General features: G+C 34.9%; 1 protein-coding gene across 1 annotated transcript; it reads right to left on the bottom strand.

Moving 5' to 3' along the window:
* Nucleotides 1-26493: 26493 nt before the first annotated feature.
* LOC127855865 (uncharacterized) lies at nucleotides 26494-51827 on the bottom strand. Its single transcript, XM_052391751.1, has 4 exons — nucleotides 51665-51827; nucleotides 50306-50473; nucleotides 27351-27596; nucleotides 26494-27091 (listed from the first exon to the last, which is right to left on the bottom strand). Exons 1-4 carry the CDS (start codon nucleotides 51825-51827, stop codon nucleotides 26658-26660), a joined length of 1011 nt encoding a protein of 336 aa, XP_052247711.1. The 3' UTR covers nucleotides 26494-26657.
* Nucleotides 51828-72089: the final 20262 nt, after the last annotated feature.

The following is a 72089-nucleotide window of genomic DNA, read 5'->3' as shown; positions in this document are numbered from 1 at the left end:
GTGGGAACTAAAAAAATGTGGGTTCGAAAATTTTGGGTCTAAACAAATGTGGGTACGAACATTTTGGTTACGAAAAAAAATGTGGGTACGAAAATTGTGGGTACAATGGGTCAATGTTAAGGTTTTAGCATGGCGGACGCCGGACGGCGACACGACACGACACGATGAGCTGGCTACGACAATACCTCAGGTATTCTCCTAAAACAGCCGAGCGCATATGCATAAGTCAGTGAGTAATACTCAACAAGACTCATAATTGTCAAGCAAATTTGTCCCCTACCGGCTCCACCATTGTCAGAATTTATTTTATGTTTTTATTTATTGCCATAGAAACCAGAATTTTTGACGTAGGAACAAAATGAAATCACGTGCATAATGTCCTTATTGCCATCTATCCATGTTTCAAGTTTCATGAAAAAATATTAAGAACTTTTAAAGTTATCGCAGGATTCAGAAAAGTGTGACAGACTGACTGACTGACTAACTGACGGACACACAGAGTGCAAACCATAAGTCCCCTCCGGTGAAACCGGTAGTGGACTAATAAAAGCTAGGCACGGCGTATAAAATCAGAACCACTGGGCCGAATCTGCTGAAACGTGGCCACATTATAGAATATAGTCCAAACAAGCTACAGAATGAGCGTTTTTGGACCTGAAGCGTAAAACATTAACCAATGATGGACAGCACAAAATGGGTCTTTTGTACAAAACATGTAAACTTTAAGTGGCATTTAATGACCTTTAGACATCAGAAAGTTGCAAATTTTTAATATTCTGCACACTTCGACTTGTTTTTTTTACAAATTTAGAAGCATTTATGCTTGGGATGTATATAAACCGTGTTATTCAGTGTCAAATTTGGCCAAAAATCACAATAACATCCCAAAAATGGCTAAGCAGCAATGCCCCTTTAACATTATTCCTTATATTTAATTGTATTGTTTAAAAATGTGCAGCTCCATGAGATACATATGCATTCCAAATATCAAGTTGCTATCTTCAATATCGCAAAGTATTCATAAAATAAGCGATTTGGGCCACATATATTTGACCTCTGACCTTGAAGAATGACCTTGACCTTTCACCACTCAAAATGTGCAGCTCCATGAGATACAAATGCATGCCAAATATGAAGTTGCTATCTTCAATATCGCAAAAGTACATGTATTCATAAAATAAGCGATTTGGGCCACATATATTTGACCTCTGACCTTGAAGGATGACCTTGACCTTTCACCACTCAAAATGTGCAGCTCCATGAGATACACATGCATGCCAAATATCAAGTTGCTATATTCAATATTGCAAAAGTATTTATAAAATGAGCGATTTTGGCCACATATATTTGACCTCTGACCTTGAAGGATGACCTTGACCTTTCACCACTCAAAATGTGCAGCTTCATGAGATACACATGCATGCCAAATATGAAGTTGCTATCTTCAATATAGCAAAAGTTATTGCAAAATGTTTAAGTTGGCGCAAACAGACAGACAGACAGACAGACAGACAGACCAACCAACAGACAGGGCAAAAACAATATGTCCCCCACTACTATAGTGGGGGACATAAAAAGATAACTGTGTATATTTAATCATAATGGCTCTGTATATCACACATGATAGGCCACTGCTGGGGCTTGAACCCAGAACTCATCTTACATTGTAAGATGCGTTTTTCAATTAAACTACAATGACTGTATCTTGTGAAGTGGAGCCAACATACACCCACATACCGGTAAGTGAAAAAATTATTCTGTCCATATATGTGTACTGGGCGTTTCTGACACATGTCGCATAACTGTTTACAACAAAAGATGTATACATAGATATATATACATAAATGGGGAAAAATAAACTGTCTATTTTTTTTTTTTCATATATACACATTTGCTAGCAATGATTTATAATTATATCATGTTGAAATCATTTATAGACAGAATATTACTGAAACTGCAATAAACTATAAGATGGATAGATATAATGTTTCATTCCATATAGTACAATGAACAAATGTTCTTCCGATGCCATTTTCACTAAGGTATAGGAATTGAATCCTGATATACAACTAAAAATGTATGTAGGTTAGCATGAAATATTCAACAAATCCTCATATTCAAGCTTGGTCATCACTTAGTGAAATAATTTGTGGACATATCATAATAGAAAAATGCATTTCATGCCTCTAGATTGCTTTATTACAGGGTTCCCAGCTTTTTGTATGAACAAAATTCCCTGACTTTTCCCTGATGGAAAATAAAACGTCCAGGATCATAATTTCGACCTATTTCTTGTTTTAGACACCCTGAATAAATAGCAGTTGCAGACATAACTTATTTTTAAAGCTACATGTATACTACAAAGTCACCATAGCCATGCAGAGGAAATAATTTGCTGTTTTAATTGTATGGACTTCTCGAGACAAGTTGGGAAAGTCTGCCCAAGCAAAATTCCCTGATTTTTCCCTGATTTCAGGAACTTTTCCCAAATTCCCTGACTTTTCCCTGACTGGAAAAAGTGAAAGTCTTTTTCCAGGTTTTCCCTGATTTCCAGGTTGGCTGGGAACCATGAATGATAAAATGTTCTTTAGATGCCATGTGTATTAATATATAGGTCTATTTTTCTGAGATATTAATGAAAATGCCTGTGGGTATGTGGCGAATATTAAAAAAATCTGCAACTTGATATATGGTGCTAACACGGTAAAATTGTATGAGCCCAAATTTTAATAGATGAATGCGTATTATGCTTCTCTGCTTATACTATGACGACATGTTCATACGATGCCATTTTTATTAATATATATGCCAAATTTAATGAAATAGAATTGAAAATGTGTGTTGCCAGTTACCAAGTAAGAAAAAAATCAGCATTTTTATGTAGGGTCTTCACATGGTAAAATTATTTGTGCCCAAAATAATAATAGATGAATGCATATTAGGCTTCAATGTTGCTTATACCATGACTACTGGTTTATACGATGCCATTTTTAAAAATATCTATGCCAAATTTAATGAAATAGACTTGAAAATGTGTGTCGCCAGGTACCAAGTAAGAAAAAAATCAGCATTTTTATGTAGGGTCTTCACACGGTAAAATTATTTGTTCCCAAATAATAATAGATGAATGCATATTAGGCTTCAATGTTGCTTATACTATGACGCCATGTTCATACAATGCCATTTTTATTAATATATATGCCAAATTTAATGAAATAGAATTGAAAATGTGTGTCGCCAGGTACCAAGTAAGAAAAAAATCAGCATTTTTATGTAGGGTCTTCACATGGTAAAATTATTTGTGCCCTAAATAATAATAGATGAATGCATATTAGGCTTCAATGTTGCTTATACCATGACTACTGGTTCATACAATGCCATTTTTAAAAATATCTATGCCAAATTTAATGAAATAGACTTGAAAATGTGTGTCGCCAGGTACCAAGTAAGAGAAAAATCAGCATTTTTATGTAGGGTCTTCACATGGTAAAATAATTTGTGCCCAAATAATAATAGATGAATGCATATTAGGCTTTAATGTTGCTTATACTATGACTACTGGTTCATACGATGCCAATTTTATAAATATCTATGCCAAATTTAATGAAATAGACTTGAAAATGTGTGTCGCCAGGTACCAAGTAAGAAAAAAAACAGCATTTTTTTGTAGGGTCTTCACACAGTAAATTATTTGTGCCCAAATAATAATAGATGAATGCATTTTAGGCTTCAATATTGCTTATACTATGACTAATGGTTCATACGATATCATTTTTATAAATATCTATGCCAAATTTAATAAAATAGACTTGAAAATGTGTGTCGCCAGGTACCAAGTAAGAACAAAATTAGCATTTTTATGTAGGGTCTTCACACGGTAAAATTATTTGTGCCCAAATAATAATAGATGAATGCATATTAGGCTTTAATGTTGCTTTTACTATAACGACATGTTCATACGATGCCATTTTTATTAATATATATGCCAAATGTAATGAAATAGAATTGAAAATGTGTGTTGCCAGTTACCAAGTAAGAAAAAAATCGGCATTTTTATGTAGGGTCTTCACATGGTAAAATTATTTGTGCCCAAAATAATAATAGATGAATGCATATTAGGCTTCAATGTTGCTTATACCATGACTACTGGTTCATACGATGCCATTTTTAAAAATATCTATGCCAAATTTAATGAAATAGACTTGAAAATGTGTGTCGCCAGGTACCAAGTAAGAGAAAAATCAGCATTTTTATGTAGGGTCTTCACACGGTAAAATTATTTGTGCCCAAATAATAATAGATGAATGCATATTAGGCTTCAATGTTGCTTATACTATGACTACTGGTTCATACGATGCCAATTTTATAAATATCTATGCCAAATTTAATGAAATAGACTTGAAAATGTGTGTCGCCAGGTACCAAGTAAGAAAAAAAAACAGCATTTTTATGTAGGGTCTTCACACGGTAAAATTATTTGTGCCCAAATAATAATAGATGAATGCATATTTGGCTTCAATGTTGCTTATACTATGACAACTGGTTCATACGATGCCAATTTAATAAAGATCTATGCCAAATTTAATGAAATAGACTTGAAAATGTGTGTCGCCAGGTACCAAGTAAGAAAAAAAACAGCATTTTTATGTAGGGTCTTCACACAGTAAAATTATTTGTGCCCAAATAATAATAGATGAATGCATATTAGGCTTCAATATTGCTTATACTATGACTAATGGTTCATACGATACCATTTTTATAAATATCTATGCCAAATTTAATAAAATAGACTTGAAAATGTGTGTCGCCAGGTACCAAGTAAGAACAAAATTAGCATTTTTATGTAGGGTCTTCACACGGTAAAATTATTTGTTCCCAAATAATAATAGATGAATGCATATTAGGCTTTAATGTTGCTTTTACTATGACGACATGTTCATACGATGCCATTTTTATAAATATATATGCCAAATTTAATGAAATAGAATTGAAAATGTGTGTTGCCAGTTACCAAGTAAGAAAAAAATCAGCATTTTTATGTAGGGTCTTCACATGGTAAAATTATTTGTGCCCAAAATAATAATAGATGAATGCATATTAGGCTTCAATGTTGCTTATACCATGACTACTGGTTCATACGATGCTATTTTTAAAAATATCTATGCCAAATTTAATGAAATAGACTTGAAAATGTGTGTCGCCAGGTACCAAGTAAGAGAAAAATCAGCATTTTTATGTAGGGTCTTCACACGGTAAAATTATTTGTGCCCAAATTATAATAGATGAATGCATATTAGGCTTCAATGTTGCTTATACTATGACTACTGGTTCATACGATGCCAATTTTATAAATATCTATGCCAAATTTAATGAAATAGACTTGAAAATGTGTGTCGCCAGGTACCAAATAAGAAAAAAACAGCATTTTTATGTAGGGTCTTCACACAGTAAAATTATTTGTGCCCAAATAATAATAGATTAATGCATATTAGGCTTCAATATTGCTTATACTACGACTAATGGTTCATACGATACCATTTCTATAAATATCTATGCCAAATTTAATAAAATAGACTTGAAAATGTGTGTCGCCAGGTACCAAGTAAGAACAAAATTAGCATTTTTATGTAGGGTCTTCACACGTTAAAATTATTTGTTCCCAAATAATAATAGATGAATGCATATTAGGCTTCAATGGTCCTTTTTTCTATGACGACATGTTCATACGATGCCATTTTTATTAATATATATGCCAAATTTAATGAAATAGAATTGAAAATGTGTGTCGCCAGTTACCAAGTAAGAAAAAAATCATCATTTTTATGTAATAATAGATGAATGCATATTAGGCTTCAATGTTGCTTATACTATGACTACTGGCGCGACTTAATAGTTATGGACCAACCCCATTAGGAGAGTCAACCAGAAAATCCCGAAAAGTTGACAGTTAACAAAGACCGGTCCAAAACAGGTTTTAAATGCAGTTATTGGCCCAAATCAATCACGTCTTGATTGGAAAGATTGACATTTTTCACATTTAACCGATACATTCTTTCACAAAATACTATCTTAAACATTTAAAATTTATCTATTCTGCTCTTTCATATCGAGAAAAACAGCGATGTGTCAGACTTTCTTGAAATGCAAATCTCCCGAGATTTCACGGTATTTCTACTTTTAGTAACATACCATATGTCAGTCAATAGCGATACATCGCTAATGTTATACTTGTTATGTACAAACTGACTTAAAATAAAATTTGTATTTGTATACCATGTGCTCAAGTGTTTTCAAATTCAGAATGACATTTCCCGGTATTTTAGAATATTCTGGCTTGTTTTGTTAACAAATTGTAGTGTAAATACAAACTCAAAGTAAATATTTAAAACTACCCGATTCACACTGAAATCAGTTTTATAATCCACCAGACGTTTGTTGTTAATCACAAATAATAGATTTCAGAAAACAAAGGTAATGTTTTATTGTTTACAATATCAGCAAAAGATGTCAAGGATGATCCGACAGTATCCAAATGAAAACTAGTCTTGGACAAAGCGACAATGGCTTCAAAATTGTGAATTTCAGACTGATGAGAGTTATTTTCATCTATTGTTAGATGCATTTGAAACATTTAAACCTTAAAATATTCCTCGATGCAGTAATTTATATTCATTCACCAATATATGTAGTAATGTATCCAAGAAAATGAGTATTCTTTGATTTATTGCGTGACATAAATATGTTACGACTCTGGTTGACTTTAGATACAGAGTTGGCCTCAGAGAACAGGTATGTCAATACCATATAAATTGTACGCTGAAGTTTCTTTAGCTAATAATTTTCTAATGTTGACAGACCATTGACATTGCTGAGGTTTGTTGATTTAAAGACTTATTATCATCACGGGCAGAAAAACATTATAGACATTAAACAGCGCGTCATTAAGTAGACAACAGCTGCACAATTGTATGGTAAAAGGTAAATATGTATCTTAATAATTATGTTGACAACTAGCTTACGTAGCAACGTCCGAAAATATGAAATATCCGACATGTATTTCAATATTTAAAATTCAAGATATAATGACGACTGAACTGTTTTACTTTAAGTAAAAAACGGTAAAACTATGTTGAAAATGAAACACAACAAACTAAATACTTATCTGTTACGGCTAAACGACTAATTATCCCAATATAACACTGTCATTGAATCGCACATTTCAATTATAATTATTCCCCTTGAAAGTTAATGCATATTGATATAACGAATTCATCAAACGTTATCAAACATTAGTAATTTGAATTGCATCGGATTCGCACAATATTATGTGGATGTAAATCCGATCCGGTTGTTGTTTATGTGTCAAGCTCATTTTGTCAGTGACTGAGTGAGATATAATAAATTTCTTCCGTAGTAAAATCTACTGTAAAGTACACAATGATACTTACGTAATTCTGTCGTATCCGTCTGAATAAACATCCGCTGCACAAAATATAGACATTTGTATTAATGATAATTAAACACAATCATATTTTCTGTGTTTATTGAATTAATAACACTGAGTTTCTTTGTCGCGTTACAAGATGGCGGATGTCTAACGCTGTTTGTGAAGTGACGTCACAATGTTTATCTGTGCGCGTGCCCTTTCCCATAAAAGTATTTAAACACAAAATACTCGAAAACTTGATTTTTGCCAGGTATAACGCCTACGCCAACAGGTAGATCGCATTCTGGTCCATATACATGTCAAATTTCAGCAAACGTGTTCGGCCAGTTTTCAAGAAACTCAAATCGCAGTGATTTGCCTCAGCTTAACGAAACTTAGCCCCCTTTATCATTCGTTCGATTGAACGTCATCAATGATGACGTCCAATACATCACTCATTCCATACTAGAGTTGCGACACCTTAAGGGTTTCGCGGGATGGAATGAGTGGTGAAATGAAATAAAATTAAGAACCTATTTCTTTTTGTGCATTTAATGATGGTAACCAAAGTTCTCGCAAAAATTTAATATACACATCACATGAAATTAACCATAATACTCGCAGACATGTTTATTGTTTCGAAGCCGTTCGATTAGCTACCTTAAAAAGTAGAACTTCAATTCCCATTACTATAATATTAAAAACGTGAAAAGAGCAAACCACTGCATTGTGTCGGACATCCCCATCTTAAACACTATCGACTAGCATTAAGCCTTTTTCTGTGTTTACAAAATTCTGTGTATTTTATTGAAACATCATTATAGCGTTGCGTTCAAGATAGTGTTGAATTCATTTTGCAATGCAATCAGCGCTTTGATTTTATATTACGAAATGTACTACGCAGTACATTGTGTGACGTCATTTCGGTGACGAAACACAACAGTTTTATTTACACTCTCTGGAATTTAAGAACATGTCGCGGACGTTGTGTTTTTTATCTGTAAACTATTTGTTTAAAGCATCGAACGAATGCAAAACGTGTTTCGGATTGTGTGTTCATCATGCATAAATGTAAACATAGATAGAAATACAATACAATTGTGTGGTTTGAACTAAGTTTCGACAAAGACATGGATTAATAAAGGTGGAAGTGCATATCGTTTCAAGGTGTTTGTTATAAACTTTGGATTAAAGTAGTCAACTTATTGTTACAAACATTGGATTAACGATGTCATTTAGATACGCGTGACGTTTATACTTAATTAAGTATTTTTATAACTCTTGTTAAAGCTGAAATTGAGTCATCAAATTTCGCTACAAAACGGTGTCATTTGCAATAGATATTTTAATGTGCTACGTGAAATTATAATTATGTTTGATTATTTTGTTTATTTGTTACGCACTTTATGCTGCTAATGATGTGTTGCTCACGGCAAGCCTCGCCGTGTAAACCTTTCTTCAACTCGTCGGACAAATTCAAGTACACGTGATACTTACATTGTATTTTATTTTTTCTGTGTATTTGATGATGGTATCCAAAGATATCACAGATATTTTAATATACATGAAACTATTTCAATTAATGCTATTTTGAGAAGTCCGTCACCACTCTATCGTTTGTTATTGTTTATATCATACTTTTTTGCAACTCTATATAAACATTTCTCAAAACCGGCTTTCCGTACTTTTATTTTGCATGCAACTGATTGCGCAATTTATGACGTATGTTGTGTGACGTAATTTATTTGTCAAAACAAACAATTTTAAGTTAAATTATCTGGATGTTTTTAACAGTTATTTATTTGTTTAAAGCATCGAACGAATGCAAAAACGTATTTCGGATTGTGTGTTTATCATACATAATTGTAATTGTTATATTATATTGGATTATTGTCGTCATTAAGGTAAGCTAGTTGTTTATACTCAATTGATTTACTGCTCAAGTTTCTTTATTGATTCAATAATTAAACTCTAAATTAACAATGTATTTGTCTCATGATTATCATGTATATTAAAGATATTATCGGATAAATAGAATACCTTGTTAATACCAGTGTGTACTTACATTTATCCGACACGTCTCGGAAAGCCTCGCCGTGTAAACCTTTCTTCAACTCGTCGCACACAATAACATAGATTTATGTCATGAATATCTAAACAACCACACTCGATCTGCACAAAAGACATGCATGTGTACTTCGTATTGATATTTAAACACAATTATTACGTCGTTGTTTATAGATTTAACGCATAACTGTATAATATTATATTGAATTAATAACGCGTAACTTAGTTTCTTAACAAGATGGAAGCTAGCCTAAGCGCTTTTCATGACGTTACGTCACAATGTTTATCTACGCGCGTTGTGTTTCGCAGAAAAAAAATTAAACACAAAATACTCGAAAACTTGATTTTTCCCAGGTATAACGCCTACGCCAACAGGTAGATCGCATTCTTGTCCATATACATGTCAAATTTCAGCAAACGTGTTCGACCAGTTTTCAAGCGCCTCAAATCGCAGTGATTCTCGCCAGCTTAACGAAACTTAGCCCCCTTTATCATTCGTTCGAATGAACGTCATCAATGATGACGTCCAATACATCACTCATTCCATACTAGAGTTGCGACACCTTAAGGGTTTCGCGGGATGGAATGAGTGGGGAGATGAAATAAAATTGAAAACCCATTTCTTTTTGTGCATTTAATGATGGTAACCAAAGTTCTCGCAAAAAAATTAATAAACATATCACATGATAGTAACCATAATACTCGCAGACGTGTTTATTTTTTCGAGGCCGTTCGATTAGCTACCTAAAAAAGTAGAACTTCAATTCCCATGACTATAATATTAAAAACATAAAAAGAGCAAACAACTGCAGTGTGTCGGACATCCCCATCTTAAACACTATCGACAAGCATTAAGCCTTTTTCTTTGTCTACAAAATTATGTGTATTTTATTGAAACATCATTATAGCTTTGCGTTCAAGATAGTGTTGAATTCATTTTGGAATGCAATCAGCGCTTTGATTTTATATTACGAAATGTACTACGCAGTACATTGTGTGACGTCATTTCGGTGACGAAACACAATGGTTTTATTTACACTCTCTGGAATTTGAGGACATGTCGTTGTGTTTTTTTATCTGTAAACTATTTGTTTAAAGCATCGAACGAATGCAAAACGTATTTCGGATTGTGTGTTTATCATGCATAAATGTAAACATAGATAGAAATACAATACAATTGTGTGGTTTGAACTAAGTTTCGATAAAGACATGGATTAATAAAGGTGAAAGTGCATATCGTTTCAAATTGTTTGTTATAAACTTTGGATTAAAGTAGTCAACTTATTGTTACAAACATTGGATTAACGATGTCATTTAGGTAAGCGTGACTTTTATACTAAATTAAGTTTTTTTATAACTCTTGTTAAAGCTGAAATTGAGTCATCAAATTTCGCTACAAAACGGTGTCAGTTGCAATAGATATTTTAATGTGCTATGTGAAATTATAATTATGTTTGATTATTTTGTTTATTTGTTACGCACTTTATGCTGCTAATGATGTGTTGCTCACGGCAAGCCTCGCCGTGTAAACCTTCTTCAACTCGTCGGACAAATTAAAGTACACGTGATACTTACATGTATTTTATTTTTTCTGTGTATTTGATGATGGTAACCAAAGATATCACAGAGATTTTAATATACATGAAACTATTTCAATTAATGCTATTTTGAGAAGTCCGTCACCACTCTATCGTTTGTTATTGTTTATATCATACTATTTTGCTCCACTATATGAACATTTCTCAAAACCGGCTTTCCGTACTTTTATTTTGCATGCAACTGATTGCGCAATTTATGACGTATGTTGTGTGACGTAATTTATTTGTCAAAACAAACAATTTTGAGTTAAATTCTCTGGATGTTTTTAACAGTTATTTATTTGTTTAAAGCATCGAATGAATGCAAAAACGTATTTCGGATTGTGTGTTTATCATACATAACTGTAATTGTTATATTATATTGGATTACTGTCGTCATTAAGGTAAGCGTGTTGTTTATACTAAATTGATTTGCTGCTCACGTTTATTTATTGATTCAATAATTAAACCCTAAATTAATAATGTATTTGTCTCATGATTATCATGTATATTAAAGATATTATCGGATAAATAGAATACCATGTTAATACCAGTGTGTACTTACATTTATCTGACACGTCTCGGAAAGCTTCGCCGTGTAAACCTTTCTTCAACTCTTCGCACAAAATAACATAAATTTATGTCATGAATATCTAAACAACCACACTCGATCTGCACAAAAGACATGCATGTGTACTTCGTATTGATATTCAAACACAATTATTACGTCGTTGTTTATAGATTTAACGCCTAACTGTATATATATTGAATTAATAACGCGTAACTTAGTTTCTTAACAAGATGGAAGCTAGCCTAAGCGCTTTTCATGACGTTACGTCACAATGTTTATCTACGCGCGTTGTGTTTCGCAGAAAAAATATTTAAACACAAAATACTCGAAAACTAGATTTTTCCCAGGTATAACGCCTACGCCAACAAGTAGATCGCATTCTGGTCCATATACATGTCAAATTTTAGCAAACGTGTTCGGCCAGTTTTCAAGAAACTCAAATCGCAGTGATTTGCCTCAGCTTAACGAAACTTAGCCCCCTTTATCATTCGTTCGATTGAACGTCATCAATGATGACGTCCAATACATCACTCATTCCATACTAGAGTTGCGACACCTTAAGGGTTTCGCGGGATGGAATGAGTGGAGAGTTCAAATCAAATTGAAAATCGATTATTTCAAAATAAAAAATTGGTACGAAAAAATATGTGGGCAGTGGGTACGAAAAAAAAAATAATTTGGGTACGAAAACAAATTTGAGTACGAAAAAAAAAAGGGTACGAACAAAATAAAGGTACGAAAAACTATTTGGGTACGAAAAAAATGGGTACGAATAAAAAATTAGGTACGAACAAATTTGTGTACGAAAAAAATTTGAGTACGACATATGGGTACGAAAAAATTTGGGTATGAACAAATTTGTGTACGAAGAAATAATGGGTACGAACATAATATGGGCAGGAAAAAAAACTAATTTGGTTACGAAAACAAATTAGAGTACGAAAAAATAAAGGAAACAAAAAAATTAGGGTACGAAAATTATTTGGGTTCGAAAAAAATTTGTACAAATAAAAATTTGGGTACGAAACAAATTTGGGTACTAAAAAAATGGGTACGATTTTTTTTTATTTGGGTACGAAAAAAATGGGTATGAAAAAAAAATTGGGTACGAACAAATTTGGGTACGAAAAAGATTGGTACGGAAAAAAAAATGGGTACGAACAAATTTTGGTACGAAAAACATACGGGTACGAAAAAAATGGGTACGAAAAAAAAATTGGGTACGAAAACAATTGGGAACAAAAAACATTTGGGTACGAAATAATGGGTACGAAAAAAAAAATTGTTACGAAAAAAAATTGGTACGAACAAAAATGTAGGTACGAAAAAAATGGGTACGAAAAAAATTGGGCACGAAAAAAAAGGGGTACGAAAAAAATTGGGTACGAAAAATTTGGATACGAAAAACATTTGGGTACGAAACTAATGGGTACGAATTTTTTTTTAGGTACGAACAAATTTGGGTACGAAAAACATTTGGGTACGACAAAAATGATTACGAAAATCGAAAAATTGGGGTATGAAAAATCTAATTTGAATTGTCTAGCCCGTGAATTGTCTCCTGGGGGTGAATTGTCTTGGGGTTGCTATTAAGGCTACATGTACTTCCGGCCAAGCCACGTGTTTATAGCGATTGCGCACTAAAAAACACCACTTTTTCGTGATTTTAATCAAAAATTAGATTTTTCCCAGTAATAACGAATACGCCAACAGGTAGATCGCATTATATGTACAGTTAATGGAAAATTTCATAGGGCCATACATTGTAACTCTGTGAAAAATCATCTGACCAGAACCGGCTGATAATATGCATGTCTCCTCTTGGTAGTGAAGCTTCCCATTAAGTTAAATTGAATTCCAGTCATTAGTTGCTGAGAAATAGCCCGACAAAAATTATGCACGGACGGACAGACGAAGCGGCGACTATATGCTACCCCCTTAAAAAATTTGAGGACAGCATAATAAAAAAGTTGTGGCAATTTAAAGGTGGTACGCAAACTTTAAAATAGATTTATCAATTATATGCTTATTCTTAGTGAAAAAAAGGCCATAATTGTTACAAAATGCTTGATACAGTTATCTGCTTTTGTTTATACATTGGGGTCATGTTGGTTAAGAAGCAAAATACATGTATGAAAGCAATATGTCAATGGACATAGGAAATATATTCGAGGTGGTACGCAAACATTCCAATGCGCGCACCTACGCCGGGGTGAGTAGGATAGCTACACTATATATATTTCATATATAATAGTCGAGCTAAAAAGTAAATATACTATAAACAACAAGCTTACCTCAATCACAATTTTAATGCAATGCAGTTAAACAATAAAGTTACAATGATATGCCAGGGATTGAAACTAACTTTTTACTATTGTGGGCAACCATCTTTAGTATTTTGGTTGCCCAGATAAAGAATAACGAGCCCAGAAATATGAACATGTGAATATTATTATACATTTTTTAAATAAAATAATAGATAATTATATACATTTGCTGACAATACACATGTTCAATGCATGATGTATTATTATGAGCCTGAATTGAATCATGTCCTATTCCTATATAATGAATGTTATTTAACTAGTATTGATCCATGGTGATCAATTGTTTTTCAATTTTTATTGCACTGAATTGTTTTAAGATTTAAAAAAAAACAAGTTTACCAACTTTTGAAATTGAGTTGCCCAGGCCAAAATCTACTTGCCCCGGGCTCATGGGAAACCACTTATTTCCATCCCTGTATGCTCTTCATTTTCTGTTCTTCCATCCCATTCTCAAAATTAATTTTAAAGCACAATATTTTTTAATAACATTTGTATGAATTACTAACCATTATCACCCAAAACACAATTTTACAACGCTGTAATCGTGTCGTAGAGATTTAGTGTACTATTATCAGTGTTCTCTTTAAATACCGGCAGCCAGCGATTCTGCCCGTTACATTTACTCTTACATTTACATGACGGCTTTTTTTCCCAAATATATCAAGTAAATATCATAAATGCTTTTGTTTTACTGCATAGTTGCCGGCCATATAACTGGTACTCAATTTTCTGGAAAACACTGAATTATGCATGAAAAACACACAATACTTAAAATCTTAGATTCGTTTTAAAAATAAATTGACACTTATAGCTTGTCGCCATTAAAATCCAAAGATTCAAATAATTTTCCACGAGGTACGTCAACAATTGCGTAATCAAATGAATGAAAAATAAAAGTAAACAAAGCCAGATTTTACATAAATTCCAGTTTGATAAACACAACAAGGTAAAGGTACCCTGTAGTCGGTGAGATATAATAATAATACAGTTAGTAAGGCTCGTACCCTGGGTACGGTAAATATACTAAAACGTACCCGGGAATTTTAACACTAAATCTGTTGTTGTCGGGTATTTTGTAAAAATTAATTATGTTTACATTTATGTCAATTTTCTGTTCAATGGCATTTATATTATCAAAACTCATTGTTAAAATCAATGATGTGATTTAATTTTAAATCTTAAATTGTTTAAAGTCGCGTCATTGTATGACGTCGTCAAGTATAATATTTTCCGCGACATCGCACGCTCACTTTTTACCGTCATAGATTTTTTTAAAGAAACATTATTTGGTTTGCAAGGTCCGTTAAATGGGGAATGGTTAAATGGTATTTATATTATGTTTTAACAATTAATTCATGCTGTGTAATAAATATTGAATAAGATATTTCGATATTGATTGAACATGTTTCAAATTGTTATTTATGAAACCTCTTATTCTAATGAGTGTATGCTATTATATTATACTTTGAAAAGCATATCTGTTGTACTATAATCTTATTATTCATTCTTTATTGTTAATTTCATTTATTGTAGAGAATCGTCAATGTTACATCTAGTTGCCAATGCTTGTCGTTAGTGTTAGTTTTCAATGCTTGTTATCATTGTTGTCAATTTTAGTCGTCAATCCTTATCGTCATTATACATGAAGGAAATAAAAGCAGAAACAGAGACGTATTCTTGATTACTTGATTATTCCTACGGCGTCCTCTCAACACTCATACTAAAAAGCATGTTGATGCAGATTTTTAAAAGAGAAGTTTCTTTAAGGTAAACAATATTGTTTTACGTTAATCGGTAGCATGTTTAACAATATCGGGTTTTGGGCGGATATACAACTCGGATACAATCTAATATTTGCGGGTATGTTTAAGTTTATTTACCGTACCCGGGGTACATGTAAGTAAAGTTAAGAGTACCCGGGGTACATGTACTGGTAAGTAGTACCCGAGCCGAGAATGACCAATCGAGCCTTAGTAAGTGAGTGATGGTGTATGGGATAACATGCACTGAGGGTGTATATTTTTCATGAACAAGTCAATTGAAGGTGTTAGAGATGCATTGATCCATAAGATTAAAAAGGGTAATTAACCACGGGCTTATTAAAATTAAAATGATGACATTACATTGTACCAGCTGTTTATTGTTGCAATATTTTAAATAATGTAAACAACTTACCTTGTATTAAGTTGGCACATTGTTGTCAGGTGTAGAAACTTTTATACTTATTTCTCTTAAGTTGCACTGGCTGAACCAAAAGAATTATGTAGTCGTTTCTAAATAATCACGAAACAACCTACTAATGCATATATGCTTGCCAGTTACTGAGTTTGTGCATTTCCATTCATTATAGTATCGGCCTTGGCAAACAGCGTAGAATCAGATGAGACGCTGTGTGGTGTCTGCTATTTCGTTACGCTGAAGATTTCCATATCGGATTATCCGCGGGTGTTTTTATGTCAAATGTTATGGTTTTTCAATAGATCGTATACTTATCGTCAAAACAGCGAATTAGCGTTCACTTTATATCATTTCTGATGATCTTATTTTGTAAATATTTTCTGAGTGTTAATTCCTACGTTGCTATGTCGTCAGCCATTTTGACGGTTGCTTTGTTTACTTTCGGTTTCCACTATAAACGAAATTAATTGATTTGCTGCTCGCGTTTATTTATTGATTAAATAATAAATTATTAAACCCTAATAATGTAATTGTCTGAATATCATTTATATTCAAGATATTATCGGATAAATAGAATACCATTCTAATACCAGTGTGTACTTACATTTATCTCGGAAAGCCTAGCCGTGTAAACCTCTCTTCAACTCGTCGCACACAATACGTTGAATAACACATAGATTTATGTCATGTTTATTAAAAAAACACACTGTGCACAAAAGACATGCATGTGTACTTCCGATTGATATTCAAACACAATTATTACGTCTTTGTTTATCGATTAAACGCCTAAATTTATATTAAATTAATAACGCGTAACGTCAGTTTCTTTGTTTCGTAGCAAGATGGAAGCTAGCCTAAGCGCTTTTCATGACGTCATGCGCGCGTGCTCTTTCCCATAAAAATATTTAAACGCAAAATACTCGAAAACTTGATTTTTCCCAGGTATAACGCCTACGCCAACAGGTAGATCGCATTCTTGTCCATATACATGTCAAATTTCAGCAAACGTGCTCGGTTAGTATTCAAGCGCCACAAATCGCGACTATATGCCTCAACTTAATGAAACTTAGCCCCCTTTATCATTCGTTCGAATGAACGTCATCAATGATGACGTCCAATACATCACTCATTCCATACTTAAAAACAAAAATATATACATTGATCCGTAAAATAACTTCTCCTCCCATAAGCGAAAAAAACGTATTACATACTAGTCGCCGCACTTCAGTGCGACGCCAATAATCCCTTTGTTGTGTATAGGTATGTCTGGCTACACACGTCATTGCAGTCGTGTGTAAAATACAATTCTTTAACGAATTAAAGGTTAATGATAGAAAATGGCGTGAAACTTTGAACACCTAATCATATATTGTGTATCTAAATAAACATATTTCCATTAAAGCGAGATTATACGATTTTGTATATGTGTTAAATTGTAATATATTGATAAAATATATGTACATTGAAGACGAATTTCATACAATGCAGCAAAGACAAATCAGCGCCGCGAGCCGATTGTGACGATGATATTTCGTACATATTTTCCTACAATAACCGAAGCATTCGTCTTTTTAGTTAGTGTTCGTGTGCCGTATGAATAGATATCGTTGCATGAATTTAAAATGAACCGTTAAACTAACAGATTCACATCGAACATGCATGATTTATATGCTGGCGAACTCGACATTTTCGATTTCGGAATAAAATATCTGGCTTATTTCGCAATTTTTGACAAATGTTCTTCTTAACTTTTATTTTAATTTATATTGAAATATAATTTATAAGTTTTTTACACATATGATATAATTAATAAATATTCGACAAAATCGTATAATCTCGCTTTAACCCAAACCGACAGTCACTCTATTAGGAGCTGTGTCTTATGTTTATGTTTAATGTTTATGAGTTCAAAGAGCATTTGGTATTATATATGAACAAGCCATGACATCAGAACCCTGCTACTATGTTGTATTTTGTTGCATTTTACTTAAACAGCAGGAAACTGAAAGCATATAATACAAGAACAAGTTGCAGAGAGTATCAGATAACGAACCGAATATCAAAACGTCTTCTTTGAAGTTGTAAAAATGCCCCAAAGTGATGACCTATTCATGAAATGTTTTCTCAATGCGAAATATGATGTTCAGTCGTACGTTATAAATTTACTAAATTGCATATTCATCAAGTACCAAATTTCTTTTTTAACATCATCAAGAAAAGTCGAACATCGTCATTAAATATTAGCCAAGTATGAAGAATAACTATATATGAGGATAGTGGATGTGCGCTAAAAAAACGTAGTAAACGATTAGTGTTCAGGAACCTTTGAAGTCATGTATATCCCTCAATCAATTACTTATCAAATTAAACGCTTGGACCAGCATATGGCGTGATAAATGCAATCCACATCAAAATAAAGCTTATCTAGCCTATATTACACAGCATCCCGAGTTCGAGATGAACCATACACTTACATATCACAAGTATTTACAAACGTTATGCGAACCACTTTAGTGCTTCGGTTTGACTGTAATTTATTATCTTTTTAGATCGAATAAAACTACAATACCTCCAACATACTGTTAATCAGTACAGTACTGGTGTGACGATGCTTTTGAAGAGGTCGGATATAAAACATCAATTTAAGTTTATCTCGAGTCACTGTGACCTTGACCTATGACCTAGTGATCTGAAAATCAATAGGGATCATCTGTCAGTCATGATCAATGTACCTATGAAGTTTCATGATTCTAGGCCTAAGCGTTCTTGAGCTATCATCCGGAAACCATCTGGTGGACGGACGGACGGACCGACAGACCGACATGTGCAAAACAATATACCCCCTCTTCTTCGAAGGTGGGGGGGCATAAATATATGACATTCTTTGAAGTAATGATCGGTTATAATGAAGACAAGTCATGCACAAACAGTTCTTAATTTTTATTTGAGTAACATTTCTAACTATTTTTAAGAAACATGTCCAACTTATGTAAATAACATATATAACAGGATAAAGAATGTATAAAAATGTGAGATCAAAATTGGAACAGTAATAGATATGCAGGCTTTTGACCAGAAAAATTGGGAAGATGCTTATATAGTAACTATAAATAAAACACAACAACGAAGAATTAAGTAATTCTGTCTTTTATGGTATATTTTACAGAAGCTTTTAGTTATTTTGTCACCTGAATTTGATTTCTTTTTCAAACACAGAACCGTTATGCTTAACATAAACAATTGACTATTCAAGATTAATGATATAATTCAACTCGAAGATTTATGGATAAACTCCACATTTAAAGAGATAAGATTGCTGTCATCACAATCATGAACCACATACATGTAGCATAAGCATAGGCTTAATAGAGATGACTTTGCTTTAAAAAAAAACTCAAAGAAGAGATGTTTGTCAGAAACACAATGCCCCCTTCTGCGCCCCTTTGAAGCCATATATTTGACCTTGAAGGATTACCTTAACCTTTCATCACTAAAAATGTGCAGCTCCATGAGATACACATGCATGCCAAACATGAAGTTGCTATCTGAAGCGACATAGAAGTTATTAGCAATTTTCGAAATCTAAATGCGAAACATAAATGCAAAGTGTGACGGAAAGACAGACAGACTGACGGTCCGATCACTATATGCCCTCCTTCGGGGGCATAAAAATAACAACAAACGCTCTTGTAAAAGGTTGTGAAAGGGTTTGTTCCAGGCATCAACAGGGATAGCCATCTCCAAAGCAAACGAGCAATAAAACCAACAATGTTTATGCCCCCGAACGTGGGCATATAGTGATCGGACTGACAGTCCGTCGGTCCGTCCGTCTGTCCGTCCGTCTTTCCGTCACACATTGCGTTTAGGTTTCGAAAAATGCTCATAACTTCTATGTCCCTTGAGATATAACCTTCGAATTTGGTATGCATGTTTAGGTGATCTTCAATGGTACATTTACACGTTAGCTCTGTCACAAGAGTGCTGGTAAAGTCAAGTCACATATTTCAATCTAGGCCATGTCAAATTCAAAGTGTAAAAATCAAATGAAAGATGCGTTCATTACTTATTGTCCCATTGTTTACTACTGCTGTGAGTTTTTATATAATATAACTGATGACCATCATGTGAGAGAAAATTCACATTATCTTAGTATATCAGGTTTAGCAGCCTTTTAGATAACAAAGTTGGCTAGTTTTCAATGTCGCTTCTGGGGATCAATCCCGCAGCAAAACCTCCTGCAATCAAAGACGACACTCTACCACTAGGCTTTTAGCAAGATTCTGAAATTTTTCGATCCCTCGTCAGAGCAACCAAACCAAAAATTAAGTCAAATATTGCCGACTCGGTATTATTTAGTCAGTTCATGAGAGATAATGGTAGATGCAACATCTCTCACGCCCCCTAGCATCGCCTTAAGCAGTATTCATTTCTCAACAAGAAAGTGCTGGAGTCATTAATCCCGAAGGACCAGAACAAAACACTTGATTAATGTTCGAAATAAAATCATTTGATTAATGAAAAAACTATTATTTGAGCCAGGTCACAGGGAAAGGGCAGTCTAATCAGTTTCCAATTAAACTATTTGTAAACCGCTTTTAAGCAAACAGCTTTCAAGCGACTGCAGGCTGATCTGGATCCAAACTGGCCACAATCGCCTTAATGTCTCTTTTACTGCGACACAGTTCATTTGACTTAAAACTGATATTTAAAAATAGAAAGAAGAAATAATACAAACCCGTAATATGAGTTAAGACTTTGTAATAAATGTTTTCAGGACAGCTTGGTGATCTGCAAATCCCATGTGATATGTTGATATCGGGTATCATATTCATTCAATAAGTCGCAAAATGCTCGAATACAATTTACAAAGCAAAATGTGACTTAAATTAATAACTAAAAATACCAGTTTTGCCGTGTCAAGCTGATCCATAAAGTCCTGCATTCACATCGAATGTATCCTTCGAATTCAATCCATTGTTGACATTAGCGGAGATTTAGTTAATAAATAACTCACCCTAATTGACAGTTTCTAAATAGCCAAACAAGCCGATGTATGCTGTAAGAAAGTTTTGACACGAGTGTGAAGATTATCTCATGGGCGCGGCCATTGTTGTATGACCTTGAGCGGTCCGTCTAAAATGCGTATATGACTCATAACCTTGGATATGAACGAAAAGTGCGAATATGAGCGAATAAAGGCAATATTTATGCGTTTTTTGCAGTTTTGTATGAACACACCACTGTTTAATTAAAAATTCACAATATGTGATAAAATATGTAAATACTGTCTCAAAACAGAGCAATTTAATAAAAGCGGTGGTCTGACTGGCCGTTCATATTCGCGGATATTAATTTGGAATTACTGAAATTAAAATGCAAATAAAAAACGCGTTTAAATTCATTCGATCGTTACATTACACATTAGCGACGTGTTTTTTGTCACAGAACGATTGCCATATAACAAAAATAAAGGAAAATACATTTAAAAAGCCACTATCTGTTTCTATCAGCACTTATCAGTCATATCCTTCGATATGAGTCATATACGCATTTTAGTCGTACCCTATGTTGAGGCATGAACGACAACTCTGCTGGAGAATGTTACCAATGCTAATCAGCGAGATATGCCCATTAGAAAATCGACACTATCTCAATCGGACTGGCCCGGTCTTTTACATAGCTCGCCATTGTGAAGAATTTTTCCCTGGTATGATAACTGATACGATGCTGAAGCAGCATCGTCAAAAACTTGTATTTTAGTGCGCCTGTACATTGTATGAAAACCGCGGTGTAGAAAAGATCAAAAACGAGGTAGAGAAAAAAACATGGTCGTTACAAAATATATATCTATACGATTCCATCGTCTGGTCGATCTTGTAGGACCGAACATCTCATCACAGTCTCACGATCTAGTCTCTGAGAAAATGACTAAGTCAACGTCATCTTTACACAAAGAAAAACGTATATGCCTTTCATAATTGTCATATCTGTGAAAATTACTCGGTCTACATAAAAGCAGCACATATTAATTTCGAATAACTCTTTGGTGAACATTTGCTCTCCGCCATACCTTTTTTCCTCAGATTATACCTTTTTAAGTTACATATCCATTCGGTTATTTATAGGACCAGGAACCTAAATTTGACACCATCAATTACAATCTTGGTTTCGTTTTATTTTCAATTATTTTCTTATCCGACCGAAAAATACGCACCAACTTTCAACATATTTTCGTAATATCATATAAGCTAGGGATTAATATTAACTTTATAAAAGTCTTTGCACCGAGGGGTATCTTGGTTCCAACGTTGCAAATTCCTCGTGCTGTGCAAATACCAGTCGTTCCTTCTTTCGAAAAAGGATATATCAAACCATCTTAATTAAATCCATGCTTACGAAATAATTGCAACCTTAGTTTTAAATATCTGTACTTTATTTTAGAATGTCAAATTCACTCTTATCTTGCCGATGGACGCATATCTGAATCGGATTCATACTGTTTGATTGATGAATTATTTGAAAAGGATTTACTGAGCGTTAAATTCTGATGTGATTTATATGCTATTTTTAAACAAATCACGCAGCGAAAATTGATTTGATAAAATTAGTTTTCGTTTATAGAGTGCTGTGTGAAGGGTTGAAAATGGAATCCATGCACCAACGTGACCCTAAACATTATATTGGTCGTTGCTCGAAGATGAAGTAAAACTTTTTGGCAATAGTATGGGAAACTACGAGGGCTGACGGGAAACCTCTCTATTAATTATGCTCCATATATCGAGTGTTTATACTACTCATTGATGTTTTAACAGTCACAATTACATGTTAAAGTTCGATGATAGAATATATAAGAATTTATTCACTAAACGATGATAAATGGAAATTAATCTAAATGTTATGTATATGCCTAGTAAAACCGTTGGTGACTATTCGTTATATTTAAGAAATGTTGCTGTTTCACTAGATAACTAATTATAAAAGAAGCACATGTTTGCAAAGGTCACCTTTATTAGCCTAGCTGTAATGCAGTTTTAAAAAGATAGAATCAGTTCTTATTAAATTTAAAATATTCGGTTACTTTTCTCTCTGTCACACCAATTGCGTCGTATATAATTATAGTCTATGGTCTTTGTATTATTTATGCAAATTCTGCATCGTTGTGGTCAGCGAATAAACATAACTAGGGTCAAATATACAAAAACAGTCTAACTTTAAGGCATTTAGTAATATTTAACTTGTAGCATTTCTATATGATATCCATATATTGTTAAAATATCCATAAACCTCTTCTCTTATCATAGTGTGTTTTCATTTTTTATAAGAAACAAAAGAAACTACAGTTGCATTATTTGGAGATCGGTCATATCATCTCTACTTGGTCTTCTATTTGCAAATGAACCCTTTCCATACAATGAGAAACAAGGCAATGGCACTCTTGAACTTTTGCTAGATAAATCCGTCGCGAATAGTATATCCAGTCATTAGTTTATATTTAAACTCCCCTTTTCCATGAAGGTGCGCCATCTACGATCATATTATGTAAAAGTATGTGCATTATGTGTTGTCATGTTTGTATAGGCAATTAGTCACTCGCCGTTAACTCTTTCAGTGCTGGAACCGAATTTTGAAGGCCTTTGCAAACAGTTTGGATCCAGATGAGACGCCACAGAACGTGGCGTCTCATCAGGATCCAAACTGTTTGCTATTCTTATAGTGTTCTTCGAAATAAATCGAAAAAAATGCTAATTTTAGAAATTCAGCAGACGTCATTTTAGCAGACGACAAATTGCCCAGCAAGCAAAGGGTTAATAAACGACTAATGGTGGCATCAAGAATTTACAATGTATAGTCTGACAATGTTTCCGTAGTTTAACTATTTATTATTCGTATATTATGGTCCATGTAGTCTTTATATGTACATGGTGGATATGGTCGCCGTATATTGGATGGAAAAGTTGGCTTTTGTTCGGTACTGCGTATAATATCACTATATAGATATTGGAAAGCACCGTATACTTAATTGTGTAACTTATACAAGTGTAAGAGGTAAGAGTATTAATCTTTTGTTGAATGTCATTTAAGGCCTATGTTAAAAAGGAAGTGCGAACACGTACCTAAACATTAATTGACCAACACATACAAGACGGACTTATGTCAAATGTTATGGTGAAAAATATTACGAGAAAATAGTATGTGTCGTCGCAATGACAAACGTGTTTTACTATGATATTTGTTTGAAATAATATGCGAAATCCAATAGTTTGATGCAATTCATACATTTGTGAAGAGATTGTGTCCCTTCGAACGTGTGTGTATATCTTTTTTATGTTTGCTAAAATAGTGTACAGAAATATACACAGTATTCGGTAATGATAAAATAAACTGTTTTTGCATATTTATATATATTTGGAAATGATAATTCGTTATTCGTTATTTTAAGATTATTTCCGATCATGAACGCGCGAGCATATGACGAATTATATGTAATTGGCGGCCAGCGACAAATCATTTGGTTAGTGCCACTAATCTTAGGCGTTTTATGTGATACATATTATGATCGTTTAACACGTTTGACCCGTTTCTTGTCGTGTCTTCCTCGAGAATCTGCTGATGTATTATGTATGCTTAAATGTTCACACAAACGTGATGTTCGACAATTTTCTTGTCTATACAAAAATAAATCTTCTCATTACAACACAACATTGAAATTTATGACTGAATAGAGTTTACATGTCTTAATGAATTTCATCATCATTATCATTTTATGACCGGTCTGGCCTTGGGGGAAATGAGGAACGATGACACAGAGATCCTCCGCCAGTCAGGCTTATTGTGGGCGGCTGATAATAGCTCTTCCATGTGGAGGGATTTCAACTCTTTCTCATTGTCCATTCAGATTTTCTTCTCCGAAGGCGACCTTCCTCTTTCGTGCACTGGAACACTGTCTTGCACAGAGAGTCGTGTCTGGTGATTAGTCCAAACCAATTCAGCATTCGTCGTTATACTTTAGACATGGGGTATTCGTGTGAGCCAACAAGGGTTTGTGTTGAACGTGTGCGCTTTGCTCAATGTAAGAGATGCGAAGCAGTCTTTTTACATACTTATGTTCAAAATTCATTTCAATTCTTATTCGGACCTCAGCGGTACTGGTACCATCTTTTGACAGGGGTGCTGCCAATTACTATAAGCTGGTACTAATTCCATATTCTTGCCATTCATGATGAAGTCTCTTCTTGTTTGTTCTTGCTGATTGTGTGGTTCGTGCTGTTCATCATGGTTTTCAACTTCTCCCTGCTGAGCTCTTCTCAGAGAAAAGGTTACATAGAACGAGGGCAAGAACACATCCCCGACGGACGCCTACGTGTGTCCTGAAGAAGTCACCCTTCTGTCAATTGAGAAGTACTGCGCTGCTTTCGTTTGCGTAGAGTTTTTGGATGAGTTGAACCAGTCCTTCGTCAATCTTGAATCCACTCAGAAACTGTCATTTGCCATAATAGTATACGCTGTCGAAAGATTGTTTTAAGTGGATGATGTTGTGAAAGACGCTCGTTGGTGTTGCAGGTTTTTCACAATGATGAATCTGCAGTTAAAGATTTGTGCCAATAAGCTTTGCTCTGCTCTCACGCCAGAAGTTCCTAGGTCTTTCTTTCAAATGGTTGATTAAAATACGTAGCATGACTTTGCTAGATTGACTGAAGAGGTTGGTGATGCGGTAATTCTCGCACAGTTGAGGTGCCCTTGTTCGTTCGGAAATGACGATATACTGGATCCACTCCGTGGGCCAATGCTTTTTCTCCCAGTTGTTCTGGCATAGTGCCGCCATTGCTGCAGTCGTTGTCACTATTTCAAACTTAATCAGCTCAGAACGGACGTTGTCCATTCAAAGTTGTGCCTGCTTTCAGACTGCGCACTACCTCCTTCACTTTTTCCTTAAGTATGAACGAACTTTCGTCGTCCGATTCTGGTCATGAATCGATCTGAAGGAGACTGGGGGTCTGGTTGCAGCGAATAGTTATAAAGGTCTCTGCAGTATTCGGTCCACCTATTCAGACTCTTGCATCAGTTCGTGGACCTTGTCGAACGCATGACGTGTTCGTACGTGTAGTGTTCATATGGTCGTTCCCCTTGTCGCCGACTTAATCGATGAAATACTCAAATAGCTAACCTATCGCACCCAACCTGGAGACTGGCTGTGGAATGCGCGTTCGTTATTATTCCGGACCCCGGTCGATTTGGTTTGGAATTATGTTTTCAAATTTCAATGCGGAGGCTGGGTTTTAGAATGAGTATATTTTTTACCGAACATATCCAACCTATATATGCTTTTAAATTAACAGAACATAATAGTTTAATTTATATTTCTTTAATAAAATGTGTGTTTTCAATAGACACGAAATAAGGATTTAATTTTATAGGAAATAACAAACATAGTCGATTTGCATAACTAATTTTGTTTACATGAGTAAACAAATATGTCTACAGTAGATATCATTTTTCCGGTAACACTTAATTTATTGCAGCCATACTAAATAGCCACTGAATGACGAATACAGACCACCCCAGATAGAATTATCTGTAATGGCAAAATTTCGAACCGCGACTTCATCCCCAGCATTCATCTTTATGACAACTGTCTGACTACCTTGATCGTGGCTCCCACCGTCACCATGGCAGTAAATGTGCGTGACGCCGTTTCCGTTATGAACCATTTCAGCATCAACCTCCCCATTTGGGACACACATAATGGTCGACGAGAAGACGAAAACGCCGGATTGTGGAGCAATGAAGACTCCGTGATTTTGATGGTACCCGCCTCCTTCATTTGTAAGAACCTGCTCGAAGATGATGTTCTGGTTAGCGCCGACATGATCTTGTCGAGCTACTTTCATTGCAGAAAATGCTACAGTCCCTTCTGCAACAAATCTTTTGTGTTTGGCTTGAAGTACTGAAACAAAAGTATAATAGCATCAAACATATCTTGTGGAGTATACTAAAGGATTTTAATCGGTCAACAATCACTAAATTTTATTTTTTTATTTGTTCATATTTCATTAATAGTCTGAGGCTAAAAAACCCATCAGATTTAAACAAAAGCCATGTACAGTTACACAGAAAATATTAATTTCAACTTATTTTAAACGAACATCCGTTATTATTTATTGAAATGTAATAGTAGATAACAAATAGGAAAAGCAAAACGTTACCAGCAGTTGACCGATCTTCATTTTCAACTGCAGGAGAGAAACTCTCATCTTTACCACTCCGGTTGTGTGATACTGCATAGTCGTTCTCGGGCGTGACGTTTTTTCTGTCCGATAGTATTCTTTCCTTAACAAGGGAGGCGAATCCCTTTTCAGACTGAGTCTTGTTGTATCCATTTTTTGTGGCGGTAGTGTCAGACAGTGTCTTGTCGGTTTCAAGTGCGATGTTCTTCTCTTGCATCTTGTCTTCTGTGACATAATGCAATTTTTCGTTCAAGCGAAGCGACTCTTTTGTCGGACAGTGACTTGTACTTTTCTAAGTCGGCGATTCTTTTTTGTGACAACTTATTTTCCGTTTCAAGAACAGCTTGTTTTTCTTCGAGCACTGAAAGCCTGACAAGCAGTGATTGAAAATCCTCATCTTTTATGGCTTAAACGTGTATACAAACATATAAAAACCAACATGCCGAAACTGACATAATGGTCTTCATTTTGCAAATGAACGCGTTCTTCGAGAATGCCAACGTTTCACCTCAAATGCATTTCAGGACGAGTTTGATAGCATATCTGTTTGTTTTGACACAATTTAAACACGAAGTCGTGTGTCTATAGTTGTTCATTAGGTTCTGTATCGTTATGCGTTCGACCACTTCGATAACGTTATATAGGAGCATACTTTAGTGTAGCAGTTTGAGTCCAATATACATGGTAAACGCTATCTTTCTATTAATGATGCCTTGTTGACAGATGATAGGATCGCTCTGTTAAAAGGGGGTTTAATGCATGTGCGTAAAGTCTCGTCCCAGATTAGACTGTGCATTCTTCAGGTGAAAGAAAGACTATTGCATGTTTATACTTTAAAGATGAAGTACTTGTATTCAGTGACTTTGGTAGTTGTAGTAATAGTAAATGTAATAAGTAGTAGGCTTACAAGGTAGAACTCAAACAGAAACGATAGAGTCGGATAAATTCCAGTAAACAATAACACTTCAACAGTATTATATTCATCATACAATACTTATAAACAAATCTTTGGTGAAACGATAAAACTATAATCATTTAAATGTTTAAAATAAAAGCCAAAACAGTTTAATTAACTGATTACAAACGTGCGTGGAAATATAAAAAATATGTGGGATATTTCCCATTACGCCACGCGAACAACAATACAATGCACAAAATATTAACAAGACAACATATCTTTAATTGCATTGATTCAAATTTAATCACCATTCAAAATGGTGCAAACTAAAGTAGAACATAACTTCAAACTTAAATAATTGTTTCACCAACGCAAAAGACCAAACCAAAACATTGCTTCCATTTTCAAGAAGGTAAGTGGTACGTAACTGTTATAAAAAGGATATTTTTTTACTGGTAAAATCTGTGGCGGCCTCATGTATATTGGGAGGCAGTGAATTCGATTGGATTACTGATATTGTGTAGAATAAGAATGTGTAAGTGTATTGTTTAAATTGAAGAAAGTAAATACAACGCCCGACGGTCCATGCAAACAGTCAATTGTTTCTGTTTGAGATCTACCTTGTAAGCCTACAACTTATAATATTTACTATCACTGTTACTGAAACTATAAAAGTCACTAAATACAGGTAATTCATATTAAAGTATAAACTTGCAATTGTATATATTTTACCTTTGGACAAGGTGGAACACTAAATACCTGTGACAAAAGTCCCAGGTTCACCGCTTCTGCGCCTGTACGTGATATTTGCGATCTTTAAAGGGGCCGTTTAACGTTTTGGTAAATTGACAAAATTAAAAAAAGTTGTTACAGATTCGCAAATTTTCGTTTTTGTTATGATATTTTTGAGGACATAGTAATACTGACCATTTACCATGCTCTTAAATATCCATTATATGCATCTTTTCACGATTTGAAGCCCTGAAAATTATAAAGCGTTGTGCGACGCGAAACGATTGAATACTTTGGAAAGTTCTGTTTTTGTAGTTATATTTTGGGAAAAAACGAGGATTGCTTATATAGGTAAACAAAATACATCCGCTCTACGCATGAGCATGGATGGTCGAGTGGTCTAGGCGGGAGACTTTTTACTCCAGGACTCTAGGAGTTGGTGGTTCTAGCCCTGCTGAGGGTTACTTTTTGTCCTTTTTTAAATTGAATTATTGTTTTTTTTACTGGAGATATTTAGGTCAAATGTTTTAACTTATCAATATAAAGCATTTAATGACATGCTTCAATACATGCCAAAATCTGTTTAACGGTCCCTTAAAGATAGGTATGCACATTCTAATTCAGGGGTGAGCATTTCTATGAATACATCTATAATAAGGTACCAATTAAGGTGAATTCGAACGTGTACACCCGGGCATGTTCGTGCTTTTTTACGAAATCAGTTATTATTACAGAATAAGACATGGCAGACCAGAAAGTTTATTCATGACCAAATCATATACATCTCAGCGTCAAACACATACACGTAGTAAGGCTAAAATAAATACGCATTCGCTAGAATAAAAAAATAATATTAGGCTTGTTGGTATACAAGTTTATTCTTTTAGGACCAGTCACACAGAACAGCGTTGTCACAAGGCTTGCACAACGTTCAAACATCACGTCAGAAAGCCGTGTGAGCGCAGTGAAATACATATACATATATATAAGAAAATGTGTATTCAATGACGAACTAACAGCATCCCCACGACGTCATCATCACGTTGTTACAACAATCACCGCAGTGTCTCTACAGCTTCCGATACGTTCATACAGCGCAAGAAGTTGCTACAGGGCACACTTGTTAAGCTTCTTAATTGAAACAAGAAATATCTTTAAAAAAGATATACGGCGTTGATAGTTCAATGAATGAGATCAAGGATAGCGAATGTCTTTTTCTGTGCAGTTCTTAGCTGCATCATCCGCAGTACGGTATGTTACGCGGAGTTTTCGCGGCTTATTTTACATTATAACATATTGCTGGTCATAAACCTATAGATACAAAACAGTAAACCAAAAGAAGAATGGAAGTGAAATTAAAACATATGAGTCAATCGGCCACACAAGAAGTATCCGTATTTATAGGCGCGTTCTTCGAACAAACCTGTTTAAGTGATTATTACCAGTATCGAGAATCATCACGCTCATGCTAAAAGTGATATTATGGGCATTTTGCACTGTTGAATTGAGCTGAAAAGAATTAACAGGTCAAAAGAGTTAGTTAAAATATGGTTACTAATCAATTATCTGCAACTCACCTTGCTACCAGTTGTTTATAAAAATATATTTTATATTCGATATTCTTACGTGACCCACCCAGTCCTGTAAGCCGAAATGATCCGTAAAACAAAATTGTGTCTTTGTGTCGTATGAACGAATCTGCACTAAAACTAAATTTAGGTTTAACTCGTAAACGCATGATCAAACGAAAGTACGGTTGATATTCAAATGCATAATTTTCTCTTTCTGGTATATTGAATTAGTATGTTGATGCTGCATTAATTAATATAAGTGTATATGAAGTAGAAACACCAAAAATAAACAACGGTTGCGATAGACACCTATAAACTGTTAGATGCTCATAATATCACTTTAGTACATTAGGCAATATGGTGGAATAATTATTGTTAAATTTATCAAAAATAATATTTATCATTGTATTGTTGAAAACACATTAAGAATCTATTATTGACATACCATAATGATATTGCTGAATATCTTCATTTAACATATTTCTGGTCTAAAGAAAATTCCAGGTTCACGGATAGCGTCTTTATTAGATTATTTTACTGGCCGCGAACTCCGTTGATGACCTGTATATAAACTCTGAATGTCCGCGAATTGACCCGAAACCTCGCGGGTTGAAATGCAATGCATTAAAGTGAGGCCTCGCTTCCACTGCTCTTTATACTTTTGCATGTTAACATGTTGACAGGAATATGAAGTAAGTACTAAATATGAGAACATAGCCTTTAAATATAAGCGCTTTTGCGCTGGTAATTCTCTGAAAATAAAATGTGCACGCACAAACTGTATTGATGTCGAGAATTGAGTGTAAAACTGTTCTATCTATTAAGCCTTTTCATTAGAGATAAAATTGTTTCATGTAGTAAAACAGTGTTACAAAGACGCGGATATGTTTCCAATGTTCTGGTGGTATACTCAAATCAGCCAATGGAATAAATGAAGTGTATTTATTCGTACCTAGCCGCGGGAAATTTTATTTGAATTTTATTGGACACTTACAAAGGTCAGGTAAGGTGAAAAGCTGGCTTAATACAGCACGCCGAAAAAAAACACTTCTCGTATTGCAATGTAACAACTATGATTTTCAAAACAAACAGGAGTGCGACTTTGTAAACTATCAGCTGCCATATTGGTGCCGTTGCTACATATGCTTATACCATGTTACCTTATGTTGCATTTTTGTATTCAAGAAACAACTGTTAAAAGTATAAGTTGGGCAATGAATACGCAAAAAACTAAAGCCGAAAATAATACAGCAATTTTTGAATCTACCGTTTAAAAACCTTTGTTGAAAGTTAATAAAAAAAAATGAAAAAAGCATAGTCCTATACACTCGCTGTTTTATGTAAACTCAATTGATCTGTACTATACGTGTACATGTTAATGTATGATTGTCAATTATATTACTGCTGTTGACGCCGTATTAATTCGTTTAATGAGATCTTAATAGGAGAGCGTTATTAATGTTATCTTACCAATTACAACAGAATCATAATGTTTTCTAAAGACCAATTAACCTTCAAGTACGTACCTGTTTAAGACACCTACTCTTACGCTTAACGCACTCGACAGCTACTCAAAAGCTTAACGCACTCGACAGCTACTTATACGCTTAACGCACTCGACAGCTACTCATACGTCTAACACACTCGACAGCTACTCATACGCTTAACGCACTCGACAGCTACTTATACGCTTAACGCACTCGACAGCTACTCATACGCCTAACACTCGACAGCTACTTATACGCTTGACGCACTCGACAGCTACTCATACGCTTAACACACTCGACAGCTACTTATACGCTTAACGCACTCGACAGCTACTCATACGCTTAACGCCCTCGACAGCTACTCATACGCTTAACGCACTACACAGCTACTCATACGCTTAACGCACTCGACAGCTACTCATACGCTTAACGCACTCGACAGCTACTCATACGCCTAACACACTCGACAGCTACTCATACGCTTAACACACTCGACAGCTACTTATACGCTTAACGCACTCGACAGCTACTCATACGCTTAACGCACTACACAGCTACTCATACGCTTAACGCACTACACAGCTACTCATACGCTTAACGCACTACACAGCTACTCATACGCTTAACACACTACACAGCTACTCATACGCTTAACGCTATCGACAGCTACTCATACACTTAACGCACTCGACTATCTTATAACATATCAGCATGTTCCAAACGGATTCATACGGTTATTTATAGAAACAGGATTCTATATTTAGTTTAAACCTATTTATTTTAGCTCGATTGCATCGAAAGCCTCAGGCTTATTGAAACGCCCTCAGACCGTGTGCTGGGCCTAGAACCAGCACTTGGTGTCTTTGGGGGGAAAGATAAAGAACGCTCCCGCAGTTGGGACCAAACCCGTGACCACCCGGTCGCTAGGCAAACACCTTATCCATTTCACCACCGCGACTTCAACTGACAACCCAAATAGTAATATAAGTGTCTTCACATTTTCATGTCATATTGTCTACTACCGAATAGCACGAGCCCACTTGCAGCGTACTTAAGAAATCGTTAGAAATCTCATGCAAGCTATTTATAACCCTTTACTAAATAAGTTAATAAAAATATTCTTGCACCAAAGAGTAAATTGGCCCAATTTTTAAATTCCTCGTACGGTTCAATTAATAATTATAGCAATATTCATTTTTACTGGAAATATAAATCAAAACATATTTGTTTAAAGCCATGTTTTCAAACTTACACGTTTTTCATTACATATCAATACACAGCCTGTGTAGCTTATATATATGTACTTTATTTAAGATTGTTGAATGTATTCTTAGATTGTCAACAGTCGCATATCTGTAGCTAATTTTTGAGTGATTGATACTTTGAAAATGATTTAAAGGACGTTGAATACAAATGCGATATATGTGTGTTTGATTACACATCCTACAGCGAAAATTGATTTGATTAAATTTTCGTTTATAAGACGCTGAGCCAAAATGGAGCCACAAACGACAATGAAGTCAAATTTTACATTGTGCACCCTGTTAAATTGCGTATGCACGATTTTGTCATGATTTAAATTGTAATATATCGTTAAAAATATGTTACAATAACACAAAATAATCAAGAAGAAATATACATTAAAGACAAATTTCATAAATGCAACAAAGACAAATTAGCGCCCGAGCCGATTGTGATGAAGATATTTCGTACATACTTTCCCACATCCCACAATAACCGAAGCATTCGTCTTTTTATTACAATCGAAGTTAGTGTTCGTATGTCGCAGAAAATTAAATTGATCCGTAAAACTAAATTTAGATTCACATCGTACATGCATGATATACATGCTTGCGAATTCGACTGTACATACATTTTCGATTTCAGAATTTAATATCTGGCGTATTTCGCATTATTCGACCATGTTATTCTTAACTTTTATTTTAATTTATATTGAAATATATGTATAATAAGTTTTTTACAAATTTTATATAAATTCATAAATATTTGACAAAATTGTACAAGATAAGTATTGATGCAAAGCATCAAAGGGCGTCTGGAATTTCAGTGTAAAAGGCACTCTATGAAGTTACATGGAACGATTTTTTTCTACTGTAAATATTAATATATTGGCCGATTATTTTAAACAAAATAGAAAAAGATACTGGTATAACCATTATCTATGATTTTGTGTTATAACCCCCAAATAACCATTATTGGGGATGTTGTGTTATAACCCCCAAATAACTAGTATCTATGGTTGTGTGTTGTAACCCCCAAATATTCCATAGTTCATTTTATTATTCCATAGTTCATTTTATTAGCATTGGTTTCCTCCTTTTACTGGCATCCGTGTGCAATTTTCATTAATGGAACAGAACTTTGTAGGTTTTAAAAAATCTGCTTCATCTCACAAAATGCGCATACGTCACCTAAAAAAGTCCATACCAAAGGGTCCACACTACCTGGACAGTAATACGTGTCGCGCTTTGCGCTAATTAAGGAACGGAAAAAGTGTCACAAAACGCCCATTCACAGTGTTACCTAAAAAGTCCATACCAAAGGTCCATACCACCTGGATTATACGTGTCGCGCTTCGTGCTCTATATGTTGTTCTTAAAAAAAAACTCCGAGGAGTGCTTGACTCTAGGGAAACGGGTTGCTGGGACACAGCTCCCCATTGATAAGCGGCTGATTCCTTTATCATAACTCATTGTTACAATCAATAATACTTGTCGCCCTTCGCGCTCTATATGTGGCAGGGATAGTACTTAGGGCCAATGATAGACAACCATACACAACAGAAAATACATGCAAAATAGATGTGTTGTTTACATTTATTTGTTATAAAAACACGTGTATTTTTTATAAGATATTTAAGAGATGTAAGAAATTTTAATTAACGTTGTCACTACGCGGCATCCATTAATTTTAATAAAAATGTGCAACGTTGTATTTAGGTCGCATTAAAACGCAGTATTTTGAATTCTTTTTAAAATAATAAAAAATATATAATAATGCGGGGTAGCATTTTTTTATATATTATTTATTTTATGTATACATTTATATATATTATATTTTTACAAATATAAAAAATATAAATGTATAAATAAAATAAATAATATTTTTAAAAAAATGCTCCCCGCCTGAGAATCGAACCCACCAACTCCCGATCGCTAGGGAAACACCTCATCATCTACACCACGGCGACTGTTGAAAGTTCCATACAAAATTGTTGACTATTTATTTAAAGTTTCACCGGTTCGCATATTTGCCCAGTCCCTGTGATCTTTTATAAGTGCCCAGTCCCTGTGTTTAGCTATTAATTAAAAGAATTAACTTTGCATTATTGGCAATAAATGTTGTAATAAATATAATAGACACAAATGCAGTACTTATTTACACTAATTTACACAAAAAAATCACCACTATGCAAGATATTCTTAAAACAAAAATATATACATTGATCAGTATAAGCGAAACAAAAATGCATTACATACTAGTCTTCACTCTCCAGAACGACGTCAATAATCTATCTTTGAATGTTGCCCGATGGCTAAGTAAAACATGTTTAAAATAACTGCGAAGGCTGAGCAGCAACAATTGATCCTAGCTCTGGAAATACGGGGCGTAATGCACGTGCGTAAAGCGTCAAAACAGTCAGGGACAACACTTTCCGCCTAAACTTGATTTTCATCTACAACAGACTACCTTTACCCGAACAATTTCATAAAAGCGGAACGTGTCGTACAGGATTATCCTGTGTGGACTACACAGGCAGATCTGGGATGAAACGTTACACACATACATAAAGCCCCAAATTCAAAGAGCGAGATTCACGTGCTTAATAACTATAACGAGTATACATATTACAAACTGTTGATTTAGATGTCGCTGATACATGTTTCAGTTTGTAAAGAACCTTGTAAACTGAATTTTTAAATATTGATTTATATCCATGTAACATACTTGTTGAGTATTATACGATTTGAGAAGTGAATGTATCAACAGGTAATCGAAATGCCGAGTATTACCATTGTTGTCCCTCGGGTCACAACACATTGATTACGTGTTCGATGGATTTCCCGCACCTAAAAATCTTAAAACGAAATAAAAAATATTTTTATTTTTATTTTGTGCCCGCAGCAACAATTTGTGCTCCTTACATATTCGTTCAATGATTTAGTTTAACAATCTCCACGCAGAGTTGTCGTTCCTTGCTCTCACATACAACTCTGCATAAGGCTCAGCACGCCATTTTGTCTACCAAATAGCTAAAACCGAACAAACGCATACAATGTATATTTGAGTGTATATTTAAGATCGCATGCATTTAATAAAGAAATGTGACTTTTAAATGTACGATAAATCGTGCAAAAACTTGTGAGTTTTAATGCAACTCTTTGGAACTATTTTATTGCCCATTTACACAGATGTAATCATTCCACGCACTTCACAAATGTAAACAATTGTACATATTTTTTATTGAGTGACGTTAGGCATTGCTTCGACGTATTTATGTATGTCGGTTTCTTAACATAAAAAAACATATCAATTTTATAATAATTAATTAAGACTGATATAAGATATCATGGTATGAGATGGTTTTCTTTAATGCAGTGAATGCTATGTAACCGTCGTGCAAGAGATTGTTTAGTATACTGTAACCTCACTGATGAACACTTGGAATGATCATGACATGAATGAGACGCTTTCATAACAATAGTCCGTTCTGAGCCCAACACAGAGGTGAATGTAATGTGACCGTCGTGCAAGAGATTGTTAGTTTAATTGAGCCTACGTATTTTACGATATAGACTGTTCTAACGCTTTCCGATATTGATTTGTTTTATGTTAAAAGAATGGCGGCGTCCGTCTGCTTCGTTGTGTCAGCGAAAGATATTAATGGAAACGTTATTTTTCCGCCAGATGCAATCAATCATCGCATTACTGATGATTTCCGTGGTTTGTTCCTCGAAGCAGCATCTGCACCGGGATGCGAAATTACCAGAATGCGTCAATGATGTAAAAATTTGTGGTAAACTTAGTGGTAGTGGTCAAATAAAAACGTCGAACATCAACATGCAACTTAGTGTCGCTGTGGAATTGGACAACAAAGTTGTCGAGTTTACTATAAACTCTGAGCGCCTTCCTAATCCTAGTACTAACAGTGAGCCAGATGCTTTCAAATATATTGTATATTGTATTTTGCTTGTCTGTCTGTCGTTGTATTTGTGTGTCTGCCCCAAGACTTTAACCTTGGTCATAACTTTTGCAATATTGGAGAGAGCAACTTGATATTTGGCATGCATGTGTATCACATGGAGCTTCACATTTTGAGTGGTAAAAGGTCAATGTCAAAGTCATCATTCAAGGTCAGAAGTCAAATATATGGCTTCAAAGCGGCAGAGTAGGGGGCATTGTGTTTCACAAACACAGCTCTTGTTCATCCTTGAAATACATGGCATGGCATTTCTCTCAGTACCTTCATCTTCCTGTAAGTAAGTTTCTAATAGCACTTGATTAAAGCTTCTCAAAGTTATGTGTGGAAAAAAAATAGAAGAAATTAAAGTAGAGCATGTTTTCTGTTTAATGAATTTGACAAGCACATCAGGTCGTTAAAAATGGGAATTTGTGTAAGCTTTATAAAAGACACTCGATTTTTGCTGTTGAAATAGTAAGAATTATGATGACTGTCAATTTTGTGAAAAAGGTCCATAACATTTCTCTTTCTTGCAGGAGGAATTATTGCAGAACATCAAGACATGCCAGTCGTATAACTGTGGAGATCAGTTAGTAGATGCACCCGGCCTGTATGTTCGGAGATGCATGACCTGCAACTCTGAGGTGGAAACAGCTTATTACTCAGCCAAGTGTCGGCATTACCTACCGCCATTGTGCATACACTGTGGAACTCCTGACAGTTTGTTAGATGATAATGATGCATATGTTGCAAATTTGTATTTAAAATACTCCATAGTCAGACCAATGTGTGTGTCTTTTCGACATTCTAGAAAAGAGGCAAAAACTTGGGGCGCCAAGAAGTTTGTTAAAAAGCAAAAAGTCAAGTGAACTCATTCAGATCTTCAACCATTCCTACTTTGTTTTGGTTTGAAAATGACACCAAAGCAAACTGATGTTCATATGATGTATTAGTGTTGACATGTTGTGATTGAACATGAAAAATCATGGATTGGATTAAACAGCAAATGCTTTAACTTTAAACATATAAGTGTTTAGTCTTTACCAGTTTACTTCTTTTTCTACAGATTTTATTAGTTTTGCCTTAAGATTTAAGCTGATTCTAGTCATTTGTGATTGCATGTTTCTAGGAAAAGTATGTTGTTTTTTATTCCCTGCCATAGGCGGAGGGATATTGTTTTGGCGTTGTCCGTCCTTCCGTCCCGCACTTTTGTGTCCGGAGCCATATCTTGGAAGTGCTTTGACGGATTTCATTGAAACTTGATATGAGTATATATATGGATAAGAGGATGATGCACGTTTGCGTTGTCCATCCGTCCAGAAAACTTTTTTGTGTCCTGATGTATATTGGCGAGGGATATCAATTAAACAAATTTGCTTGTTTAAATTGATTTGATTAAAAAATTGTTCCCTCTTATTGTTGTACTACTATTGTATAATAGTACTTGTCATTATACTATAATGAATACAAGTCTTTTTTGCACTCAAAGTATACCAATATATGTGCTTTGTTAAAATATAGTATCAATTTATATAAACAACATTTTTTATTTTTTATTTTCGCATTTCGCTCGCCTGCGATTTAAAAAAAAAATGGAATAAAAATAAATTTATTTTTATTTCGCTCGCTCAATTTTTGTTTTGCATCCGTAGAACACATCATCAATTTGTTGTGGCCTTGAAACACACCCAGAAATGGTGTGCCGTCACAAGATCGCGCTCGTATCTTAGGTTATACAAGCTATAAAAAGAAACACCTGTTTTCCAATGTAAGGTTTGTTACCTTTGCTGCCGTTATTTTTAAAAGAATGTATCAATTACCTTATTAATGTAAAGTATGTGGTTCTTTATCTATTTGTGTAATATCCATTATGTCGGAATTGTTACATTATACTCATATTTAATTCAAATAGGCGCACGAACTGCACTAATTATTATGCTTTCTCTTAAAAAGTGAAATTCTAACTTAATTAATTGGAAATAAGTGTCATAAGCCCTGCAAGGTACTTTATTTACGGTCAGTAGCCAATCGTTATGCAATAGGAGACAATATACAAGAATACTAAAATAGCTGAGATTCATACGTCGTGAACAGTGCATTGAATTTATTAGTTTTCCTTTTCATCAATATGAATTGAGCGTTCTATGAAAGTGAACCTAACGTAAATATCATATCTGAGTGTATGCCTTCCGGTAGTTTAAAGAGAAATATCAATAAATTTAATCTGATATTCACTGTTTCAAATAGTGAAAATTAACAGTAAAATTTATCGATAAGTTTCACTATTATACTGAAAAATGACGTCGTTTTAGTGACGTAACGACTTTATTATTTCAGCAAAAATACAAAAATAATCATTTTAATGTATAAAATGAAAACACAATTTCATGGATTTGGTGGAATATCGATTTAAATTATCTCATGAACATAGAATAAAAATAGTTTCACTCGTGGCTGCGTCACTCGTGAAAATATTATTTTCTATGATCACTCGTGTATTGAAATCGATATTCCACCAAATCCAACAAATATCCTCTGTATTTTAAGTTAAATGACGTGCTGTATGAATAGACAAAAGTACGTGACATTGTTGCCATTTACATTTGTTGTATCTTACTTTTTGCAAATATTTCTCAATATGAAGTACCAGAATCAATGATCCGTTACATTTCAGGGTCGAGGGATGTGTGCGCACAATACAAAAAACTTGAATCGGATCGATTCATTTTGCTATGGAACATCTGTCTTTGTGAAGAAACTACCGAGACTGTAAACAAAAGTAACCTCATATAGCGTTCATAAGCTTCTCGAATGACAGAAACGTATAGTTTATTTCTATTTTGTTGTTGATCTCAATTAACCCAGATTCATCCTTTCATATCGTTTATGAAGATAAATATTCGCACAATTTTTATCAAAATTGAGTCATGAATCAATATAGCTGCGGTTTTTTAAGATTAAAAAAAATAATTTTGACCTACTTGATTAGAACTTGGCTTGCAAATGTCAAGTTACACATTCACACCACGTTTCACGAAATTAAGCCATAATGTAGCTTCTAGAGTGTTAACGTGTTTTTGTTTCTAAGATTGGATACAGCAGGGTGCATGATCAACTTCAGGGGTTTACACACGGGCTGGACGATGTAAACACACCGTTAAAAACATTATTTTTGCAAGTATCAAGATATTGAAATACATTTGCAAAATTCTTTAGTACCGGTACATAAAATACAGTTTTTCTTGCAGTTTGTGCCGATGCATATATCTAAAGATTTAAGCATTAATCATTTAATACGTCTGAAATCGGTGCCAAAATTTCACGTTGCGGGCTGCATAATCGTCTAAATAAATGTCGTACACATAGAATTATTGGCCAAGAACGCAGGCTTATTCAATAAAGTAATTCCGATGTATTTCACATTGCCATAAGCAGCATAAAAAAGTATTTTAGCACTAGTTGAAATTCTTTAGCATTGTTCTTTATTAAGGTATTTGAAAAAGGACCACTTACTGGTGTGTTTACATGCATGAACGTTCAATTGTGATCCACACAAAGTCACGAGATCCTGTACCCTGACAGTTACATTGGTTTCGTATTACCTCACGTGACTCAGATTCGACATTGGTCGAGGTATTATGTCAATATACATGAGTGGTGTTCTAAGAAAACTGGGCATAATGCATGTGCGTAAAGTGTCGTCCCAGATTAGCCTGTGCAGTCCGCACAGGCTAATCAGGGACGACACTTTCCGCTTTTATGACATTTTTCGTTTAAATGAATTATCTTCTTAGCAAAAATCCAATTAATGCACATGCATTATGCCCATTTTTATCAGAACACGACTCATATAATCGGATCATGTGTCATAAAGATTTTGCGAACAATGTTGCTTAGATAGAGATTACGAGATTTACTCGGACGATAGCACTGATTTTCTAGGATTTGACCGATATTGAATTTCCAGTACATCCAAAGTACTAAATTAAGTATTTTCTTTCTAAGAGAGGCATTTATAAAGATCATAATTTGTTTACTACTGTGCTTCCAATAACAACTTTTCAGCTTATAATATATCAATTAGAATCGTGTTCTGAGAAAACTGGGCTTAATACACGTGCGTAAAGTGTCATCCCAGATTAGTCTGTGCAGTCCTTACATGCTAATCAGGGACGACACTTTCCGCCTAAATTGGATTTTTGCTACGAAGAGACTTCATTTTAACTAAAAATGTCATAAACGCGGAAAGTGTCGACCGTGATTAGCCTGTGCGGACTGCACATGTTAATCTGGGACGACACTTTACGCACATGCATTATGCCCAGTTTTCTCAGAACACGACTAATTATATTGCCACTCACAGCGTAATGTAGGACTTGGGATATTTTTAACTGTTTAAACTGTTAACGCAATCTTCAGTAGGCCAACTTCAACCGATCTTCCGTCGATTTTTGATATTTTATACCCGTAAACATATTGTATCGTAAAAACAAGAACTATACACGTTTAATGACATAGTTAACTGTAATTTAACCCATTTATGCCTAGCGTATAGAAAAAAAGGCCTTGGAAAACAGCGTAGACCCAGATGAGACGCCGCAGGGTCTGCGCTGATTGCTTAAAGGAATTTCTGTAAGAAATATTCTAAATATAGAAATAAATATACTAGACATCCCTAATTTTGGAAATAAATTGATGCAATTTAGAAGGATGTGGGAGTCCACTAGGCATAAATTGGTTAAGTATATTGTGCTTCAAACGCATGATGTACCCATCAGAGTTTGAGGTCAGTAGTACATCAAAACTGCAATGTCAACACTTCATAGCGGACAGATGTTTACACAGATGACTGTTGTAAATACAAAGCTGTGCATGGAAAACAAGACCGTAGTGTGTAAGTGTTGAATCAAAGGAATCCGTCGAACGGTTCATTAATTATTACATAATAATAATGAATTATCTACCCTCAAAGTGGTGGTTGTAAGTGGCTTACAAGTTAAGATTAATATGCGGTTACTTCGTACAAGGGACTATGTCCTACAATTTTCCAGAGATAATATTTTGGTGAAATAGACCATGAGCTTGGTTCAAGGATACGGAGCAGCGTGCAAGTAAACAGCTATCGAGTACTTAACAATCAATTAAAACGTCATTCACAAATATTAATTTAATTAATCACCCATGATGTATAGCGCTCTCGTTTGTTCAATCCCATAACGTTTCAAACTCATTGTAACCGTGCTTTATTTAATTATCTAAAGTGTACTTGACATTTATTTTGAATAACTGCAAACTCTGACGGTATAGTTTAAACATACTATAATAATCTTTCACGTGCTTATGTTGTCGGTACAGACGAAGTATAAACGTTTATTATACATGTAAATGTATCGTCAAGAGATTAATTTTAGTTAATTGATTATTTGTTATTGGTACCGGTGAAATGAAATATTGATCGAAAACTATATGAGGTTACGTCAATGTATTAAGCTCTTTTTGGTAGCACTAATTTATTTGAAAATATTTTTCTGGAAGATACATTTAAAATACGCATAGCGACAGCGGAGGTCACGTGTTCGATCCCCATTGCGGGAGAGTTCTCTATTTCTCCCCCAAAGACACTGGATCTACACAGGAAACAGACTCGAGACCATTTCAATGAGTCTCGTTCTGAGAAAACAGGGCATAATGCTTGTGCGTAAATTGCCATCCCAGATAAGCCTGTGCAGGGACGACAATTTCCGCTTTTATGACATTTTTCGTTTAAATGAAGTCTCTTCTTAGCAAAAATCCAATTAAGGCGGAAATTGTCGTCCCTGATTAGCCTGTGCGGACTGCACAGGCTAATCTGGGACGACACTTATCGCACATGCATTACGATCAGTTTTCTCAGAACGCGGCTCATTTGAGCTTTTACTTGAACAATTTCGCTATAACCACTTAGAATGTAGAATGAATGAATGACGACAATTATTTAAACTTCAATTATAACATTTTCATGAACTTTACAAGAGAATAGTTTCAAATGTGAGTAAATACCTGTCGAAGATTGGACCATGTATTTAACTAATTATTGCATATAGTATGTTACTGTTTTAGCTGGTGCGTTCAGGCATGTAATCCCCTTAAGCCACAACAAATTGATGAATTGTTCTACGGATTTTTGCTTTCCAAAAATGGAGCGAAATAAAAATGACTTTATTTTTATTCTATTTTTTTTGTTAAATTACAGGCGAGCGAAAAGCGAAAAATAAAAAATACATATATTGTCTATGTAATTTGATATATTTTGCCAAATAAATGCATGATACCTGCAAAAAAAACAGTACGAGATCATTTAGAAGTAATAATTGAGTTTAAGCCCTTTACAAATGTTTGTAAAAATAAATAAAAAAGTCTCTAATAGCTGTTCTGCTTACTCACAACAGGTAGTGATTACTTAAATTTAACATGGTACATGTAGTTTTCATTATCAAAGTTATATAAGAAGCTAAGTTTTCTGTCAATGATGGTTTTAATAACACGAAACAATAAATAATACAATAAATATCAAGCATAAGCAGTGATTCTTCGCGTCATATTTTACAGCCTGTGCCTTTTTGATCGGGGATAACGTGCAATTAGCCATGAACGTGGGGAAAATGGAATCATTATTATTATGATTATAGATAACAGTATACAAATTGTTAATAAGTGCATGTTTAACTGCTTTCTAAAATGTATATTGTAAAGTGCTAGGGCATTAAACTGCTGTATGATGATCTCAATAAACCAATTTTTTTATTTTTTTGTGGAAATTTTGGCGAGTCTTTTAAAAGAAAAGTTACTTTTTGGGAAATAGCTTTTTTTACAATTTTCAATTTGGACACAGCCTGTATGAGGCTGTAATTTGGGGACAAAAAAACACTGATACGAAATATCTCGAATTTGTATTAGTTCTTAATATCATAGGTTATGGTATTATACAATACTCGATTTATTACTTGTGTTATTTTAGCACTGTTAAAATTAGAAATGATAACTTTAAGTTTTGTAAATAAAAAAAAAACATAACTTCCTAATGAAAGAAAAATAAGAAATGGGTAGTTAAAGTTTTGTATTTTAATATAAAAAAAGTCAATCAAATCCCAGTAAAGTTGTTAAGGTCCAGAAAGTTTCTTCACTTTCTTACTTATGTTAAATTCATACTTCGGGGGCATTATGTACACCTTGCATTTAGCTATCAACAGTTTGAACTAGTAAATAGGTGGCTCGTACAATATATATTATACTCGACATTTTTTGTCCAGTTCAACGGCGACACTCCTTTGCATGTTAATTGTTAATATTTTAACTTAATCACCCCCGGAAACCCGACATGCTGTGATAGTTGGACGTGCTTGGAGATGTAGCCGATATATTTCAAAGAATTTCGGTAGGGTAAGTAAATCCAGTTCTATAATTGTTTAAAGGCATTTTTGAAATAAAATATATTTTGGTGCATGCAAAGGAGGTATTACCATGTATGTTAGAAAATTCCTGGTTATTTATATTCAGGATTTATTGAAATATGGCTACCCAGGAGGCGTGGATTTGGTTTTGAAAATAAATGTTTATATTTTGCATATATCATTACCAAAAAGAACAAAAAGAAACAAATATTTACACACGTGCATTGTCGGAGATGTTTGCAAAGCTGTCAACTTGAAGTCATTTATAATAGATCCAAATTTAGTTCACATTTATGAAAGTCTACCGCCCTTAATTGGGACTCGATTGGTTATTGGCGGCTCGGGTACTACTAACATGTACCCCGGGTACTTTTAAGTATACTTACATGTACCCCGGATACGGTAAATATACTTAAACGTACCCGGTCGATATTAGACTGTACCTGAGTTGTATTCCCGCCTAAAATCCGATGTCGTAAAACGCGCTACCGATTACCGTAAAACGATATTGTTATCTAAAACAAACTTCTCTGTTAAAAAACTGCTTCAACATGCTTTTTGAGTATGAGTTTCGATAATATAGAGGCCATTTAACAGAAAATTTGACATAAATGTGAACATAATTAGTTTAAAAAAAAACAGCCGACAACGACCGATTTAGCGTTCAAATTCCCGGGTACGCTTTAGTATATTTACCGTACCCGGGGTACATGTAAGTATACTTAAGAGTACCCGAGGTACTTGTAAGTAGTACCCGAGCCGACCATGACCAATCGAGCTTAATTGGGACTATAGGCAAAAAATATTATTATAAATGTTAAGATTGCCTTCCGGACGTATATTTTTACCTGTATGCATCAATTGCTTTACATTTACAATGATTTTCAAACAATAAAAAAGATACAAATAAGCTAGAAATTAACTTAGCTTCAGAGCGGATATCATTATAAAACCTCAAAGTTCAATGAAAATGATCTACAATGCGTCAGAGTGGGCATAAATCAGCTGAAATAGTGAGCTTTAAAGTTTATAAATGAACTTCACACATGTCATATTTCGACATCTTTGTACAGCACCATGGCATATCATTTGTTCATCAACACGTTGTATGTAAAGTCGAATTGCACCCCCAATACGAACTTTTTAAAGAAACCCTGGCGGATATGTTACTCGGGGACATTGGTTAATATAATTGTCGGTGAACAAAATTTTTCACCTTTAAATAAATTTGTAAATAAAGTGCTAAATATGGGACAAATCCCTGCATCGTCGACTTTAAATAGCCATATTTCAATAAATCCTGAATATTAATAACCAGGATTTTTCTAACATACACGGTTATACCTCCTTTGCATGCACCAAAATATATTTTATTTCAAAAATGCCTTTAAACAATTATAGAACTGGATTTACTTACCCTACCGAAATTCTTTGAAAAATATCGGCCATATCTCCTAGCATGTCCAACTTCTCACAGCATGTCGGGTTTCCGGGGGTGTTTATCAATACCAACAAGTTTATTGCAGATTTTTACCAATCAAACGCATACCGGCGACATTTGACATCCTGATGTAGATGCGGTTGAAATTATTAAATAACTCAAATCATCGGTGATGCAATGACTCATTGCCCCGGGGGAAAATTAACATTTCCATTTGTGTCTTTGTCGACATGACAAGACAGACGAACGCTGCCATTTGTTTTTACCATAAACCAATCTAATAACTCAAAGCGTTATAACACTCTATGTCGTAAAATACATAGGCTAAATTAAACTAAATCATTTAATAAATAGGTGCGCAACACATTTTTTGCTGCGGGCGCAAAATAAAAATAAAAATATTTTTTATTTAGTTTTAAGATTTTTAGGTGCGGCGAATCCATCGAACATTTAATCATTTTTTTTGTGGCCTTATGGTGCTTTACATAAAAAGTAACATATGGAGTCTTCTTAAGGGATGTTTTGTATGGATGCCCCGGTACTTAAAACGTATCTGTTAAATTTAATGTAACTAGACCCTGCGAGATTGATCAATGACCTCAAATGCATTATGCGTCCTCCTTTCATCCCATATATCCATTGAAGCAACTTGCATTATATAAGTTCAAACAGAACAGACTAGTGTATTGTTTACTTAAGCATGTGAAGCTCACCGTCTTTAACATACTTATAAAAAAGCAGCATGCGTTGAAGTACACACAAAACGCACAGCATTTTAAAGAATAGGTAATCTAAAACAAACAGGAAATAAACATATTCAAATTGTTAACTAGATATCGAACGGCCATGTTCTAGACACCGACCAACCGAACGACTGACAGGTGGGAAGCGATATACATCCAATATCCCCCTCTTCGAAAGGGGGGGGGGGGTATTTAGTTATGGTTATACACATACAAAAGTAAAGAAAATGCAATCAACAAGAACTACATAACGACTTTTAGTCATGTCGAATGAGCAAGGAACTTAACACCTGCAAATTATCAACAACCGCGTCTGTTTATAATGATCACTATTGCAATTTGTCACGTACAGTATTGAATGCATTGGGGCATTAACTTGCATATGGTATCGGAGGACTAAATCGGTCATGAGCTCTTTCGCATATTTCACCATAATCAAATCTGAAATGTGTTCTTGGTCTTTCTCCCTTGATTTAATATAGTTTCATGCATTTAAACATTCATTTGTTCCTTACATTCCAAACACAATTGAGAAGTAAAACCATTTACATGAAGTAAAGGCATTCTGTTTCTTTTTATGAAATGTGAGTATTGACAATTCCCTTATTATAAAGTGATACCCATTGAGAGTCGTTCTTCCTTGTACGTAAGAAATTGAAAGGGACATTTTCATAGATTTTGGCATGTATTGAAGTTTGTCAAAAAGTGCTTTAAATTGATAAATGTAAACATATGATCTAAAAAGATCCAGTACAAAAATGAATAAAATTAAAGAAAGAAAAAAAGTAACCCTCAACAGGGCTCGAATCACTGACCCCTGGAGTAAAAGTCTATCGCTTACATCACTCGGACATCCGTGCTCACAGACAGTATGATGTATTTTATACTTTATATAAGCAATCCCCATGGTGTCACAAAATATAACGACAACAACAGAACTCTCCAAATTATTCATTCGCAACGCTTTAAAATTTTCACGTTTTTAAACAGTCAAAAATGCAGATAATGGATATTGTAGAGCATGGTAATTACAGTATAACTGTTTCCTCACAAATATCATAACCACAACGAACATTTGCGAATCTGAAACAATGTTTTTCAATTTTGTCAATTTACTAAAACGTGAACATGCCCCTTTAACCCTTTCAGTGCGGGAACCGAATTTTGAAGGCCTTTGCAAACAGTTTGGATCCTGGTGAGACGCCACGTTCAGGATCCAAACTGTTTGCTATTCTGATAGTATTCTTTGAAAAAAAATCGAAGAAAATGCTAATTTTAGAAATTCAGCAGACGACATTTTAGCAGAAGACAAATTACCCAGCATGCAAAGGGTTAAAGGTGCAGCCAATTCACTGGTAAGCTTCAAAACAAAGACTTTTTACGAAATCAGATTTTCAAGCTTCTTAAGCGAAAAGTTAAAAATTACAAAAAATTATGTAGATCAGAAAGCATGGTATGTAATTGAATATTCAAACGAAACATTTTTAAAAATAAAGGTCTGTTTTTTAAATAATTGTTATTGAATTCCTTTCGTCAAAAGGAAGTTTAGATTTTCGATATAATGATAATGGCATATTGATTGTAAATATCAGTATCAGTATAACGAAAACGTGACTTTATTCAAATCATGTGCAATCTGCCTAACCTGACGATAAACTTGGCGGCGGCAATTTCATTAGTTAAAAACCTCTGTCCACGATCGCTTACAAACGGTGCCACAAATAATGTTTTTGTTTTTCTTGTGTAATTCTTGCTTATTTTTCTATGTACCTGCCTTTACGCTTACACACTGCAGATAAACCCTCAGTTCTTTCTCCACTGATTCGAGAGAAATTCTCAAATTTATACTGCTACTGTTTTGGTATTCGGAATTAAAAAGAATCACGAAATATTAGTGAAGCGTATAGGTACTTCTATGATCTCTGAGTTCAAATCAAAAACGTTATTAACGGACATAAAAAAAATCCAAAAACGTCGAATGTTCACTTTCAGGAAATGGGCTATTAAATTTGTTCATCAATCATTTCTGAAACTCCAAGCACCGATGAAAGATATAATGATTGATATACAAAACATGGCTTATTCGTTTTCCGGTAAACGGACCGTGGGACGACTTTAGCGTGCGGTTTCAAAAATGTGCGAAAGACATCCAACTGGTTTCAATGACGCATAAATGCGAACGCACTGAGCTATATTCGCAAGATAGGTAATTGAAACGTTGTAATCTCAATAATACTCGTCACAGGTTGTTGAGGATTAGACCTAATCTATTTACCAGCTATTTAGGGTATAAAGAGTACAAGTTCATTGCAGACACCGAAGAGCGGGAACTGTGTTAAAAGACATGGCTTTGCATTTAATGGTTCTTTCCCTTTATTGTACATTTATGTTTTCTTAAATGGGCTCTGCTCTGTGAAAAGAGGATTAAATGCATTTGCAGTCCGCACATGCTTATCAGGGACGACACTTTCCGCTTTTATTATATTTTTCAATTAACGAAAGTATCTTCTTTGCAAAAATCCAGTTTATGTAGACAGTGTCATCCCTGATTAGCCTGTGTGGACTGCACAGGCTAATTTGGGACGACACTTTACGCACATGCACATGCGCACATCGGATTGTTTGAATACTCTTCTATGTGTATGACCGCGCGACGTGTTGTCTTCACCAGTTGCGAAACGAACCTTGCTGGTTGGCTTTGACTTTGAATTGTCATTGAAGAAATCTTGTGTTGCTTGAATTTTGGAAGAAACATGACACTAGAAATGAATGAGAGAATTTCAAAGCGGCACAAGTTATTAGAGCCGTATAAATAGTTCAATTCGGAGCTTATACACTGTCCCAATCTCCAAGCAGAGTGGTCGTTCCTTGCTCTCACATACAATCTCTGCCATCACAAGAAAATCTTACCAGATTTGGTAGGAAGTTATCTTTTGGTTTAAGTTTTATATAATGAAAAGAAGTATCATTTTATATTATACTTCAAAAATACTGTATAACTTTAGGTTCATAATAAAAAATAATTACCTAAATTTAACAAAAACAAAATTAACTGGTAAAATTTTGTAGCACGTGGCTAGGCTATCATCACGTGGTTGGTTATGAAGGCAGGGATTTGATCCAGCTATGCTGGTTACAGTCAAAGCTCTGCGAGGAGGTTGACACAAGTGTTTGTTAATTACACAAAAAATTAATTATCGTTATCATTTATTCTTGATATTTCTATTATGGTTAAATATGAAATTAACAGTTTTATAAGCAATACATGTTGACAACTACCTGAACCATTTACGAAATACATGTACATAATTTACGAACGAAGAATAACTTATAGTCTCGCAATATCAGATCAAGCACAGTTCCGCTGATAATATTCGTAGAAAGAATCGTACATCCAGTTGTCTTCGTTTCCGATTTTCGACGACAGACCTAGATTACATTCTCCCATCAGAGTGTCGTACTCGATGGAGACGCACCCAGGGTCCAATCTGCACTCTTCGAAACACGTGTCAAGGTCGTTGAAGACGGCAGTGTTGAACCCGAACAAGTAAAAGCCATTCGTCAGCGTGAATGTACTTCCGTAACCACCAGGACAACCTGAAAAACATAATAGAGTCGTGTTCTGAGAAAACCTGGGCATAATGCATGAGCGTAAAGTGTCGTCCCGGATTAGCATGTGCAGTCCGCACAGGCTATTTTTGGATTTTTGCTAAGAAGTGAATTCATTTTAACGAAACATGTCGTTAAAGCGGAAAGTGTCGTCCCTGATAAGCCTGCGCGGACTGCACAGGCTAATCTGGGACGACACTTTACGCACATGCATTATTCCTAGTTTTCTCAGAACACGACTCAATTCATTTTATGGTTAAATATGAGCATAGCACAAGGAAAACGGGGCTTAATGCATGTGTGATATCAATGACGACACTTTCTGCATAAACTAGAATTTCGATGAAAACATGGCCCAAGATACAAATGTTTATATGGCACCACTGCCGTTGAAATAGATATGAGCTTGAAACGTTCTTTATAACCAACTCTGCGAGATTGTTCACATTACTGACGATTGTCTGTAATACTATTATGGTTGTGAAAGTTTATGCGTTAATGTAAAATATAAATTCAATGAGTTCACATTAATTTAAAGTATAAGATCGCCAATATAATCCGTCGGAATGTAAAAAGGACAAAATATAAACAATTTTTCGGATGAAGCCAAAATGAAGTTTCTAAGTATAATATCCTCGTTGCATAAATACATATATTTAAATACATTAAACGTATATTACGTGAGTGTTAAACCTAACTTCAGCTTTGAGCATTGACATGTCAATTATTTAGTACTTTCGAAACGTTTATTTATAACTTAAAAAAACTATAATGGTCGCCTTTCTCGGATGAAGCATACTTTTTTCATCTGAATTATGTACAGCGGAATCGTCTGTGACGGAAATGCCTAGGCTTTCAAATACTCATGTTATACACTCTCCATGCATACAAAAATTGAACATAGAGTTAGATATTAAATATATATCAAGGTACATCTGCAATGTTCCCAGCGGGGTGGGGGGGGAGGATATTTTCCATTTGGGACCCATCTCCTAGAGATTGTGGATATACTCATAATGTACACACGTACACCTCTGATAGATGCTCTTTTCCGAACCATATAATGTACCACAACATATATTGCAATATTTACTAAAACGCCAAAATGCGGATGACATGAAGTGGGATTGTTTTTAATATTAATCATATCACTGCACGATGATCAAGCTGCCCACTTACTTGTGACACACGCCCCTGTGGTCTCGTGGTAGCTGTATCCGGCCACGCACTCACATACGAGCCCGTTCCTGCAGTCAGAGTTGGAGGTCAGGCAATCCGAGTCAGAGGAACAAGCCGAGAAGTTAGGGTACATCACCTCGCTGGCTGATATCGCTGTCGTCATGCTTACTGGTGACGTAGCGTCGGTCGAGGTAGCGTCGGTCGACGTAGTTGGAGAATCTTGCGACCAAATATAACACAGTTAGTGCGTGTGGTTTGCGAAGCGAAACATAATTGCAATACAATAACCTAAAATAGTGAGTTGACTTGTCCCCAATTAAACATCTAACGTCTAAACAGACTTGAAGGTCGAAAGGAGTAAATCAATAGTAAGAACAACGTCATAGTATACAAACAGCAAATCATCATCGGCAAACCGTTAATAATGAGTGGCATGGAACAAATTGCTGAGAGTCGAGACACAAACACAATGTATTAGTCAAGACGCACAAGTACATGCATAACACATATAAAAGAACAATACTTTGATCACAACCTCGGAGCGCGAATTATAACACGATTGGAGGCTGCATACTTTGACATAGTTTGTCTCCCTTTATTGAAAATAACATGCAAACATATTAATAAGTTTATAGAAGATATTCCAACCAACGTATTAAATAAACTGTGATGCCAAATAGTTTACATACGAAGACGGGTTCTGTCTCTAACCAGTCTGATGATGTTCATAGAAGTGAACAATCAGCAAGCGTCTCTGTTAAATTTGTTTTATCGACGCAGAATTATACTATTGTGGAATTTACCCTTAAGTTTCTAAGGCAGATGTACGTACGCAGTTTGTTTATAATAACATGGATGTTGCCCATCGCTACAAGATCAAGATCTTTAAAAAGTAGAGTGTACATACGTACAGCATTTTGGGGAGCAACGATTGGCAGTGATGCATTCTGGTCGGTTTCTGAAGTCGTCAACTGTCTAAAAAAATGCATAATTAAAGAAATATGCGATTTTTGAAATCAGAATCTATATAAATGACGTAACGTCAAAATGTTTTAGTGATAATTATGTCTATATAAAAAGCTTTAAAAAAGAGAAATAAACGTGACATTTTTCTTCGATTTGAATCAAACACCTTCATCCACAATCTCATGTATCTTAGTTCATAAAAAAAAATCGTAAATTTTAATGGAATACGATTGTACTATAAGATTTGTATTACTCAGCATCTCCTGTATTTTTGAGTTTGTGTGTGTGTGTGTGTGTGTACGTGTGTGTTCTTTCTTGTAATCGCGCGATTATGGTTTGATGCGACGAGTAATTGTATGTACAGTTCAACCTTTCCGAGCGACAACTTTTGAATAGCGATCACCTGTTCATAACGACTACATCGATTTCCCCCGAACGATTTCACTATACATTTACCTGCGAATAACGCCCATCTGCAAACAACGACCAGCGACCGCCATTTAACATTCCCAAAAGTCGATTTTGATAGCTAACAACGACCACTTAAACGATTAAATATTAAATAAACCTGTATTGATAAGTATGACTCATCTTCAATATTTTGTACGTTAAATATGTATTATCTGATGTTAATTATTGATTTTTTTATTTATGTATGTATTATATATATTTTTAAGCAACGTCGCCCATACATGATGGTTATTATTGATTTGTATTATTAATGTTTGTTCTTTTATAATGTTTAAACAATCTTGCGTACTCATAATTTAAGTACTTGTCATAATAATGTACATATATCTATCAATGTTGCTATCATATTGCATGTATTAATATGTGTAAACATGGGCCATTGGCCTTCTGGAAATCTTGTCAATAAATCTTGAATCTGGAATCTTTATACATTTGCCAAATCTTCTTTAAAGAGATTTGTTCACAGACTGTGACAATTTCAGTTAATGCATGGCATTGCTAATTCTGAACATCATAACTTAAGAACTCCATTATAATGTCATTAATACAGTTTAAAGCGGGACTGCACGATTTTTATATGTGTTAAATTGTAATACATTGAGGACTGAATTGCTTAAAATGCAGTAAAGACAAATAAGCGCTTCGAGCCGATTATATAAATTCATAAATATTTGACAAAATCGTGCAGTCCCGAAAATCGTTAAATTTTATTTGACGAATATTTGTAAACGAAACTCTTTTCATTTTCGGTCTAGTTAATGAATTTTATTTTGCTTACTGATTTTAAATGTTTTTTTTATCTGATTGAAAACAACTACACAAAAAGTTGTTCAACAGTCATTTCGACAATCTGTGAACACGACCCTTTAAATATATCACTTATACATGAATATACGTGTTTGTCAGACAACATATAAAAAAGGAAATATATAGCTGTTTCTCAAATCTTCTATGTTCATAAGTGATAACACATAATAAATTTATTTACATGATGTTTATGAAATAATATATAGATGTTTATAAATTAAATTACCAAAAAAAATACAATGTACAAAACCTGGTCTTACTTTGATGTGGGTTTTATATCATTTCAACATAAACGCAAAATGATCTGAGTAACAATATTTTTATTTGTTATTCTTACAGCTGTTTTCAATAGTTTTAATGATGCTATCGCATGTATATGTACATGTCACGAGCATATTTGTTTTATACAAATGAGTCAACAAAACATCACCTTAACAAAGTCTCCGACTTCAACGTCGTAGTACGACACCCCTGGTCGGGCGTCAAGAGCCCGGTCGTCCGCGCATAGGAATGTTGCGTGTAGTTCACAGATGCCCCCTCCGAAATTGAAGGAAGCGCATGAAAAACGCAAGCACAACTTCAAGCAGCGGACGAGACTCGTTCCGGTAACAGCGTGAGTTGGCGCTCCGGTAATGGCCACTTCCGGTACCGGAATTCTGCGCGCGACACCAGTGTCAACGTTAATGTTTTCGACAATAGCTGTTGCAATGTACAATTGAGAGAGCGCGAATCATTAATAGTCCAACTGTTTCTAAGAACATGTTTGCATTAAGCGACACTGATCTCAATATCGTCACAGTCAGATGTCACCTATATAGATAACAGACAAAAAGTGTAATGCCTGAACTAACTTCTGTTCCATCACAGTCCATTACAGAACACGATTTAACCACAGAATCCCGATATTGTTTTACGCGAGAATTAGTTCGTTAAGTATTTGAGATTGGTCTATTGGCAGCGCTTAATGAAATGTTTGCTCTTTTGATGAGAGATTATTAAGATTCCATGATACGTTAATGAAGCTGGGATAGTTTTTAATAGTCACGTTTCTCTTGGCCGCTTGAAGAATGATTCCGTAAACAAGCAACCGGAAATTAATGATATTTTCCGCTAAATTGCATCTATAGGTTATATTTGAATGGCAAGAGAAAAGGTCGTAAACGCAAAGTATTTAACCGTATTTTAACTTTATAATTTGTTCTTGCTATTTGAAATGCATGCGTGGTCGTATTAAGTTACAAACCGAACGCACTAGCATACGAATACGATTCGTTGTGACATCAAGGTATACTGGTGTACTTGTAACGAGTATTTTTCTTGCATAAACACGGCCGTTAATCACGCGCGCCATCTCTTTTTTCGAGATGCATCAATAAATGAGCCAACGCTACTTCCGAGTTGACGCTCTGGCCCGGATGTTTTGAAATTTAACGTCTAATTTTACAGGGTGATTAGGTTTTATATGTTTTTTTTTCAACATATTTTGCATTATTTTTAAAATCGGGCAATGTAGTGCAATTCAGTGATAAAAGCGCCTAACATTCATTATAGAATACCAAGTAAAAAATAAGTGTTTTAAACCCTAGAGTATTCGTGTTATTGGTTTAAAGGAACCGTCAACCAGATTGACGAAGAACGAAAAGTTCTAAAATACCATATTTTTTACATGAATTAGTTTATATTGATTAAAATATCACGAATGGTATATTAAATTATTTGAAAAAAAAAGTTGTAAAGTTTTCATATTTGCAGTATATTCGTTAATAAAATTTCGGGATGTGAAGTACATCGCGAAAATATGTGACATAGCGATATACATACTATAAATAACGGAAGTAGATTGATCATTATATATATATATTATATACAATTCACTACACATGCATAATTTGCATTCCTGGGTTTTTACCACGTGACGATGATGATCAATCAACATGCGTTATTTATAGTTAACTGGTAGTTACCTGGAAGACATACTCAGTAAATTTTTATTACCGAATATACTGAAAATATGAAAACTTAACAACTTTTTTAAAGTAATGTAATATATCAGTCGTGATATTTGATCAATATAAACTAATTATTGTTGAAAAAAAAAGGTATTTTAAAACTTGTCTTTTATTTCGTCAATCTTGTTGACGGTCCCTTTTATTATTGTTTTATGTGTGTGCACAAAAATAACATCTACAAATTGCGTGTTGAAAAAAGGCACATGGAAAAAATATACATGCTAGTTAGAATATCAAATAAATTAAACGAAGTGTTTATACGCTGCGATGCTTTGCCGTCATGCGATTTCCTGTTGGCGTGAAAACACACTGACCTCCCACCGCCGAGCATGAAAATCCAATTTACACAGACCTCGGTTCGCGCTAATCGAACGCATTTAGATTTGGTGCGATAACAGAAACGGAAAGTATTCGAGTCGCGTTCTGAGAAAACTGGTCATAATGCATGTGCGTAAAGTGTCGTCCGGATTAGCATGTGCAGTCCACACAGGTTAATCAGAGACGACACTTTCCGCTTTTATGACATTTTTCGTTTAAATGAACTCGTCTTCGCAAAAATCCAATTTAGTCGGAAAGTGTCGTCCCTGATTAGCCTGTGCGGACTGCACAGGCTAATCTGGGACGAAACTTTATGCATATGCATTACGATCAGTTTTCTTAGAACGCGGCTCATTTGAACGTTTACTTGATAACAATAACATGTAATTCATACAAAAAACTTGTGGTGGGTAAGTGATAAATTGATAACAATCTAGTAAAATGTCATTTATTTTGCTTGTGTTTCTGAAAGCAAAAACTTAAGTTATTGGTAATGTATTCGCTCGTTACGTGTCCAAAGTAACTAGTTTTTAGGAAACATAAAGCGTTTTTTGATATTCATTTTAATTTTACATAAAGAAAAACATGTTTTCATCTTTCCTATTTAAGACTCCGCAACGAAATTGGAAAAATTGTAAAAAACTGTGAAAGAAAAAAAAAACATTTTGAGCGTGAGCCACATGTATTTTTTCAAAATCGAACGCAACGTCTTGTAAGGATCTATAATCGGCAAATTTACCAGAAGCGATCTCATACAAAATTTAGCTTCCTCGGCAGAAAAAAGTCTTGATGTCACGGCATGGTGTTTAATTTTGGCTATTGACTTTTTTATGTAAAATATTTATGCCAATTGTCTTATATTTTCACACAGCACAAATTAACAGCTGTCGTGACCGGCTTAATGCTAACATAAACAACTTTTTAAACTGTCACATGCACATCAATATAAACCAAATTTAACATATTAATGAAATTAAACTCTTGATTTTTTCTGTTATCTAAAACGTATGCATTCAAACGAATTCAAGTATACTTTTGTCTAAAGTTAGTGTATAAACTAACATGTTTATATGTTGAGCTATTGTATAAAAACCAATCGAAGTCTACGGTAAGCGAATGGATGGTAAAAAACAGCTTGAAATTCTGATATTTAAATCTATTTCACGAAATCATTACCAACCGTGTAAAGCAACTGTTAACGCAACTTTTATTTGAGCCACGCTCTGTGAAACCCGGACTTAATGCACGCGCGAAAAGTGTCGTTCCAGATTTTCCTGTGCAGTCCCCACAGTTTGTGTACGTTATTAATAAAATAATGTTCGCATCAGCGAGATCTATGATCCCGTTCTAACTGATAAAAAAATACGGACGGTCATGTTCCACACTACTGTATTATAATTCATACAGAGATCGATGGTGTGTTCCCCTTTATCTTAAACAACTTAAAACGGTCAAAATTAAAAAAAAGAAGGTATACCAATAACGCGTTTAATATAGTACGTGTCGTGTGATAATAATTCCGGTTAAAGCGGGTATATACGATTTTTATATGTGCTGAATTGTAAAATATTGATACAAATATGTTATAATAACACACAATATGCAAGAAAAATGATACATTTAAGACGAATTTCATAAAATACAGCAAATACAAATTAGCGCCCCGAGCCGATTGTGACGAAGATAATTCGTAATTATTTTCCTACAATAACCGATGCATTCGTCTTTTTAGTAAGTGTTCGTGTGTCGTATGAATCGATATCGCTGCAGGAATTTCAAATGAACCGTTAAACTAAATTTAGACTCACATCGTACATGCATGATATACATGCTGGCGAATTCGGCTGTACAGCCTTTTTCGATTTCAGAATTAAATATCTGGCTTATTCAGCATTTTTCGACACATGTTCTTCTTAACTTTTATTTTAGTTTATATTGAAATTAATGTATAATAAGTTTTTAACACATTTTATATTAATTAATAAATATTTGACAAGATCGTATATACCCGCTTTAAACTGCATGTGATATTTGCGTTATATTAATATTTAAAGGATGAAAGGATATTTGTAAAATAAACGCGTGTATTGCGAAGTGCATGTGGTCTTAATGATTTGTCAATCTAGGAATTGGTTTAGAGTTTTCAAATTGACGATAAAAAATTGTCTTAATTAACTGCCGACCTTGAGTATTACAAATTAATTAATAAAGTATTAATTTCAAACATAGCCTTTTTGCAATATCCGGTTTTTCTAATATCCTCCCGGAAACTCATAATTATTGACATTGGTTCGGGTTGTTCAACTTCAAAGACAGTATGACTTCCATGGTATATGTAGTTGGCATATTTTGACGATTTTGTATTAGACTGTTTAACATACGATATGTCAAATCCAGACTGTTCCTGATTTGAAAAGTGTTTGAATAATATCGTGTATAATATCGTTTTAATATATCAATGAAATAAAATCGTGACTTATAGTTTAAGTTATTTAAAAAACAGTTATATTAATAAAAATTTGTCGTACTGAGAGCCATTTGCTACTACTCTATTAGACATAAATCGACCGGTTTTTATTTCAAGTAAGTCATAGTCTATTTTTCGCTCGACGTTACACGACAGATACAATGTTATACATCAATTAAAATTATGAAATTATTTGTTAACACGAATCAGTTTGAGACTTGAAAACACAAAAGTAAAAATATTATTTCGCCAAACTTTAAAACCGCATAATTGCACTAACAGAGCGTATAGACATGAAACATTTAGATTGTCAAGCCAACCATGCAATACATCTGAAAGCACAATAAACACCACCCCAAATACTCAGAGTGGTACAACACTCTTACCCTTTTAAAGGGATCTTTTCACGCTTTGGTAAATTGACAAAATTGAAAAATGTTGTTTCAGATTCGTAAATTTTCGTTTTAGTTATGATATTTGTGAGGAAACAGTAATACTGAACATTTACCATGGTCTAATATAGCCATTATATGCATCTTTTGACGATTTTAAAACCTAAAAATTATAAAGCGTTGCAACGCGAAACGATTGAATAATTTGGAGAGTTCTGTTTTTGTCGTTAAATTTTGTGAAACTACGAAGATTGCTTATATAAGGTATAAAATACATCAAGCATGTGTACTCGGCGGAATAGCTCAGTAGGCTAAAGCGTTTTTACTTCAGGACTCTGGCAGGACTCTAGGGGTCACTGGTTCGAAACCTGCTCCGGGCAATGTTCTTTTCCTTTTTTCAATTTTATTCTTGATTTTTTACTGGAGCTTTTACGATCCAATGTTTACATTTATCAATATAAAGCATTTAATGAATAAGTTAAAAAATGCCAAAATCTGTGAAAAGGCCCCTTTAACTATCGAACACAATATATTCTTACCGAAGTTTTATATAAAGAAGCAGACCTAGAAGCAATAAGAACACAAATGTAATTTGATTTTTAATTTATTACATATTATTCATATCAGCATGGGCATAATACAAAAAGATTTAACTATAAAATTCATCATGAAATAGACGAAAATATATGTAAACAGCAGAATACATTATTAAATGCGTTTTTAATCCATATGCATACGTTGATAAGATTTAAACCTTTGAAAGACAATGTCAAAAGAAGCAATATACAAATGTATTTATAAAAACAATTAATTGTGATTACAAAATTTAATACCGCGATGTCAATATAAAGCGACACGTACATGTACACAATCAGTTGTACATTAAGTGCGATGTAGTAGAGTCAAAATCCGGAGTAGAACACTGTATTTGAAAGCGCCACTGGCCGCTTTTCGGCATACCATTAGTCCCATTATATACATAGATGGTGACGTCACTACGACCGGTAAAACCGGTGTGTACACAAAGCCATAAGTCCAGCAATAGTTCAGATATCAAGACTTGCATGAGTGTTTCGCCTCGTGACTCCTTGTCAAGCATCCACACTGTCTGTACATGTTCTGCCTCGTTAGGGTGCTTGGAGGAACGATCTTCCCGCGGCCAAGAGGCTTGTGCGTGTCTTTCCGGTTCCAGATATTGAAGAAATGACTCATCGTTGAGCCGTTTAAGTAAGTGTAAGATTCACAATTGTTGTTCTTCGCGCAAGTCGCCGCTGAAGTTTCGCATTCGTCACACGTTACCACGATGAGCGGCATGACTTTGCTCAGGTCTGGCAACGACGAGATCGGTCGTAAGACTGCAGCTGGTGTATCGGTACAGCACGGGGAAACCGGTTCACTCAGTACGGCAGTTAGGCACTTTGGAGAGTATGAATCCAGGTTTATGTTATTGTTTTTGTCGCGTGTGGCGCCAAGTAATGGAGATACTGATCGGCAGCGGCGCGTTCTTGGAGTAGAAAGACTTGACGATGTTTTCCTTTGTCTTATGATTGGTGTTGTTGGTTCTTTGGCAGCCTGAAGTTCGTCCGTTGAATCTGTTGACTGCTGATACACTCTAGACGACGATGCTGAACTGTTTAACGAAGAACAAGACGAGTCAGGGCGTTTGTTTGGCGTTGTAGCGCGACGTTGTTTTGTTAACTTTCCAGTCGATATGTTGTCTCTAGAATTTTCCCGGGAAGCAGACGATTTAATACATCCTTGTCGTGCTGCAGACGAAGGATCGCTGCAAGTAGATAAAGATCGTTGTCGGTTGTTAGCACGTGTTCTTCGTGCGTCCGGAGAAGCAGATCTGCATGTTCTGGAAGTTGGTACACTCAGTCTTGAAGTAGACATCATTCTGGTGTGTGTTGTTTCACAACCCTCTTGGCACATCAAGTAGTAACACTTGGTACAGATGGGAGAATATTTAAATAATATTTAAGACGCTTCAAGGAGAAGCGATCGTCAGAGAATGATTACATACGATTGTTCGTACGCTTTATATGGTGTATGGAGATCGACATGGACGACCGTTTATTATTGGCAGACCTACTCATGTTCTGGATCTTAACTTATGGTATTATCTTTGAGATGTAGTAAATGATAAATAGTATTTTACTGAACATCACACCAATGAACCGAATACACTCGTCTAATATTAAACGTCTGAATGAAGTTTTGTCTAATTATAATCTGTCAAATGTCAAAGAGTTGCATGATTAAGCCAATCTAAAACAATAACGCTAGGTATCAAATTTCGCAACGTAGTACATCAGTGTAACGCATTAACGTCATAGCATTAATCGTGTTAAGGGTTCGACAGAATTGAACATGTGATTGAAATCTTTGCACTTAGTTGAGGTTAAGCCTTAAGAAAATCCCAGTACTTCTTGAGGGCATCGACGCATCTTTACCTAAACATTGCGAGACGTATCGAGGCGTCCGTTTGTGTTTTGGTTTGAAGTTAAGGTAAGAATAATTACAATCAATGAATCAGACTTTTGACCACAATATAGCAATTGTTGCGCAGAAACTGGCGTCCGATGTCTTGTTTGGCACCCACTTAACAAGGTCGATTGTGGTAAAGTGCATGGGCATGCTAAATGGTTTGATATTAACCCATTTATGCCTAGTGGACTCTCCAATCCTTCTAAATTGGATCAATTTATTTCCAAAATTTGGGATGTCTTGAATATTTATTCTATATTTAGAATATTTCTTACAGAAATTCCTGTTAAGCAAACAGCACAGACCCAGATGAGACGCCGCATCATGCGGTGTCTTATTTGGGCCTACGCTGTTTGCCAAGGCCTTTTTCTAAATGCTAGGCATAAATGGGTTAATCAGTTTACTTATTGGATTTGTGGGTTGTGTGGTCATCTGACATTAAACATGACAATACTACTGATCTTATGGCATGTTTTTATAAGACATTTAATATAAGTCATACAAACGAACGTTACCACAGAAATATGCACGCACCTTATACAAAGGGACCTTTTCACAGATTTTGGCAGATAATGAAGTTTGTCATTAAATGCTTTATATTGATAAAAGTGAACATCGGATATAAAAAGTTACAGTAAAAAACAAGAATGAAATAAAAGAAAGAAAAAAGTAACCCTCATCTGGGCTCGAACCACTGATCCCTGGAGTAAAAGTCTAACGCTTAGACCACTCGGCCAATAAAATATGAATTTAAGCTGTATATAAGAAATCCTTGTATTGTCACAAAATATAACGACAACACCAGAACTCTCCAAATTATTCAATCGTTTCGCGTTGTAACGCTTTATTGTTTTTAGGTTTTTAAATCGTCAAAAGATGCATAAAATGGATATTTTAGAGCATGGTAAATGTTCAGTATTACTGTTTCCTCACCAATATCATGACTACAACAAAATTTTGCGAAATTTGTCAAATTAACATAACGTGAAAAGGTCGCTAAACAACGAAAAACTAATAATAAGATTTTAAACAAAATATAAATACATAGCTGATAATAAACTAAATAATATGAAATCCGGTTCGGTTTCGTTTCTTGTTTGTGGCACCGGTACAAAAAAGATTTGTTTTTGTTCAATCCACCATCGTTTAAAATTGTATGACAATAACACTCAGCGAGGACGGATTATAATTGCATTTATTCAAGAATATCTAAAACGAAAAGTAATATCTTCTCGAGATAGCATCAAATGTTTTTTTCAATCTTTTTAGCGAATAATAAACGACGTAGACAACTTTTGTTTATATGTAGGTTAAATACTTATTAAATTGTGTACTTAAACCTGATTGAAACACAATTATAACAATTGACTCAACAATCAGAGGGGGTTATGACGTGTTTGTCAACATGGCGACGTCCATGTCGAGGAAAGTAGTTTTCGCCGTTGTATACACTTTGTTACTTCTATTAATTTTGTAAGTGCCGCTCACTTTCCATATCAGCAAGAAAGTCACTAGCGTTGATTTCGTATTAATACTCTAAATCTCGACTTTACTTGTTGCATTTTTTTTTATAGTTGGATGACCTAATTACAGCTAAACTAAGAAAATTTTCAGGGAGTAAAGTCGAGATATAAAGCGAATTTTAATACAAAATAAACGCTCACCACATTTGTACTGATATGGCTGGAAAGTGAAGCGTGATTTTAACATTTAACTTAAGTAATAAAGGGTATAACACGGCGAAAATAAATGTCCCGGCATGGACGTCGCCATCTTGACAATCACGTGATTACCCCCCTCTAACAAAGTTGCAATATCATATTAAATACTTCTTGCATTGAATGCATGTTCATGTTTATGAACAAAGTACATGCAGCCCGTCCTTTCAAATGTTTTGTATTAATCCAAGATAAACGTAACCTTTGCAAATGCCTTTTGGCATTATACCAACAAAACAAATTTCAATGCAATTAATCAAATGCAATACTGTAGGTACATGAATAGCAGGCGATACAGCTATTTCATAAGTGAAATAACTCTTTTAAGCTTTAGGTTCATATTAAAAAAAAAAACGTATCTTAATGTTACATTCGTCTTTTCGTTTCGAGACACGTACGATATATTTTACTGTTTCATCGACATCATACATATGGTCAAATCGGTTTTAATGTTCCATATCCTCTCATAAAACTCAGCCTCATGTCCGTTTTGAACTTGATATCATTTGGACATAATTACTAGTATTTAAATGGGCGTTATTTAATAATTTATCCCGTTCCGTCTACCAACAATACCGCCTTACATAGATTTTGCATTTTGCGAAGGCTAGTTCCTATTAACTTATACCCACAACCCCGTAATCTTTCAATGACCTTAATATTGTATTGGCTAGCATGCACTTTCCAGGATCATGTTTGATGTTAAAACACATCTCGTTTTATCTCTAGTCATATATAATAACGAAGGACACTCGACAAGATTCATACACGGTACAATATACATCCCCATTGTTAAAATTTATGCTGTATTTGTTCGAGCTTGATTTCCATAATGTCGTTTTAAGCGTTATATTTAACATTACAGAACAGAACTTATGCATAGATACATCGTCTTTAATACATACAATTTTAAATATTTACCTCGACCACGCATTTCTGGAGTTTTAGAACAGGAGGGTTCATAGAAGTGCATGGATCGGTGATTAATAAGCAATGATTAACATATTCAAAAATATTGAGTTTGCGTGCACCTTGTTTAAAGCCTGTTGTTATGTATGTATTGTTATGATTGTTAGATCATGACGTCATTTTCCGATCAAAAGGTTGAAAGATATGTCTTTAATTTGATTGAAGAACAAAATATACCTTATACGGATTGAATAACTCGATATAATCCTGTTAATCTATTTATACTGTTCATTCAACCAAAACATTAACAACGAGGCCTGTCTGTCGTTCGTGCTGATATTATCGCCGTACTCAATAGATATATAGGTTTAAGCTTAGTTGTCAACTATTTAATTAATTATCTTGTATCTGTGTCCTACACATTGAATCGAAATAGATGATCCTGTTTGATTATGAAATTTTAAATAAGATATTATCAGTTATATTGCTTTTTACTGAACCTGTGCTGGAATAACATGGTCCGTAAAAGACTCTGCGAGAGCAGATCGTCGCCAAAATGAGTCGACATTTAACCCATGTATGCCTAGTGGACTCTCCCATCCTTCTAAATTGGATCAATTAATTTCCAAAATGAAGGATGTCTAGTATATTTATTTTTATTTTCAGAATATTACTCACAGAAATTCCTTTAAGCAAACAGGGCAGACCGTAATGAGACGCCGCATCCTGCGACGTCTCATCTGGGTCTACGCTGTTTGCCAAGGCCTTTTTGACGATGCTGTTTCAGCATCGTCTAAGTTGCTATTCCATACAAAAAACTTTACAATGGCGACCTATGTAAAAGACCGAGCCAGTCCGATTGAGATAAGGTCACATAACCCCAAACCGGAACTCCTGTTTGCAGGGTTACATGCCGTCAGTTTGATCCTTAGCACACATTGTTCATTGCATCCTGCATAGGATTTGTAAAATGCATTGCAAATAGTACGTTTTGGTATCAAGTTCAATGTATATTTGAAAGCAATAAGAAAAAAAGCCATTTTTGTGCTCTACTTTTTCTGTTCATGGTTCCCGGCTTTGAAAGAAGGTCATACGATTTGAGCCCAAAATGGTCGCATCCGCAGGTGTCAAAACCGGTGTGCCTATTCGAAGGTGAAAATTTGAGTTAGCACGTATAGAATTTAATGACATGCATTTTTTTTCAAAAGATTATGCATTTATCTCTCCAGTGATGTATGGTGATATGGTGACTATTCGCTTGATCATGGTAAAAATTGATATCGCACTTGAACTATTTTATATGTAATATAGAAGGAAATTAATTGCGCATACGTAACCTTTAAGAACTGGCGAACAAGTTAGTCGTCTGCCAGAAATTTGACAATTGGCCATCAACAACTCTCTGTATTGCAAAACATAACTACCTGATGTCATTTGGACCCAATTTAGGGCTGTTTGCAATTTATGGGCTGTTGCACTTTGGGACATTGGGAGGGGTAAATGCTGGAAAATCACACTGAAACCTGTTCTGGAGACATATTCCAAGGCTACTTAAACACTTGATATTGTTTTTCAATGACATTTTGACAATAATTTGCACCAATCTTAATAATGAACCAAATGAATGTCTTTATTTCATCTGTATTTATTATTATTAATTACTTATTGAGCCTTTTACTGTTAAAAATGCCCGCCAATTTTGGACCGACTACTTTGCCTTATTTTTCCTGTTTGGATATCTTGCTGAGTTAAAGTTAAATCAAGTATGCAGCTTAAAACACAAAAATGATAATAATAGTATGCTTTCTTTCCTGGAAGAATGTTGTTGTGATAGATCCCACGTGAAAAACACCAGGGAATCTGTATTTAAGTGACCTCAATATTATGCGTAAACCTAAGTGTGCATTTGAAGGCGGTGTCGAAATAGGTCTATAGCTCTGCCTGAACTGTCGTCCAATTGGTTTACAAGTCCGGCTGAAGTGACAGGCCGTCCAAAACTGCACAATCATGACTGATTCGGAGAAGGCCCCTCAACACTCGCCAAGTCGTGTCGAGAGGATCGGTGTCTTTGCAGGTTAATACCAAACCACACAAAACTTAACCAAATTTTCCAGTTAAAAAGTATAAAAGGGGCCATAATTCTGTCAAAATGCCAGACAGAGTTGCATAACTTTGCCTGCACAGTCCCCTTATGATAGTTAGTAAGTGTTGCAAGTATGAAAGCAATAGCTTTGATACTTTCGAAATAAAGTGGACCTTAACACAAAACTTAACCAAATTCTCAATTTTATAAGTATAAAAGGGGCATAACTCTAAAAATAATGCTGACAGAATTATGCACCTTGACCTACACAATTGTCTTTTGCCATAAAGAAGTATTCCAGGTTTGAGTTAATTATATTTGATACAGTAATGTTAAAGTTATTTGACTTTATAAAAAACTTAAACCAACGCCGACCCCGACGCAGACGCCGGGGCGAGTAGTATAGCTCTCATTTTTTACTACGAAAAGTCCAGCTAAAAAGGGACTGAAGTCCTTGCCATAGAGATGCTATATGCGGATGACGCTGCGTTAGCTACGTATACAGAGGAGCCCCCCCCCCCCCCGCCCCCGAGCGACTCAAAGATCTCTAAGCCAAAGCATGCACAAACGTCGTGCCAAATTTTTCGCCTGCAAAAATACAACTATCACGGACGAGATTATCTTTCACCAAGATTGGGGATTGTATTCTCGAGGTGACCGACGACTTCGCCTGCCTTGTCTTCACCATCAGCAGAGCCATGCCCATTTATACTGAGCTCTGAAATATATTAAGAAAGGCTTCAACTACCGGCCGGACTGCAAAAGAGAGCGTAGGAGACCAATTTATTGACGGAGAAGACCAAGGTCATCGTATATCAGGCCTGTGTCCTCAACACCCTGCTGTACCGATTCGAAACCTGGACGACCCTAATGCGACATGAACGCCGCCTCAACACCTTCGAAATGCTCTTCCTGAAGACAATTATGATTATTAAGAGGCCGGATAGTATCCCGCGCGGTGACATTCTGGAACGTGCTGGGATCCCAAGCATGTTTGCCCTTCTCACACAACGTCGCCTCCGCTGGTTTGGTCACGTGCGCCGAATTGAAGATGGACGCTTATCAAAAGATGTCATGTATGCCTACGTGTGGAGTTTAGAGTGAGTCAGGTTATGTGCGTATTTACCGGCTTATGCAATTCATGTAGCAGGAAATGTTTTTGATGTTATAAAATAGTTTATGTTATAATCAAGTGTTATTGTTAACTTATTTCCTCTGTAAAATAACATAAAAGACACCGACACGAACCCGATATGCATTAAAACAATAAATCTTCTTTAACAATATCTTAATCCGTGTGTATTTTTAAATGAAAATTGCAATAGATTTTTGTTTAATTGAGTACATAACAATCGATACGCTGTTTAACCATTGTCGTTTATTCAAACTCTTATTGCACCATATCTGATATTTGCATTCCATTAATACATATTTTTGTTTGTAAGACAATGTTTATACATGTATAAATACATATTTTGTTTGGATGCATGTTGTAATAATTGACTATTGAAGTATTTAATTTGCGCATTTTCTTTGATTATGGCATTGTTATGATGTTAGAAAAGCCTTTTTAGTTGATTTTCATATGTTAACATTTTAGGCCGCCCTCTCTTCCTTTTCCCTTGGGGTTTCCATGCGAGAGATTGCCTTGTCGTATTGGATGCAGACTTGCTGAGGGTGTGGCCTATCCACCACCAAAGTCTCTGAAGGATGCCTTCGTCAACTGGCCGCTGCTTTGTTCTTGTCCATAGATCTTAGATGGAGATCTTGTCTGGTCTTGAGGATCTTCCTGAGGCAGGTGTTGATGAAGACCTGTATTTTCTTTATGGTGGTGACAGTGGTTCTCCTGGTTTCTGCTCCATAATGGAGTAGTTGCTTCACGATGGTATTGAAGAGCCTAATTTTGGTGGTGATGCCAATTTCGCTAGGATCCACAGATGTTTTTCAGCTGATGGAAGGCTGCTAGTGCTTTACCGATGCGGGTTCTGACATCTGCATCCGTTCCTCCCTGGTTGTCCAGAATGCTACCGAGATAGATGAAGCTGTCCACCTCCTCCAGCACCTCGCATTGGACTGTGATGGGTGCGTTGTTGGATGTACGATATTATCGTACAGCGGTCACCAATATATTTTGTTTAAATCATACCCACAAGGTCAAAACTGATGAAATGATAAATGATTATATCAGAGGGGGTAATTAGGTGATAGACAATATGGCGACGTCCAAGCCGTGACAGGTATTTTTCGCCGTTATATACCCTTTATTACTTTTGTTGGATTTTAAAATGACGCTTACTTTCCAATGATATCAATAACAAAGTGATACGCGTTTTATTTGTATTAAAACTCGCTTTACATCTCGACTTTAATCGGTGCGAATTTTTTAAGTGGACCTGTTATTGTGTCATCCCGCTAAGAAATTTCGTAGCGAGTAAAGTCGAGATAGAGAGTGAATATTAATACGCAATAAACGTTCGTAACTTTCTTGCTGATGTGGCTCGAAAGTAGACGGCATTTAAAACAAATAATACAAGTAACAAAGGCTATAAAACGACGAAAAATACCTGTCTCGCCATCTTGACCATCACGTGATTACGCCGTCTGTATATTTATGTGTTATTTTTAGATGAAACAAATGAACTTTATTAGTATATATTGTTTGTTTCTTTAGTATATGGGTTAAAATGCGAAACTTAAGGTACGTATATTTAATGACAATTAAAAATATATTTAATCTCAATCACTATGTTGATGTCAATCTTCAGTAAGAAGTAATTTTTTACATTATTATTAATTTTTCCACTGTATTTTTGTAGACATGTTCGCCGTGGAGTAGTACTAAGTCACGATAACCTGTATGAATGTAATAAATTAACATCCAGTTATCTCCCTCAAACTTATCCTCATGAATCTTCTCTAGTGTGTATGAACACAAGTGGAAGTAACGTACCCTGGATAGTATTTTTTAGGGAGCCCAATATATTCAAATAAATATATAAAATCATGTTTAATGTGAACAAAATTGACAAAGAACCATGAAAAAAATCCCCAGCCTCTGATATTGGAAAAAATGATTCCAATATCAGAGGGTGGGGATTCTTTTTTCATGGCTCTTTGTAAAAAAAATTCTCATTAAACATGATTTTATATATTTATTTGAATATATTGGGCTCCTTAAAATTAAAAAACAAAACTATCCTGGGTACGTTACTTCCACCTGTGTGTATGAAGAGGCGAGAATATATGGAACTGCAAATAATTCACTAATAAGGTATCTTATAAATAATGGCTAAATATTACATTCTTAACATTGCTTCACTTAAAATAGTATCAGTAGTCATTGTAGTAGGTGTAGATGCATGTTTAATTACAATTCATTATAAGTTTATTATGCGGTTTCAGAGGACTTTTTTAAGTTGGCACAATATGCATTTTAACCCATTTATGCCTAGCGTCTAGAAAAAAAGGCCTTGGCAAACAGCGTAGACGCAGATATGACGACGCATGATGCGGCGTCTCATCAGGGTCTGCGCTGTTTGCTTAAAGGAATTTCTGTAAGAAATATTCTAAATAAATAGACTAGACATCCCTATTTTTTTTAATAAATTGATCAAATTTAGATGGATAGGAGAGTCCACTAGGCATAAATGGGTTAAGGACACATGTTATCACAAAGATGGAACAATTTTGTACCCCAGTGGATTATGGAATTACGTGTGAGGTACGATTGGACTTCTCGCTTGTTTTTGCTTTTGAAATGATTTTTTAGATAATTCGCGTATTATGGGCATTGTTTGATTGCTTGCAAACGATTCGTTTACCGGGTCGCCTTCATATTGGTAGGGAGTTTATTTTTTAAACAGGTCTAGCTAAGTGTAACCTACTTCAGTCATTTGGAGTACTCTACAATAGTAAATTTGGTGTCACTCACGTTTTCTGTAAATAACACCGACAAGAAGACCCGTATTTGTTTACCTTGAGTTTGTTTGAAGTTGGTTCTAGCGCATTGACATTACTTGTCATTCAGAATCTCGTTCGGATTTCCAAATCACATCGAAATTGATGATAAATGGGAAGTTATTTTACGCTTATACTTCAGTTTAATAAAATTGTAGTGGATCTTAACGCGTTAACTAAAATTATTGACAGATTGACATATGAACAGTAATAGAACACACTTCTACGTCGACTACCATGCCAACTGCAAACAGCATGGATGCTAAGTTTATAATAATTCTTAAGCTAATATTCTAAAAACAAAGGAAACACTGTGTGCATGTACACCAGAGACTTATAAATTCATTTCAATTCATAATTAAGTATATAAGTTGCCGTGCTTATACGTTTGAGGGAGACAACTCGATGTTGATTTGTTAATCAATGCAGATTAGCGTCGCTTAGCACTACTTCTGGGCGTACGCGTTCAAAACAAAATATTGTCTCACACGTTTTACAATCAGCTACAAAAATACTACGAACTGCTGTTTGACATCAAAAAAGTGATACAGATGGAATATAATTTTGATTTTTATTGAACATGCATGCTTTTTTGCTCTTGTTTGCAGTCATATGTCCAAGAAACAAACAATAGATACCGGGTACTTATAAAGTTCGACAAAGAACAATAAAGTTCAATTTCATATACACATAACAAAAAGTTATCATAAAACCACACATATTTAATTATCATTTGAAAGGTAAAGTTCAAAATGGGCCGTGCTCTGTGAAATAGGGGTTTAATGCATGTACGTAAAGTGTCGTCCCAGCTTAGCTTGTGCAGTCCACATAGGCTAATCAGGGACGACACTTTCCGCTTTTATGGCATTTCTCGTTTCTAGAAAGTCTCTGCTTAGATTTAATAAAGAAGGAAAGTGTCGTCCCTGATGAGCCTGTGCGGACTGCACAGGCTAATCTGGGACGACACTTTGCGCACATGCATTAAACCCCCTTTTCGCAGAGCACGTCCCATATGTATGTAAGAGTATGATTATTGCGTCGAATTTGTTTAAAGTTGTCAAATGAAAAATGTTTGCTTAATTGAACGTTTAAATGGCGGTAATAAAGATTGTTAGTTGATCTCAATGTCAATCACGGTGAGCTTTTGTGCTCGTGAGTCAAATTTTTACCTTGTTAGAACTTTAGATGGCGCATTTATGGATTGATTTTCATGAAAGTTTTTAAGAACATTTGCCCCAATGATATCGCGGTCGAGTTCGAAACCGCGTCACGTGGTGTTACAAAACGAGATCATTTTGTAAAACTTGTCGGCACTCTAGAAGTTCAAAATGTACTCTAATGTTTGCTGAAACAAATGTACTTTAACTACAGACTAGTTTGAAAATGAGCTACTTGTTAGAACTTATGTTATACTGGTCCTTTAGTATAAATTAAATATATGGTCATAAGCATATTAATTGTTCATAGATTACAAGATTTTCTTATGGACGATTGTGTTAAGGCACATTTGTAAACCACATTAACATGAAATACATTTTTAACTGTCCAGTATGTCAGGATCTTATTAATGTTCACCTGCATTTGCACAGTGGGCGCACGAATACACGAGTCTGTAGTTAATGTACATTTGTTTTAGAATTAAATAAATTACACGGCAATTGCCGATCGTTTGTACACGCATATAGATTATTTTCAGTCAATCCTAAAAATGAATATTCGTCCGCTCCCAACCAACCCGGCACTATTTGGCATGAGTCGTGCAGGGGAACACATTTTTTTTGTTTGGCCTTATTAACGAAATACCATTTACGCATTATGTTGTTGTTGTTTTTTTGCTAGCT

This window comes from Dreissena polymorpha, chromosome 13 (genome assembly GCF_020536995.1).
Source record: "Dreissena polymorpha isolate Duluth1 chromosome 13, UMN_Dpol_1.0, whole genome shotgun sequence".
Classification (NCBI taxonomy): Eukaryota; Metazoa; Mollusca; class Bivalvia; order Myida; family Dreissenidae; genus Dreissena; species Dreissena polymorpha.
The sequence above is the reverse complement of the archived record's forward strand: the minus strand, read 5'-3'. Positions and strand labels throughout refer to the sequence as shown.

Excerpts from the sequence above, each read along its gene's own strand:
- LOC127855865 (XM_052391751.1), bottom strand. The coding sequence starts at position 51,827 with ATGACGACAGCGATATCAGCCAGCGAGGTGATGTACCCTAACTTCTCG. Across the intron at positions 50,474-51,664 it reads CACAGGGGCGTGTGTCACAA|GTTGTCCTGGTGGTTACGGA; the intron begins GTAAGTGGGCAG and ends TATGTTTTTCAG. Across the intron at positions 27,092-27,350 it reads TGAAGATCGGTCAACTGCTG|TACTTCAAGCCAAACACAAA; the intron begins GTAACGTTTTGC and ends CTTTTGTTTCAG.